General features: G+C 31.1%; 3 protein-coding genes and 1 pseudogene across 3 annotated transcripts; 2 read left to right on the forward strand and 2 right to left on the reverse strand.

Annotated features, from left to right (window-relative positions):
• Window positions 1–4,321: 4,321 nt before the first annotated feature.
• On the forward strand, window positions 4,322–8,213 carry LOC114727566 (probable fatty acyl-CoA reductase 5). Its single transcript, XM_028914264.1, has 4 exons — window positions 4,322–4,419; window positions 6,642–6,745; window positions 6,848–7,050; window positions 8,105–8,213. The coding sequence occupies exons 1-4, from the start codon at window positions 4,341–4,343 to the stop codon at window positions 8,211–8,213; spliced, it is 495 nt and encodes a 164-aa protein (XP_028770097.1). The 5' UTR covers window positions 4,322–4,340.
• A 24,522-nt stretch (window positions 8,214–32,735) lies between these two features.
• On the reverse strand, window positions 32,736–33,765 carry LOC114727567 (uncharacterized). Its single transcript, XM_028914265.1, has 4 exons — window positions 33,592–33,765; window positions 33,262–33,513; window positions 32,915–33,084; window positions 32,736–32,838 (listed from the first exon to the last, which is right to left on the reverse strand). The coding sequence occupies exons 1-4, from the start codon at window positions 33,763–33,765 to the stop codon at window positions 32,736–32,738; spliced, it is 699 nt and encodes a 232-aa protein (XP_028770098.1).
• A 4,808-nt stretch (window positions 33,766–38,573) lies between these two features.
• Window positions 38,574–40,953, forward strand: LOC114727569 (probable pectinesterase/pectinesterase inhibitor 33; annotated as a pseudogene).
• Window positions 40,954–49,484: 8,531 nt separating this feature from the next.
• Window positions 49,485–52,298, reverse strand: LOC114727574 (14 kDa proline-rich protein DC2.15-like). The gene is made up of 2 exons (XM_028914268.1): window positions 52,285–52,298; window positions 49,485–50,157 (listed from the first exon to the last, which is right to left on the reverse strand). The coding sequence occupies exon 2, from the start codon at window positions 50,116–50,118 to the stop codon at window positions 49,777–49,779; it is 342 nt and encodes a 113-aa protein (XP_028770101.1). The 5' UTR covers window positions 50,119–50,157; window positions 52,285–52,298; the 3' UTR covers window positions 49,485–49,776.
• Between the last annotated feature and the right edge of the window lie 19,791 nt (window positions 52,299–72,089).

A 72,089-nucleotide genomic window follows, 5' to 3' on the forward strand; every position in this document is an offset into this window, starting at 1 on the left:
AATGGAGACAAAGTGGATTGAGTTCTTATACATATACAGGTACGTTTACTTTTTTGAAGTATCAGTACTTTAGAATATGAATATGGTGTAAAGTTGCAAATTAAATAAGTGTACATATGAAACCAAATTCACCAATAGAGTCAGTTAGTTCATTTTGCAAGGACACTCAATATTGGAAGATTTAATCTCATATATACATTAACATATATTCTGGTATATAATCTAATTACAGAACTTAGGCATTAATACAAATTGTGTGATTAGATTCAATTAAATGAGTTGTTGGTGAGTCCAATTAATAGAATTGATTAAGTGAAGACAAACTCAACAACTCAATACCAACAAGCTCAACCATGAAAGATCACATCAACATTAATTTCAAAGCAAGTCTGAAAATAGAATCATCACACAACAGTAAGATAACTCAACAGTCAAAGACTTAAACTAAAATTAATATTAATCAAATCAAAATACTCAATACATCAACCGATCCAACTATACAATAATATAATCACACTTACATAATCCAAAATTCAACCATACATGTGAAGTGGACATCTAAACACTAGGTTACAGTTAAAAATCGTTTAAGCATAGGTTAGAAGTTCAAATGATGCTTGAGAACATTCAAGGATCGTTAACTGTATAATAGTTAAGGACAAAATGATTATCAAGTATGCCCTTTTTCTATAGTATGGTACTTAGAACTAAATTAACACATTTTCTTTGATATTAACAGAAATAATTATATTTGTCCCATATAAGAAAGTAAGGGGAGAGTATATATAATTTGAACCGACTGATAATGAATTAAGGAGGCATGGGACATATAAAAATAACGAGTCCTATAGTTCAACCAATTAATTTCTCATTAACAAATTAATTAGTTCAATTTAAAATAGGTCGCTGTCCAACTTTTCTCTGGCTAAGCCAGAAAGTCGTACAGTCATTTAATCTACAACTGCTCAGGTGTAGATTAAACTATCCCGTCTAAACACATGGCAAGGGAGAGTAAAAAATAGGGAAAATCACTAACAGGTCCCACAGAAGGCAATTTATTACTCTGAAGTCCCACGAAATGTCAAAATCACTGACAGGTCCCAAGGGACCTCAGAGTAATATTTTCGTTTTGTAAAATGACATTACTGCCCATCATATTCCAGATTCACATTTGCTCTGTCATTACGATTTACAACCTCAGCAGCGACTATTAACAACCTAATGAGAGGGCGTTAACAACCCTAGCAGTATCCGTTAACAACTTACTTTATAGAATTATATAACCTCTACATAAGAGTAAATTATAACCAAATAATATAATACAACAACTTTAACACTAAAATGGGAAGCTTTTTGATATCATTAAGAATTTTAACTAGATCCAATAGGATTATAGTAATATTTTAATGCGAATATCCATTTACAATCTCAACAGCGATTATTAACAACCGAATGAGAGGGCATTAACAACCTAAGCAGTAGCCGTTAATAACTTACTTTATAGAATTATATAACCTCGCATAAGAGTAAATTATAACCAAATAGTATAATACAACAACTTTAATACTAAAATGGGAAGTTTTTTGATATCATTAAGAATTTTAACTAAACCCAATAGGATTATAGCAACATTTTAATGCGAAGATCCATTTACAACCTCAATGGTGGGTATTAATAACCCAAAGAGAGCTGTTGACAATCTAGGCAGTATCTATTAATAATTAACTTTATAGGATAATATAACCTCTAACAACTATATAAGATTAACTTTAAGACTATTTAGTTATAGTTTAGTTAGTTATAGTTAGAAGTTATATTATCCGATAAAGTTAGTTGTTAACACACACTGCTAAGGTTGTTAACAATTCTCCTTAGGTTATTAATACTTACTGTTGAGGTTGTAAATGGATGTTCGCATTAAAATGTTGCTATAATCCTATTGGGTTTGGTTAAAATTCTTAATGATATCAAAAAGCTTCCCATTTTAACGTTAAAGTTGTTGTATTATACTATTTGGTTATAATTTACTCTTACGCGGAGGTTATATAATTCTATAAAGTAAGTTGTTAACGGATACTGCTTAGGTTGTTAATGCCTTCTCATTCGGTTGTTAATAGTCGCTATTGAGGTTGTAAATGGATATTCGTATTAAAATATTACTATAATCCTATTGGATTTAGTTAAAATTCTTAATGATATCAAAAAGCTTCCCATTTTAGTGTTAAAGTTGTTGTATTATACTATTTGGTTATAATTTACTCTTATGCAGAGGTTATATAATTCTATAAAGTAAGTTGTTAACGGCTACTGCTTAGGTTGTTAATGCCCTCTCATTCGGTTGTTAATAATCGCTGTTGAGATTGTAAATGGATATTCACATTAAAATATTACTATAATCCTATTGGATCTAGTTAAAATTCTTAATGATATCAAAAAGCTTCCCATTTTAGTGTTGAAGTTGTTGTATTATATTATTTGGTTATAATTTACTTTATGTAGAGGTTATATAATTCTATAAAGTAAGTTGTTAACGGATACTGCTAGGGTTGTTAACGCCCTCTCATTAGGTTGTTAATAGTCGCTGCTGAGGTTGTAAATCGTAATGACAGAGCAAATGTGAATCTGAAATATGAGGGGCAGTAATGTCATTTTACAAAACGAAAATATTACTCTGAGGTCCCTTGGGACCTGTCAGTGATTTTGACATTTCGTGGGACCTCAGAGTAATAAATTGCCTTCTGTGGGACCTGTTAGTGATTTTCCCTAAAAAATACTCCCTCCAATTCTTATTATAAGTTTCAAATAACTAATTTATAGATAACAAATTATTAATTAAAATTAGTTAAAAGTAATAAGTAGGTTAGAAATATACTCCCTTTGTCCCTTATTATAAAATTCACTTAACTATGTTATGTTATTTAAAAAAATTGTTAAAATTAGTTAAAAATAATAAGTATGTTGAAAATGTACTTTTTTTAAAAAAAAAAACCCTTATTTATAAGTGGGTAGGTCTAAGTAAGAAAAAAATTGGAGAGAATGTATGAAAAAAAATAATGAGAGAGAGTATGTTAATTAAGGATAAAGTAAGTAAAAATATATTTATTGTTTAGATAAACTCAAAAAAGATTTTATAAATAGGGACAAACCAATTTAAAAAAGTAGATCTTATAATAAGGGATGGAGGAGTATTTTTATTTTCAAATATGCCCTTGTAATAAATGAGAAAAAAGATTAAAAAAAAGAATGTGTTGGAAAAAAGAAAATAAATAATTAAGGGAAAATGGAAAAAATGTATTAAATGCTAAGACAAAGTCAAGTTGAAACTTATAAAATAGATAACTCTGCTTTCTAAATTTGAAACTTATAAATAGAATTAAAGGCAATATTTTGGACTCTTCTCTAATTTTCTCAAGGAAGGTTTTGTTCCACTAGGTTTAATTTCTTGGTAAGCTTTTTAAGGAAAGGCAACGTTAATGTGTCTTGCATATTTTTTTTATTAGATTTTTGTCTCATTAAAATTTTCCTAATGTGATTTTAATAAGGCACAATATTTATCTATAGACATTAACTAAAAATTGTTATGAATATTATAATTTTGCATGGATGTGTATGACATCTAAGAAAAGAAATTTTTCACATTTTATTTCATATTGAATGACATTGTGCCCCATAACTCCCAAATTAAAAAGCTTCTAGTATTTATTTAATATAAACCAAAAATTTCAAATAAATATACTTTATATTTAGGATGGAGGGAATAGATAAGATTCCTTTAATATAAAGCAGTACTATTCCTAGTTGATACAATAATAACCCTTTTAGTTATTTGCAATCAATATGCTAAAAACTTACCCTCCCATTAATTCTATTTAGTATTTTATTTCAAAAAAATTTTGTGTAATAAATAAGAGTAGTTTGGGAAAAATAAATTAATGAGGCAAACAAAAGAAACTGATGTCTTGCAAATAGAGGAAGTATACCAATGTAATGCCTTTCATTGAATATTGGTAATTTTGGGGGAAAATTGACATTTAAGACATACAAGGTAGTCATTTAATTAAGATAGTTTTGGAATGTGTTGATAATAACTTTTAAGAAAAAATTATATCCATTGGCTAATTTTAACCGATTTTTTTCAAAATGATTATATGATTCATTCAATGGAAACATCATCATATTAAATACAATCGAACCACCTGTCACGCCAGCGAGTCCAGTGGTGAGGGTAGATACACCAGCTATAAATAGTCCGCAGCTTCTTCCATCTCTAGAATTAGGTATCATACTTAATTTCTTAGCTTCTCCCAATATAGTAAGAAATAGAACTTTCTAGCTTTAAAATGGAGCTGGAAAGTGCACAACAGTTCCTCAAGGGAAAGACAACTTCAGTGACGGGTGCTACGGGCTTCTTAGCAAAAGTTACATCATCTTTATTCCATCCCTAACAAAAGAACAAGAATGTTGTTAAGGAAATTTTTCACAAATTAATCAATCTCTTCAATAGAGTTGTTTGTTATATGCATATACATATACACACACACTCAGATATGTACGTACGTACGTATGTATATTCATTACCCATGATGTTTTTGCTACCTACTGTTTTTTTCTCGTCTATAATATATCAATGACCCACCTCTTCTTTTCCAACCTGCGTGGCATAATAATAAATTGGGAGAATGACTAAAAAATTCTGGTTGAATTTAAAAAAGACAAATAGATAATATTGACTACTCTTGTGATAGTTTTAACTGCTCTTATAATGATTTTGACAAGTCAAAATCTGTCAAAATCACCTATTTATTATTTTAGAATTTAATAAGGACTCGTTTAGATCTTTGTTTGGATCTCAAAAAGTGCATAGGAATCTGTGAAATGTCAATTTGGGGTTTGTGTGGTTTTTTTCTGTGTTTGGGTGGGGCTAAAAGCCCAACGAACTTTTAACTAAAATGATGATGCATTTCAACACTGAGGAGAGTTGCTTCTAGGGCGTTTAGTAAGGCAATTTACCATTAGGCTTGCATTAATGCTCGTTCAAAGCATACCTACCCAGATCTGCCCTTCACTTTTTCCCTCACTCTTCTCCCTTCACCTATTACAATTAATTATGTGATTTCATTTACTTTAATTAGAGACCAAATAAATTTTGATCTCTATTCATGTTTGTCCATTATATATATTTACTTATCTACAATGTGTTTTCAAATTTTCTCAGTAACAAATATTTTTATTTTATAATTTCACAAAAAAACTATGTTATTTTATTATAATAACTTTAGATATTTTTTTTAACTATTATCATATTAAAAACATATAATATCAAATACTATTATTTAATAAAGTTCATATCCGTTTCAGTTATTTTGCAACTAAACTCACTTTTCTATTTATCATCCAAACAAGATTTATCTTTTTTAACTGACTTTTTATAAGCACCAATCCAAACATAAATCACATTATACTAACTGATTTTTATTTTAACTTTAGTTTACAAAAGTCAATTAGAGTAAAAGTCAGTTTTGATACTGTCAATTCAAACACACCCTAAGTATTTTTCTGTCATTCTCCCTGATAAATTCATATCAATCTATTCAGAAATTTTGCTGTTGACACAGTACGATAGTGTCATGGATCCATATAACCACTCCCACGTTGTGGGATAAGGCAGCTTGTTGTTTTTGTAATTGGAGGTGGACACGTTCTTTTAATTTGAGCAACAGATTAATTCAGTTTGGGGATTGTGGCTTCTTCTCTCTACAAAGTTGTCTCTTTTGGGACTCAAACTTAAGATCCAAAGGGATATAGTGGGGTCTTATACAGTTAGACCAACTCTTTGTTCAGATCTTTCTAGCCCTTCATGCAATGTATAACAATAATAGACCAAGAATAAAATAAGGACTTGTGTGATTTCTTGAGAACGGTTTTTCATTTTGAAAAAAAAAAATTAAAGTTATTATTAAAAAAAACAGAGCATCTTTTTCATATTTTGTAACATTTTCTTCTACAAAATTAGAGAATACGCAGAGAAACATTATGCTTTTATCAAGGGAAATTAATTAAATATAGAAAATAATTCTTTCATCCTTCTTCATTTCACTGGTTTGTGTATGGTTTCCAAACTAATGATTCATTTGTCCAAAAAAAAAAAATGATTCAAACATATTTGTTGTTATTTTATTTTCAAAATTTGATCTTAAAAGTTTACTCCACAGAATTGTTTTAAGAACATGAAAACAGAAAATAATGTTAAAAAATTCCTACAATTTTTTATTCACTAATATTTCAAAAGGTTTTTCTTTGTTTTCGAATAAAACTAAAGTGGGTTATGGGTACGCAGGAAGGCCGAAATAAATTGCAATATTAGTGGTTGTAAAAAGTGCGGCTTAATTTCTACTCTACTCAATTATGTTGTATATTAATGGAAATTACACACATACCAAATGGTTTTGAAAAAATAAAACTAATATTATCCAGTTGTACCTTGTCATCAAGCACTTACTATGTGTACACGCAGGAATTCCGAAATGAATTAGCAAACTTTGTGAGGCGTTTGTAACAATGTCAGAATTGAACAGCAAAATGAATTATTCACTAACAATATCTTTCTTTTGTTGATTAAAACGCCTAATTTCCTTTTGCAGTTTTTATGGAAAAGTTATTAAGGACTCAGCCTGGTTTGAAGAAATTGTATCTTCTTCTAAGAGCTTCTGACTCTGATGCAGCTACCCAGCGTTTGCACCATGACGTACATAAATAAATTCCTTAACTCTTAACATTTTATAAATTACACACATATCTAATTAATTACATGCTTTGCTTTTTTCCGTCTTTGTATATATATGGCTAGATTACGGGAAAGGACTTGTTCACGGTTCTTCGAGATAGGATGGGTGCAGATTTTGATTCTTTCATGTCAGAGAAGGTGGAAGCCATTGTTGGTGATGTCTCACTTGTGAACTTGGGACTTAATGATGGAAATATTGGAAGGAAAATTAAGGAAGAAATAGATTTCATAGTGAGTTCAGCTGCGACTACTAGGTTTGATGAAAGGTAAGCAACGAAAGATAATAATTGTGAAAGATCACCAAATTGACACTTCCTCCAGTCCTTAATATAAAGTTAGTTTGAATTTAGGTTTGTGGGTTTGGTGAGAACACAATCACTTGAAGCAATGCAGGATTTATAGGTATGATTTCTAATTTGTATCTTCTAAGTTATCATTAAGCAATCACCATTCCCATCCCTATTATAAGTCACTTATAGCAAAAAAGTTTAATTCCAAATATAAATTATTTGTAAGGTTATTAATGATATTTTTTTTTAATTTTATCCCGATTCAATTTTCACTGGAAAATGAAAAAGAGGCGAGACAGGTGAGAATGATGATTTGTAAGTGCAGAAAGAGAAAATCTAATAGGCTCAAATTTGAAAAATTGCATTAATTTAATACAATTATTAGTATGTGAAAATGAGTTAAGTAACTCATAATAAGGATCAGAGTGGTACAGTAACAACTCTTTCTAGTGGGTATTCTAATAATTTCGTTTTTTTAATTACTTGTCTACCCAAATAACTAATTAAATAATGATACAAGCTTTTACAGGTTTCAACTATCTTGGATAATATATTCTCCGATCCTAAATAAAAGACCCATTTTGTAGTGCAAATTGTACTATAATTTTGTATTACGAAATGGGTTTTATATTTAGGACCGGAAGAATATGAGTACTTAATAGTGATTCGACGCCTCGTTTAATTGGACCATTTATAATTAATATTCTTTATCTTTCACAAGGTCGCGCGTTCTTCTATTGCTTTTTTAATTAATTATTTTTCCGAAATATTTTTTCCTTTCCTTTCTTCTATTATTTTTCTACAAAATAAAAAGCACACACATAACTTTTTTAGAAAAATTCCCTTTACCGTATAATTGTGTGTAGAGGGAAATTATATAATAACAATTAATTAAATAGATCTAAAATATTAATTAATGCAATCAAATATAATCTAAAATCTCTACCTATATAACTATAAGATATGGACTTTATCAGTTTGCTTAGAATGATTTGCCAAATATTTAAAATGTCTAATTAATATAATACAGATTTCATGTTGCAATGAAAATCAACACAATGGGTGCTTTACATGTTTTAAACTTTGCACAGGGCTGTCCTAATTTACAAGCTCTTCTCCATGTGTCCACAGGTATGTAGACTCTCTTAGCCTCCTCTCCCTCTGATCCAATTGGAAGGAAATATTTCAAATTTTAAATGTTAACAAAACATTCTTAAATGCTTATATATTAAGCTTAATTTTCAAAAGTATTAATGATTGACATAATATATAATAATTTGAGACTAACACCGTTAAGATTCAAAGATTGAAAAAAGAAATAAATAAAAGGGTAAAAATGCATTCAAATGCACCTAACACTTTAATCCTTTTAATGGTGCAATTTCACCTATTTTCATAGTTTTTAGATGTGATATAATTTGGTTACTTTGTATAAAAGTTGTTAATAATTTGATGAAAGGGACTAAAATTGTTAATTTCAACTGTTAAGATGAATAAAAGAAAATTGATAATTTTAAATAAAGAAAGAAAGGGTGAGATTGCACCAAATCTAGATGATGATGGTGAAATTGCTTCACTAAAAAGATTGGGATTAAGGTGCAAATTTATCTTAAAAGTTTTCACTTAGAAATTCTAGGCACCAAAAAATTTATTTGGGTTCAATATTACCCTAGAAATTCAAAATTATAATAGTTTGAGCCCCTAAAATTAAAAAAGTAACATTGGTCATTAACCATTTTTAACCGTAGGGGGCAAAATTGTTATGATTTTAAACTTTCAGAAAAACATTGAACTAAAAAATATTATAGTGCCCAGCACTCTAAATAAAAACTTTCAGAGCAAATTTAGACCTTAACCCAAAAGATTAAGGAGCTGGGTCCACACGAGAAATAATAAGTTCGGGATACTTAGAGCTATTTTACCCCTTATAAAATTAAGTGACAAAACTGAAACTTTGCATCAAGTTAGAGAACTAAATATATAATTTTGCCTATTTTTTGTTATCTTTAATCTTTTCATATATATATATATATATATAACCAACTTATGTAATATAAATCTTTCAGCATGTGTGCGGCGAAGCTTATAATGAGAAAGTGATTAAAGAAGAACCATTAAAGATGGGTCAGACAATAAAAGGGAACTCAAAATTAGATATTGAATCAGAAAATAAATGATGGAGAAAAGAATGAATGAGCTTGAAGTAGATAATGGTGGTGGAAAGGCCTTGACTTCTGCAATGAGAGATTATGGAATTGAGAGGTTTCATTCTGCTCCTAATTGATTATGATGTGTTATTAATTATGTCTAATAAAAATAAATATTCATGATGATGATAATCATTCATATTTGATAAATACGTAACAGAGCAAACTTGTATGGATGGCCAAACACTTACGTATTCACAAAGGCAACGGGAGAGATGATTCTATCAACTTATAAAGACAGTGTGCCCTTAATCATCATCCGTCCTTCCATAATAACAACTACCATCAAAGAACCCTTTCCCGGATGGATTGAAGGTTTCAGGTATACTATTACTATTACTATTACTATTACTATTACTATTATTATTATTATTATTATGGTTTTGCTATTATAGCAGTGGTTGAATTGGGATATATAATGTCGATCGTCTTCTTCCAAGTCTCTTGTATTCTTATCAATGGCTTCTTCTCCCCCCCCCCTCTCTGGGTTGCAGGGCAGTTGACACTCTGATTGGTGGCTATGGTAAAGGAACAATATCAAACTTTCCAAGCGATCCTAAGACAATATTGGGTGTGGTAAGTTAGGCTAACATTGCCGTTATCAGATGTTATTTTTCTTATTTTAAATTTAAATACTATTCTAAAGTTCATAAAAAAAAAATCTAAACTAGTAAAATAGATTTATAACTTTAATGGGGATTATATACTGTTTGTAGATACCGGTGGGCATGGTGACAAATGTTATGGTGGCAGCAATGGTGACCCATTCCTTTAATAAAGATTATTCAGAGAATTTCATCTACCATGTTTGTTCTTCATCCAGAAATCCTCTCAGAATCTCAAATATTTGTGAATTCTCGAATTTTTTCCCCTCAAAACACCCACTGACCAACAAAAATGGAGAGCCAATCGTGACCTCCAAATTTAGAATATTTATAACATATGTGGAATTTTTGGATCCGCGTGATGATCCAATACGTGTTACCCCTAAAGGTATGCTATATATATATATATATATGCCCACACGATGATCCAATGTGACTAATTTTGGAAACTTATGTTACGTTGCTCCATAATTTTTTTAGGGTGCTTGAAGTTCCTTTGAGAATGTTTTCAGGATAAAAATGTACCCTAATACTTATATCAATTATTTACTATTTTTTTTCCTTTTGCACTTGGGGTATTCTTCAAGGTGTTAAATATAGTGAACAAGTTGTTTTCCATATCTTCGATGACTGGTACAGTGTCAGTTTAAAAAAAAAAAAAAGTCCAATTGGCGATAAGAATGGCTGAACTTTACAAACCCCTATGTGTTCTTCAAAGCCGTGTATGTTCCTTAACTATTCTTCATTCGCTTAAAGAATGGAAACTTTGTATACATAACCCATGTTTTAATTTAAACACCTGATTAACCATGAATTAAATTGTGCACATAACAGGTTTGATGTCACAAACCCCGAAAACTTGTATATGACAACGAAGACAGAGAATGTTGAATTCGACCCCAAGAGCATTGACTGGGCAGACTATATGATGAATGTTCACATTCCTGGCCTCATCAAGTTCATAATTAAATTATCTCCCAAGTTAAAGAAATCTAATTGATCTATAAGAACATTATATGTACTGAATCAAAGTTTAATTTACTATTGAGTGTTGTGCGGTAAGCGTGGAATATAATAAAGGTGGAATTTCAATCTAGTCCCGAAAAAGGGATTTAATCACTCTAAAGTCCGTTGGCAACTGAGGAGTATGTAATAAAAAGTTCCAAGATAGAAAATAACAACTGGTTTATACTATCTAGTGTTCATTGAGACTTCTTGATAATTAAATTTTTTTTTCCGGGACCTCATGGTACTTCTCCCCATGTGAATAAATGAATGACGACAGACTAACTTGCAAAGATATGAATTCTTCCATCTCGATAGTTATTAGCTTCATCTTCCTCCTCCTCCACCAATCGCGTCCTCTCGTCCCCATTGGAGCATCTTCATCATCTCACTTTGCTGTTCCCTGATCCATCTCTCCTACCTCCACCATCATCTTCATCATCTCACTTTGCAGTTGCCCTGATCCATCTCACCTACCTCCACCATCATTGTCGGCGACCTTCACTCTGCCTCACCCACTTCTCAAGTCATGATCTTAAATATTTTTTTTTTTGGTGGCATCCATCGTTCTTCCATCCTCGCATCACTGAACCATCACCTTCTTTGTTCCTTCAACTTCCCTTGCGTTTATTGCTATGTCTTTGATTGTTGAAGCATACGATGGAGCTTCATTGATGCAGAGGTGTGGCTAAACTTTCAATCCCTTTGTGTAGTGATGATAGCTGGAGCTTGGAGCTTCATAAGGGACTTTCAGTTCTTCCAATTTTGTTTCCATTCATTATTTAGTGATTCCTGGGTCTTTGGTTAAGGTTTGTAATGGTGGGATTTACTGTTTTGATTCTATGTATTTATATGTTGAAGATTGGTTGTAACTTTTAAACCTTTGGATTGCATTTTGACATTGGCCTGTAATTAGCTTCTTTTATGTTTTATTGGGTCAATGATATATTGAGATTTTTGTGAATATTTAGTGATAATTCAAGGTGACTTGTTTACTGGATCATGAGTTTGAATGCATATCTTTGTTTCTATTTTTGCTACTTGTACTAAAACAATTTAATTGTAAGTAATTAATATGTAAGAGGGTTTGGTGCTACTTACTCTAATTGAACCAAGTCCAAGGGGTGGCTCTTATAATCTCTTGAAACTAGCTAAGTCCCAAATTAGTTGAAGTGATGATAGCTTGATTCATGATTTTCTTTCCATTGTTATCTCTTTGTTCACATCATCATTTCATTATACATATCCATTGATACCATTTTATAAATCAAGGATACCATAAAGAAGTGACTTAGGACCTTTTCCAATCTTTCTTGTTACTCCTCCATTCCTTAATGTAAGATATAATTAACTAATTTGAGTAGATTAAAAATGTTAGTTAAATTAGTTAATATGAATTTTTTTAATACACCCTAAGCATATTCATTAATTTCCTCCTTCCCTCTCCTATTGATTATTGTTAAGAGAATATCAATAGGATTAATTTGAAAAAAATTTGATAAACATATGAAATAAGTCTTATATATAGAACTAACATCAACTTTCTAATTAGATTCTATATTAAGGACCAGAGGAGTATTTTTCTTTGCAAAAGTAGTTTCTAGATAAAAACCCTAAACCAATTTTTCATTTCTTTGTTAATTTTGACATCTAGTTTACTCAGGAATCATTTTCATTTTCGGCTTCATAAAAATAAACATGACCCAGATCATGCTGTTATATTGCAATATTATTTGGTTATTTGAACCCCAGCGTACGCCTGTAAATCACTAGTTTCGTCGCATACGGTTGCCTCGCATCGGGGTGCCTTTTACCATTGGTGTTTAATTTAATGTTTGTGCTTGATAACGGGCAATTATGTGTGATTTATTTTTCTTAATCATTTTTCTTGGGGATTAATTTAATGTATTGTAATTTTTTGTACTGGTATAGAATATTCTTTGATAGAATGATATACGTAACACCTGGATTTTTGCAGCCAGATGCTTTGTGATTTTACACACACGCACGCACGCTCTCAGGATCGTCCTGCGCCCCACAAAGACATTGAGGACGAATTGAAAAGAATACAAGTACTTAAGGAAATAATTTTTGGAAATCAACATCAAAACAGTAGGGACTAAATTGTAAACAAAACTATAGAAATTAATTTGCAATTTCTAAAGAGACTAATTTTAATTTACATTTTTCCTTACTAGTAAATTTTATCTATAAAATGGAAAGATGTGAAAATAGTACAAAATTCCGTGAATAGATCCACACGAACACTATTGGGATATAGTTTTAACTCTTAGATTCTTAGTAAGAAAAGTAGATAAAAATTTAGAAAGAATTTAGATGCTTGCTCGTATTAAAATTTACGAGGTGCTTTATGCATGAAAACCCTCGGCGTCAGTATAGGTGTCAGTTGTAAACAATGTCACAAGCCTAAAAGCAATGTAACCATTAAGAGATTAGTTTCTCACACTGTAATAAATCAAGGCTCAAATCCCTATTGAGGCTTGAGAGAAGTACTCACACTTAATGCCAATAATTTCTCAAATAGAATTGTTTTTAGTGAGAAGATACATGTGGATAAACCAAAAAAAAAAAAAGATGGCAATGGGCCTACATCAGTGGGCTTGGTTGGTCTCGGGCTGAACATGGATTAAAAGCCTAGAAGCAAGGTTGTAAACTTAAAATTATACCCCAAAAAAAAAAAAAGGCTTCAATGAATATTTAATATAATGTGTACAAAACTGTCTCTCATCATTATTTATTCAACTGCCATCCATTTCATTCAACTTCCTAATTACTTCCGCCATATCCTTTTATATAAGGTGTTTTAGACATTTTTCGCGTGGCTTATTGAGAAAAATTGTTAGACTGTTTTATTTGTTTAAAATCATCCCAATATTTCAGTTATACTTATTAATTCCAGGGACACGTTGATTTATAATGCCTTCTCAAGTTACAAGAGAGCTATTAAAATTATAGGAATGAAAATGAAACATCATTTGATATTTTGACTAGGAATCTTATTATTTGAAACGGCTTTTATTTTTTAAAGGCACTTTGCATAAGGGACCGGATGAAGTACTTCAAATATTTACTAGGGGCTGAATAAGAAAAACAAAATATTGCTTTTTGTTTCTTAATATATATCCATGCATATGGGGAGTATTTGATAACTCGCTGGCGGGGAAGAAAAAAAGACAACACAGGGAATATTGTTATTACTACTATTATCACTCTTAAGGTTGTTAATGTAGAATCTAATAGTAGAGTTGGTTTTGATCCTAACCGTAAGACATATTTTTTATATTTATCAATTTTTTTTAAATTATCCCTATTGATATTCCTTCAATCATAATTAAGTAGGAGAGGGAGGGACGGTATCAATGAAGATTATTAAGACATTTTAGAAAAAAATATGTCATAATTATTATAATTAGCTAACTTCTTTAATTTAATCAAATTAGTTAAATACATCTTACATTAAGGATCTGAAAAGTATTTTTTGGGTATAACTCTAAGTATTCTTAAGTTACTTTAGGCTTGAGACTAATCTATATCAAGTTAGGAACTTTAAGGTTAAAACACTTACAATAAGTACACTTCTCAAGTTTTGAACATATGTTCTTCTCCTTATAAGGATGAGGTCACTTACCATCTTAACTAATAACTTGTTGGTGATACAACTATTATTACATCATGTTAGCAATATCAGGCACTAATTATAGATCACTGAACAGTTCTTAAGCCATAAAAATAACTAACAACATGAAATGACAATACGATGGAGACTGCATCTATTCTCCTCACACAACCTTATGAGTTTCCAGCTGCAAACGAAGCTGATTGAATAAATAAAAAGTTAAATAAGTACTAAGCACTAGCAGGCAATTTTTTTAACAAAGAATTGGAATTTCTTTTAATAAATAACTGTCAACTAACTTAAGTATCTTTTTGAAATTCTTTTTATACAAAAACAGTTAAACAAGCACTACTTAACGCTTATTTATAAACAACCATTAAGTAATCCAATTTAAAATCTCTATCAGACCTCATTTTCATTTCAATGTTGCTTCTATTCCCTGCTCCTTTCATCTCCGATCACTTCGTTCCGGCACAGCGTCTCCACCATTATTTCTTGCTCTCTCATTACAGGGTTTGTGGTTCTCATTGCTGTGAGGTTCGTGGTTCTCATTGCTGTGAGTTCATGGTTCTCCTTCATAGCGCGAGTTTGTTTTCACCATTTCCCCACCTTTAATTCATCGATCGATTGCTTTGTGATTGTAGCTGCAAGGTTAACAAGTTCGAAGTCGATTCTTGGACACTTTAATTCTTGTTCTCCCCATTTCATGTCTTCTAATCTTCTCCTCATGGTGAGTTCATATTTTGCCTCCATTCCCCCTATCTTTGACTATTGAATTAGCAAAAGATGTGCATTACCTGATTACAACATAAGTATATATGAGGTTGATTATCTGAAAGAGATGGTCATTGCGATTGACGAGAAATTTGATAAATGTCTAGAAAATTTTGAAAGGTTGAAAAATAATGTAAAGAAACTCATGTATTAAAAACAAAAAATCATCCGCCTATTTGTATTATAATCTTGTGTTATTGTGTTAGATTTGAATACTGCTAACCCCACTTAAGGATAAATTTTCTTTGTTTGACAATCATACTCAAACAAATTAGTTTTCAAATCTACTCCTTTCCATCAAAAAATTTTAGAAAAATGACAAAAAAAGAAGCTGAAAATTACTAAATACCAAATAAGAAATGTCAACAAAAACTTGTTATCATTTGCAAATTTATTATTGTCATTACCAGATAAAATGTTGTTATCAAACCTGATTTGAGATTTAGTAATTTTCAGCTTTTTTTTTTTCATTTTTCCAAAATTTTATAACAAATACAAACAACTAGCCCTCTTTCAAAATCTCAACTTGCCAATTTGGGCTTTTCAGAGTCTCTCTTCTTGCATCTTCCGCCTCTGCATTTCATTAATGGTGGGCCTCTGATGAGAAATCAAAGCTCTACACCCCATTAGCCATTCCTATACATCAATATATTTTGTATATCTCTCTCACTTAGTACCCACACATTTTTGTTGACGCGTTTAAATTAAAAAATAAATTGCCTAGTAGTCCTTATATAAATAAAAATCAACATTGACTTCTCAAGACAATAAAACATGATATTTATAACTATATTTGTCAATATTTTATTTATTGAATTATTCCCAAATAAATTATTGTAAAAGGATAGCATTTTCATGAACTTCTTTTTTTAAATTTTTATTTAATTTTAATTAGGAGTAATTTAAGTATGTGAAGGACATAAATGTTCAATAAGTATCATATTGTTTTGTTCATATTTTTTTAAATATTTTTTAAGGAACATAATAACTTAAATAATATATTTTTATTTTTGTATATTTTTTGCATTTAAACATTACATGTATAATAAACATAATACATAATTCAATAATTTTTAAAAATTATTGATTTATTTCTATAAAATGATGATAAATATTGACAAACTATATTTAAAAAACTTGGCCCCCAGGAGCAATGAGGCTGGTGGGTCTAACCATGTCAACAACTGAGCTGACATAAAATTAATTTTCAAATTTAGGAGAACCCAGCACATACTCATGTTGATTGAACCTTCAACCAAACCGTACCCTACTCACCCCACGCAAATTACTGCTTCTAGTCCAAATTATAGTGTACAAGAGGGAGGATGTTACGGCATCAAGTGCGCCCAAGCCTCAGCCTCAATATTCTTACGGATGCCAAATATAATATCGCATATTTATCGCGTTTTAGTTTATTTCCATATGAATATAGGATTTCTCTAATGGCCAAAGCTCTATTGCCTGTTCCCAATGAAGGAGTTGTTACCACTCTTATCACTTTTTCAAAAATATTTGTTCTTTTCGTTTCTAAATACAAGAGTTAATTAAGGTATTTGTTTGACTTTTGATAAGTAGGACTTCAATTTACTTGTTTTTTCACAAATTTATAATTTTTCCTAACAATCCTATTGATCATATTAAAGAGGATTTTTCGTCAATGGCGGTAGTTTCCAATAATACAACTAAATAAAAAAATGAATTTTAGTTAAATGAATAAATATTTATTATAAATAACTAACTTAATCAGTTCTCAGTTCTCACCCTTGCTCCGTCTCTAGTGATGGAGGGTGTTGGATTTGGCTTAGAATTGATACAAAGAATCACTATAAAAAATTCCTCTTAGTAACGAAAAAAATTTCATCACTAACTGAATTTCGTCATTAGTTTTGATTAGCGATGAAAATTTTGTTACTAAATTGCCTAGCTAATTTGCTGTTTGTTTTTGTAGTGAATATTGTTTTTGAAGTATAATCATACATTATCTCCCAAACAATGCTATATGACATGAATGTCAAGCTTTCAAAAGAGAACAAGAACATGAGGTGGAGGTAGCTGAGGTGAGGATATTGATAAGAAATGATAAAATTAGTAATGAACATACACAAGAAAGAGTTGGAGTGGCATTTATTGAAGAGAAATTAGTGAAAATTGTTTGAGGTAGTTCAAACACATACAAATGTAATTGGATATACTGGTGAGAAGAGTAGATCAAGCAGTATCAATAGTCCTAGTAAAAAAAGTAGAGAAAGGCTGAAGATCAAGAGTAAAACTCAATGAAGCTATTGAGCAAAACTTTTTTATTAACAACTTATTCAAGAATTTAATTATTGATAGATCGCATTGACACCTTACAATCTATATAGGAATAAAGCTTTTTGTTGTTGTATAAATTCTCCGCCTAGCAATCTTGTGAGGGGGGAGGTAATGAAAACTCTCTTATGTACTCACGTCATACATAAGATGATTTTAGGCTTGTGTAAAGAATGAGAAATAAGATAAGGCAGCAAGAGTCAATCACGATGGAAAGCATGCAAAAGTTTTACTTACGTGCTTAATTTGGCTCATTTACTATTATGGTCCTTTAAAATTAACTATGAATTGAAATATGACCAGATCCTCCAGAATTTTTTTCCTTTTGATGAAAATATCTTTTAATATTTCAGGTTGTATTGATAGATGTGATTGAAAGATATATCTAATATGGTGTATGCTAAAATTAGGAAATTTGATACTTCCTCTATTCCTAATAAAGCTTTAAATTTAGAAAGGAGTGTGGCTCATTTCATAAGTTTTAATTTGGATTCGTTTTAACATTTAATGTATTTTTGCCAATATTGTCCTTAATTATTTCTCTCTTATCACATTTTTTCACACATTATCTTTTATCCTTTTTATCATTTATTATAAGGATATATTTGAAAACAAAAATATATTTCTAACATATTTATTGTTTTAAGCTAATTTTAACTCATTATTTCGTTATCTGTGAGTTAATTATTTAAAACTTATAATTAAGATCAGAGGGACTAACATTTTGATCTAATAGTCAATTCATTTATTTTATTTCTTTCTTTTTTTGCATATCATCAACTCATCCCATTATTATCTCTTTCATCCTTTGATGACTCATTGATCAGACATAATTGTTAAGAAACTAAACGAGTGAAAATTAGGGAAAATCTCGATTAAATTTACATGAAATGTCGAAATTCAATTTTTTTTTTTGCCTTGAAATTCAAATTCAAACATACTCTTAACAAATAATCTGACCAAAAGGCTACATTAGAAATTTTTAAATATTGTTAAGAGACCATAATGCCCCTCTCAATTGAAAAGAAAAACTGAAGATAGGAGTAGAATGATTATTTTAAATGAATTTAATTGAGATTTAATGGCCAATGTCCTTAGTCACAAAATAAAAAAATAAAAAATAAACATGGTTAAAAAAAAAAGCCATGAAAACCTGGCATCATTAATTAGACGCTACAAAGTTACGAGCCATTTCGCACAATAGTACCTCTTTGCAGTGAAAAAGTGGGGTTCCCAGTGATTTTAATGATCAACAGGTTCTAAAGAAACATTATCTACTGAAAATAATATATACAATTATGCAATTTCCTAAATAAGTAAGTAGTTCATGGGTTAAGGTTTCATTCATTCCAATTGTTTCTACAATGAATCAAAAGACTAGTATTGGTATCTTCCTCGTGGTATTTCCAAATTTTTGAGTTAATTTTTTACGAATAAATATTATATGACGTCAGCTTTTCATGGTTCATTTTTTTTTATTTTCAAACAATATTTATTTTATTATTATTTTGTTTTGTGACTAAGTATATTAGGGACTGTGGGAATTTATAACTAAATCCCAATTAAATCCAGTTGAAATAATCAAGACCAAAATCAAGTCTACATCTGACTTCAATACAGAATGACATTCTAATGTTTTAACAACATTTAGAAACTCATCATTAGGCTTCATTGATTATAAATTAGTTAGAAGTGTATAAGTTTAAATTTGAATTTTTGTATTTCAGCTGCATTTAACTAGAATTTTTCGAAAAAATTAGTAAATTCAGAGTAAAACATATTTATTTTCTTATAGTTTTGCCGAAATTATAGATACCTCTCGCATATTTTTAAGAACTACATTTTAGTTTAATTTATAATATTATTAAGAATGTTTGGTTAAAAATCATCTAAAATATTTTTTTATTATAATTTATGTTAAAAACATAAAATGATTTGAATGCTCTTGCAATCTGATTGTCTCTTCCCCTTTTGCTTCCTGCTTTAAATAGTATTAAATATTTAATTGCAGTAATATTTAAATAATTTTTTGAAACATAAAAAATAAAAGAAAAATATTAAGTAAAAAGTAACATATTATACTAGCCAATTTATCCCTCATCAAATTATTTTCCTAGTTCACTAACTTTGGTTTTATATATTTGTTTGAAATATTTTTTTATTTTTTAATAATAATTGTTCTAAAGAATGTTATCTTAGTTCAAAATATGTTATTTAGTCAACTAAAGTTAGATAGATGTAAATGAAATATGAAAAAAAAAAGGGTATATGTTAGATAACTGTTAGAGTGAAAAGGTAGAGAGAAGCTAAAAATAATACTTAATTAAGTCATTAATTGAGATATTTTAATTAACAATATATCTAAAAATTTGGTTTTGGATAGAGCTCAATGACATCGTGTGATCTATATAACTAATCCTACCCAGTGGGATAAGGTTTTATTATTGTTGTTAGATAAGTGTTAATTTTAAGAGAGGTTTTTGTTGGTTTTAAAAGTAGAAGAGAAGGTTGTGTAATTAAATTAGAATAGAGACAAGATTAATGTAGTTTAATCTTAAACAAATAATCAAAGTGATTAAAATAAAATTTAAAAATTCAAAGAAGTTTTACTCATAAACTAAATTATTATTTAACTTTACTCATAAACTAATAGCTCCTTCAAAACAAGTTACCCTGCAAACATAAATAAACCAAATCCAACACCGAATTGACCATAGAACTGATATTACACGGAGAAGTGTTGATGAAAACTAAAAGAAGATAAAACTGTTGTTGTCTGTTTTTTGTGAATTAGCTCACAATATGAACTAATGATGACAAGAACGAAACACAATGAAAAATACAACTTGATGATATAGAGCCATGAATCTTCGAAGCATCGTATAACATATATGGTACACTGTGATACGATGAATACGACAATTTTTAAAATTTTTAGAATATTACATATATATATATCATATATTTCAAAATTTTATTATACAAGTACAAATGTCTTCATTTTTAAACAAATATTCGTAAAGTACTATGAAGATATTTATCATAATCAACCAAAATATTAATATAGAAATATTTTGTTAAAAAAATCATAATGCAAATGCTAGAATATATATGCTATATGTATCATTCAAACATGCATTTTATCGGATGTGTATCATATACATGTGGGTTTACTCTTTTGAAGTACCAGTACTTTAGAATATGAATCCAGTATAAAGCTGCAAATTAAATACTCTTTTCGATTTTTAATGTAAGATTTAATGAACTAATTTAAATATATTAAGAATGTTAGTTAAATTAATTAATATAAAATATATTTTTTTTAAAACACCCTAAGTATCTTTCTTAATTCACTCCCTTTCTCTTCTACTTCATTATTGTTAAACAAATATTAATAAGAGTAATTTAAAAAAAATTAATAAATATATAAAATAGTACTTACATGTATGACTAATATCAACTCTCATATGTTCAGGTTACATGTATGACTAATATCAACTCTCATATGTTCAGGTTACATGTATGACCAATATCAACTCTCATATATTCAGGACCGGAGAGAGAAGTAATAGAGAGTTACAGTATTTTGGTAAAGATCAGATCGGTAAAGAGCTTGAATGCTTGATGATAGGTTGGAAGATGCTTTAGAAGCTTGTTTGTTTGATGTGAGATAGTGATAAATAGGTGATAGATGATAGATGATGTGGATCTGATAAATGAAAATGCTGGAAGTTTAAAATGGATATAGAGGATTAGAGAGAATACTGACTATTAAATCAAAATATTCCTTTCTTTTAAAATTAAAAGCCAGTTTAGTTTAATACAATTTTCAAATTTTTTTTCGTTTTCTGAGAAGTAGTTAATGATTTTTCTTAAATATCATTGCAAAGTATTATAAATTAGAAAAAAATGGAAGTAAAATATAGCTAAATGACTAATCAATAGAGCTGAATTTCAAAATACCAAATCAAATTCTTTGTTCTAATTTGGTATTTTGAATTGCCATCTAAGCACCCTTGGTTGGAAGATGGCTGTCAAAAATTCAGTTACTGCTGTTATTTAGTTATTAACTATTTTTGTTTTTTAAAGTCCCGATAACTACTTTTATTTAATTATTAACTATTTTAGTTTTACTATTAATTATTTTTTTCTAAAGATACGGTGATTCTTCTAATTTAGCTATTGGTTACTTTTATTTCAAATATTCAAAAAATGTTAGCAGTTACTGAAGATCAAGTGACTAACCCTACTTAGCTATTTATTACTCTAGTTTCATTATTTACTACTTTTTATTTCAAAAATTTGACAGATGTAGGGGGAGCTCCAATTACTATTACCTTTTTTGCCCCCTAACTATTAGATTGATACATTTCAACACTTTAGATTTTAATTTTTTATAAATTATTTAGAAAATATTTTAAAAAATATTTAGTATATTTATAAACCATTGAAATTAATTTTTAGTTGTTTGTATTTTATCATTTATTTGTTTTTATAATTTAGTATTTTAATAATGACTTTAAAAAGATTTAAATCTTAACTACTGAAATATTAATGTAAGAATTAGGAAAAGGAGGGAAGAGGAGATGTTATGAGCCGGACTTTATGTTATGAGCCGGACTTTAACTACAATATCTAGGGCCTGTTTGGATAACATATAAAACCATAGTTTTGGAACCCAAACAATGGTTTGGATCCCAGACCTGTCAAACACCCAGAAAAAAAATAGAAACCATGGTTTTGGATCAAAACTATGGTTTGGAGCTCAAAATCATGATTTCAGAAGAAGTGAATCCATTCTACTTCTGGTTCAAATGGGAGAGTATGATTGTGCCTGTAGAGTAGATCTTAACGATAATATGATTTTAACATTCCTCAATTATTTTTTTATAAACATATTTAATCTTATATTTTATAAATATATATACATATTAATTATATTATTTTATATATTATTAATTTTGTTGGTAAAAAAATATATTATTAACAATTTTATTTTTTCAAATTAAAATATATTATAAAATCTATCTTTTATGTAATTATCATATTAACTTATGCTTTTTTTTAATAAAATTTGTACATATAAAAAGGTCTTCTGATAATAACTATCCAAACACTCTCATTTATCAGAATCACTTTTTCACAAAATTTATTCTTCATAAAATCTATTTTTTTCATAATTTATTCTCTAGAAGCTATTCTCTAAACCATTGTTTGGTTTCATCCAAACAGCCCCTAATGTCACTACTACCTGACATGTTGCGTCAGGACACTCTTCGTGTTACTCACCACACGTCATGTCACTAACACATTACTTGCCATGTCACGTGCCATTATTTTCACCACATGTCATGTCACTACCATATGACCTTGCATGTCATCGCGATTATTTTCTTCTCACAAAGTGCCTCTCCCCAAGTTCAAACCTTGAACCTCCTTCTTGTGATGAGAAACTCACCATGTGGGTTGAAATGAAGTTACATGCTTTATGCCAGGAATTATAAATATGTAGTGTTACACAAATATTTCTAATTCTAATATGTAAATCTTTATTAGTATATGTAATATAAAAAATATAATAATCATACACAAGTATTTAGATTAACATGCCTCCACATACATATTTATATTACTTTATATATTAAAATAATCAAATATTAATTAAAATATTTTTTGATTTGATTAAGGATTTTTCTTTTCAAGATTTAGAGCATAAAGTGTTTTCATTTCTCCCAAAAAATGATATTAATTTATATATTAATATAACATTTGTGATGTTATTTTTGAAAAATCAAAATATGGATATAATCAATACAATATTATTAATTAATTTTTTTATGTTGTATTTGTGATATTCATATAATATCATATAAGTGTATTTAAATACATTATTTAGACAAAAATTGTGGTTATATCTAATATAATTCATTTATAGGATTATCTTAATCAAGGTTTGAGAGGACATAAAAATCCTACATGATTTAATATATCAGGCGAGTCACGTTATCCGTTAATTAACATTTGGTAAATTGTGTTTTTATTAGAGTGACTTAGAAAGTCTTTTTGCCAAGTTAGAACAATACATTAGAGAGAACATCTCTGTGGTAGCCTATTGTCACGGACTAGCCTCTCGGCTACCATGTGCCTTGGTCACTACCCGCTCTGTCATACCATTTATTTATGGTTGGCAGTTTGGAGAACATGACCAGGTCGTTCTGTCTCTTTCCGAGATTATACCCTCTTCGGTGAATAATCACTTGAGATGCAGCAATCAAACTCAATAACTAAGGCGCAAAGAGCGGATGTGCAGCAAGAAAATGGATACGCGGAGCTAATCGAAAGGTAATCTCTTACTGGATCCAGCTGAAATTTTTTGTGAAGTTCCAAATATACTAACCTTCAATTTGAACGGTCTGATCAACCATTGGAGTTCTCAATCTTGTCTAAAAATATTTTAAATAGCATTTCATGTTTTCTCAATCCAATCTGAGTGATCTTGATCAAGTAGATCATCATATGATTATTTGTGCTTTCATCAAGTTGAAATTTTTTTGTGGTGAATCAAAACATACAAACTTTAAATATGAACGATTGAATTGTTATTAATGAAAGAAACCGTCAAGTCGTCAAGTAATTCTATCAGTAGTACTCACATGGCCATTTTAGAAACCTCAATATTTGATGACTGTGATGTAAAAATCGTCACCAATATCTAATGGTTAAGAAATGTCAAATATTTTCTCAAGGAATAATATATGCATTATTATTTGACAATTACTAAACATCATAGACAAAAATAATCATAAAATATTTATATTTTTACAGTAGTGTTTGTTTGTGAACATAAAAACATGTTATCAAGGAATATTATAATTTTGTGTGGATGCGTCTGACATCCAAGAATGAAACTTTTGACATTCCATTTCATATTGATTGGAATTATACCTCATCTTAACACTTAATTAAAGGACTTTTAGGATTTTTTCTCTATATATAAATAAAACATCCAATTGTACAATAATACGTTCCTTAGTTCTCTCTCTGTTTTTTTTTTCAATGTACTTGTAATTCTTGGTATAATGTAATAGAGCTGATGATGTCCACATATGTAAGAAAATGAGGTGAATAAGAACCTTTTCCTTATCCTTTCTTCCAAATTTCTCTCTTATATTCTCCATTGTCTCTGTCATCTCAAGCTTTTAATTTTTTTTTAATTTTCATAATAAAAGAAAATAGATTCAGTAGAGTTATTCAAGATGCCAAAAAAAGACCAACAACAAATAATAATGTAGTAATAATTATCCAGCACCATGCCCTATTAAGCGGGAGTGTGTGGGAACCACTTGGTGATTAGTAAGTCGGCATTCAGGCACACTTCATTAATTTATCCAACTGTTATCTTCCCACGGTCATTTCCTACGTCTAGTCCAACGGGATCTTTGACCTAGCATCTTCATTTTTGTGTTTCTATTTTTTAATATAAAAATTAGATAACTAATTTATAACTATTAAAAAATTAGTCAAATTAGTTATTTGTAATAAATATATGTTATCTTTTTAAAAATATTTCTATTAATTATGTACATTAAAACTGTCTCTTTATGAAAATTTCTTAACATGTGTAATTACTATAGAAATTACTTAGAGAAAAAATCGATAAATGTTGGATATAAAGTGAATTGAAGTTTTATATTTAGGACGAAATTGAATCTCCAAATAGGTAACTTAATTAATTTGCTCTGTAGAATTTGAACAAAAAGAAGAAGCTGGTTTTGTTATTTATAATTAATACATATAAAGAACTCATAACATTTTGTTTTAAAAACTGCCCCTACTATTTAATAATCAAAATTTGATGTGCAGAGATGAAAATATCTCAATAAATAGGACTACATATTATCGAAAAAAATATGAGCGACTAGAGATAGTGAGACCTTAAGATCAAACCAAAATTTTCAAATAAATCTTATATTTAACGCAATGTGAATAAATAAGATTATTTTAAAATTAAAGAAAACTTATATTAATTTGCTTATATGTTTTAGGCAAAATTTATAGGGGAATTTACAATGTCTTACGAGGCTAACTACTTTTGGATGACCGACAGTGAAACAGTATCGCGAGAGAAGGGTGCAAAGAATCCTCATCAAAAAAATAAAATAGAGCATAAAACGGTAAATTTACATATCTTAACAATTAATAATGATAGCATAATAAGTATCCATATTTCATAGATAAATTTATAAAGGTACATACATGTATTATTAATTAATATAACAAAAACAAGTATTCATATGAAAATTTACAAATCTTAACTTATATTATAAAAATTGATACAAAAAATTTCAATTGTTCATAAGAAAATTTATAAATGCACATATGTATTTTAACAACTAATAATAGCAAAACGATAAGTATGATTAGGAAATTTAACCTAATGAATATAAACAATTTGAGCTAAGTTTTATCCTTAATTAAATTACTATACCATCTCTTATTCTCAATGCAATAATAACCCTTCTAAATTTTTTGATGATACATAATAATAGTTTTCTCATAAAATTTAGTGAAGTATCTGTGGTGTATTTCTAGAAATTCCTCTCATGCAATTAACCCTCAATCTATTAAAAAGCACGCCGTTATCCTTTCTGTAAGGGTTCTTTTGTTTAGTCGTTAATATTTTCTGTTTCAAAGAAATTGTCCTCCGAATCATCAATACCTAACAAAAATATCCTTTACCTTGAGTGATTAAAACTAATAATTAATTGACACGAACAATGAGTAAATTATTCTCTCTAATTCTATAGGTAAGACTGAGTTGACTAGTTCGCCAATTCAATTTAGTATTTTCTTTCAAAAATTGTGTAATAAATAAATGTAGCTTGGGAGAAATCAATTATGTGAGGCAAACAATAGAAATTAATATTCCTCATTTGTGGGTTCAGTGGACAAAGAAGTTGGATATGCTTATTAAGGGAGCAGTTTTGATCTTAGAGCACATTGTAGTTTTAGAGGAGGCATCTTCAAAGTCAAGGCCTTAACTCGTAACATGTGGTAATTCCTTAAGTGGAGCTCTTCCCATCCTAATAAATCTATAGCCCTGGGTAAAGTTGGGTTCAAAAGTTAGTTACCCTATCCTTAAATCATGGGTGGGCCCAACCCTATTTCTAAAAATTTGTTCACCAAAAAGAGAAAAGGAGCCCAAAAAAAAAAAGAACTTTCTGCTAGCTTTTATATTTTAGACCAAAAGAAGCATGCCAATATAGAGTATTGCCTTTCATTGAATGTCTAACCTTGGGAAGGAATTAAAATTTAAGACATCTTTAATAAATACAGAAAAAACTAAACATTAGGTCCTTTTAATTTTAATTTAGTTGTAACTCGATTCAGTTGTTCAATTTTTAATCCTCTTAAAACTCAACATTCAAATGGGAAAAAAGTAGGGTGAGAGTTTTAAAAGGGTTTAAAGTTGATGGGTTGATTTATACCGAGTTATAGTTAAGAGATTAGTAAATCATAATTGAGTTAAAACTTAAAAGAATAAATGATTAATTTTTCCATAAATATAGCTGATTTTAACTAAATTCTTTAATATGTTGAGGAATTCACCAATCATTATAAAAAGAATTTAAGATACAAGCGAGTGATTTAATTAAGAATAGTTTTGAAATGTTTTAATAATTTTGTTAGAGGAAAAATTATGGTCATAAGCTAATTTTTACCTTTTTTTTTTGAAAAATTATATGATTCAATGAAAATATCATATGCTATGAACTGAAGGTAGTAATACAATCCAACAGCCTATCACACCAGCTAGTCCAATCATAAGGTTAGACACCAACTATATAAACAATAATACATTGCTTCTTCTTCCAATGCTAGAATTCTAGATATCATTCTCTTCTTCCGAATATATAGCTAGAACTTGAACTTTGCAGCTTTGAAATAATGGAGTTGGAAAGTGCACAACAATTTTTCAGGGGAAAAACCATTTTGGTAACTGGTGCTACAGGCTTCTTAGCAAAAGGTACCTCGTGTTTATTTTCATCACTGATACAAGAAAACTAGAATTTCACAAAGAAAATTCATCAAATCAATCTTTTCGATTAATGGATTTGTGCTCTAGGCTTCTACTTCATGTTTATTTCCGTCATCAATATGAGAAAACTAGAATTTCGCAAAGAAAATTCTTCTTGGTTGTGACACAAACACTAGTGCAACAAGCCTCTTAACAAAAAGTACATTATGTTTATTTCCGTTACTAATACAAGAAAGCTAAAATTTCACAAAGGAAATTCCTCAAATTAATCAATCCTTTCAATGGATTTGCTTGTGACCCACACACATCATCAACGATGTATTGGCTACATAATGTTTTTTCTTGTCTTTAATCAGTGACAAACCACCTCTTCTCTAATCTATGACATCATAAAAAATTCACGTCAATCTATTTAAAAATTTAGTTGTTGGCAATAAAGTACAATCTGACATTAGTATCATGGTAAATATATAATCAATCCCATATAGCAGGATAAGACTATTTGTTGTTATTGTAATTTGAGATGAACATGTTCTTTTTATTACTCCTCCGGGTTAATTTGAGAAAAAAATTGATAAACATGTTAAATAGATCTTATATATAGGACTAACATCAACTTTTAAATTAGGTCATATATTAAGAACCGGAGGAGTATAAAAGATCTATAACACTCACATTAGTTACGTAATTTTTCTTTTTGGCTCGCCAAGTCAATTGCTGATCAATCAGTGACGGATTTATATGTAATTCTAAATGATCAATTGTTATCCCGTAGACTGCTATTTTGTTGTAGTAAGTTTTAAATTTCTGATTCTTCTTTGTGTAAAAACCGTTAACATGGAATACCTCCCTCATTATCTCTCAGCCAATATTATCATGACTTTCCTTCTTAAATTTACAAATTGAGTCTAAATTTACATATAAATGTTTTGAAAGTTACCCTTCACAATAATGTCATCCATTTTTCTACTGAAACATGAAAGCTTATTATACATCTTTCAACCTTTCATGCAATATATAACAACAATAGAACGGGGAAAAAAAAAGGATCAGGGCATGTTTGATTTCTTGTTTTCAAAATAATGTTTATTCTGAAAAAATAGAAAAACTTGTTTCAAAATGTGTTTTTGTTTGGTATTCTGAAAAATAAAATATCAGAATATCTTTTTGATATTTTATTACCTTTTGTTCTATAAATTAGAGAATAAGCGGAGAAACATCATGCTTTTATTAAACTCCAGCATGGTCCTTTGCAAACAAAACGCCATGATATAACTGTATTGCTCCAGTAGCTTTATGTTTCTTTTTTTCTCTACCACAAAATCGCGTATTCTTCTATTGCTCTTTTGATTAACTATTTTTCCTCCAGATTTTCTTCTTTCCTTTCTTTTATTTAATTTCTACAAAATGGAATATATATATATATATATATTAAATTTTGTAGCAAAGTGCCCCTTATCATATAACTGTATGTGCAGAGGGAAAAATATATAACTATTAATTAATCAAATGTAATCCACAACTAGGAACCAGTTTCAGTGATCATGACAGTGATGAGCACTATGATTTTCCTTAGATTAACTATTGCTCTTTTGATTAACTATTTTGCCTCCAGATTTTCTTCTTTCCTTTCTTTTATTTATTCTCTACAAAATGAAAAGGATATATATATATAAATTAAATTTTGTAGCAACATGCCCCTCATCATATAACTGTATGTGCAGGGGGAAAAATATATAACTATTAATTAATCAAATGTAATCCACAACTAGGAACCAGTTTTAGTGATCATCACAGTGATGAGCACCATGATACTCATCGAATCTCAACCATTCAAATTTAATATGAATGACTAAAATTTAATATTTGATATTTTTGTATTTATAAAAATGTTTTCTTTTAATAGGCACATAATTCAAATTAAACGTAATATCTTAACTGTAAGTTTTTTAAAAAAATAAATTTTTATTTAAAAATTACTAGTTAAAAATTTTAAATTTAGACCATAAAAACTATATCTCAATGATTTAGATTTCACTTCAGTGATGTGTGCCATGGTGCTCATCACCGAACCTAGTTCCCTATAAAAGATGCACTCGTCATGTAAAATGATTTGGAAAACATTTGAAATTTCTAATCAATGCAGATTTGATGTTGCAACGAAAATCAACACAATGGGCGCTTCACATGTTTTAAACTTCGCAAAGTGTTGTCCTCATTTACTAGCTCTTCTCCACGTGTCAACAGTACGTTTTAATTAGTCCTTTAACTTTATACAATGTTTCATTATAGTTCTTTAACTTTAAAAGTGTTTTTCCGGTCTTATAAGACCACTAACAGAAGATGCTGGTATTGAAATTTTAAATATTAGTATGTTAAGTTTAATTTTTATAAATAAACATAAAAAGTTATCATTTGATACTAATGGTATTAGGATTGAAAGATTGGAAAGATATTTTATTATATTAGAGATCAAACTAAAACTTAGCATAAAGTTAGATATGTACTTTTGTCTTTAATATCATTATCTTTTGCAGACATGCAACCAACTTATTCTGTAATATAATTCTTTCAGCATTTGTGTGCGGCGAAGCTTATAATGAGAAAGTGATTAAAGAAGAACCATTTAAGATGGGTCAGACATTAAAAGGGAATTCAAAATTAGATATTAAATCCGAAAAAGAATTGATGGAGAAAAGAATGACGGAGCTTGAAGCAAAGAATGTTGATGCAGAGGCCTTGACTTCGGCAATGAGAGATTATGGAATTGAGAGGCTCTTTGTGGTCCTAATTTATTATATTGTGAGCTAGTAAGTTTTTCTAATATGAGTAAATACATTTATGATGATGATAATCATTCAAATTTTATAAAAAAGTGACAGAGCAAACTTGTATGGATGGCCAAAAACTTACGTATTCACAAAGGCAATGGGAGAGATGATTCTGTCAACTTATAAATGCAGTGTGCCCTTAATCATCATACGTCCTTCCATAATAACAAGTACAATCAAAGAACCCTTTCCTGGATGGATTGAAGGTTTCAGGTATGCAATTATTATTGTCACCATTAGAAAAAATTAATTGGCCAGTTCTTATAGTTTTACCCGAATTTTAATAACGTTCTTGTTGTTTATTTTATTGTGTCATTATAATTTATTCAATAATAAGCATTAGCTTACAGGCTTATAACCTGTTAATTAGTTTCTAATAGGATAAAGTTTGTTTTTGTTGTATAGCTGATATAAATGTTGATTAAGCAATAAATATAAGTTGCCATACAATACAAAATTTTTAAAAAATAGATATAACAGATGTGAAAAAAAATTAAAAGAAATAATGAGAATTATAAAAATTATTGCTTAGAAATACTACTGAGTAATATAACATTTTTCTAGTGTCACTACTACAGAATGAGAAATACTTAACGGTTATTTTGGGTCATATTTGACAATTAAAAATTGTCAAGTATATTTGCGTCATATATTTCGACAACTGATATTTGACGATTAATAACCATCAAATATTTGATAATATTTGATGGTGTTAAATGAATAACCGTCAAGTATTACTTGAAGAAAAACCGTTAAGTATTGTTCCTCAATACTTGACAGTTACCATTAAAACCATCAAGTATTGTTTCACAATACTTGACGGTTTTTCTTAGAAACCATCAAGTATTCATGAACAATATTTGACGGTTCTTAAAATTGTCAAGTATTGTGCAATAATTGCAAAGAATACTTGACGATTATTTTAAAACTGTCAAGTATTAGTATAATACTTGACGGTCCTACTATAACCATCAAATATAATTATAATACTTGATGGTTTTACGTAATAATTGTCAAGTATTATGAATTTTTTTTTTTTGTAATACAGGTTCTGCTTTGCCAGCAGCCTCCTTGTAATTATGAAACCTCATACAAAGCAGCATTATTCAACAGAACCAGGCCAACACTCAAACCAATAATTCAGCCATATGAATGTAACCACACGTATGAGGCAGAAATTTACATCATATACATCTTAATTAATAGGAAACCAACTGTCATATTAAAAGAAATTGTGTTTAAGGTAAGTAAAAATTCTAGACAAGTACAAAAGGCAAAAGCAAAAGGTGAAGCAAAACCAAAATTGGCCAATTGCCAAAGTTGTTTAATGCCAAAAACCAACAGCAAAAAATGAACCAAAACCAAAATTGAAACCAAAGCTATACATGTCTTCTACTTCCCTATCTATTTTGTGCCCATTGACGGTATAAGGCCATTGCCAACTCTTTAATGATTTCTTCTATCTGAGCAGATGAACACACTATGCAATATGTGTTAGCAAAGTACAATATGCAAACACAAATTATATTAAAGTTAGATATGAATGTAAAGCTATAGTAAGTACAATTCTTAAATATATAAATTGAACTTTAATACATGCATATTGCCTGCGTAGGGATTGTGTCAGCATTGTGCATAATTATCTCCTTCATGAATTTTATCAACCAATACCCACAATCAGAGCCCTTTTGGGCTGACGTGGGCACTATAAAGAATGGAAAAAGAAATAATATTAGTCAATCATATAAATAAACTATATTTAGTAGAATAGTAAATAATGGTAATGAATACCTTTACTTTCTTCCACGGGAAGGTATCGTTAAATTGGCAGTTTTTTATCAGGGGCAGGGTAAGGCTTGATTTGTGAGGTATAGCCACAAAGCCCTGAGAAGACAATAAAATTGAATATTAATGATTGTCAAAAATTATATTGAAGCAAGAAATTAAATTAAATTTAAATAATAGATATAAATGTTACTTATTGAATAATGAAACCATAAATGGTCGATTGGTTATATCCCCATGAAGAGAATCGAGATACCAAATCCTTGGCTTTGTGGGATTGACCACAATCAGCATCCAGTGTCCCTTAAGTGTAAGAAAGACAATTAGAACAATTACAAAAATATTTAAAAATAAAAGAATTTAAGGAAGTTCAGTATACTATCCTTGATAGTAAGGTGCTAAAAACAAAGTCTCCCTAGTCTTCGCTACCCTAGAAATGAAGATATCCACTAACTCTCTGGATAAGTCTTACTTCTTCATATCAGGTCCATGGGTAGCAAATGTGTGGGGGCTGATAATCTTGAACTTGTCATCAAGGCCACTAGGGAGTATAAAATTCTTGAAGAGATACCTAAATCAACAAACAAAGATATCAATAGAGTAATTGCTCAAGTACTTAAGTATTTAGTTAAGGTTTTAACAAATACCTGACGTAAAAGTTATAGGTATTTGTGCTAACCATTCCACGTGTCAGAATTTCTTTCAATACATCATTTGTGACGTACTCGGATGAGGGTTGATCATAGACCTCTGGCTTAAACTCTAAGGGAATCATAAAATCCTTGCCATGTTCTAATATGGCCTCAACTGCATATTCCTTAAGACATATTTGGATTATACCACTTGAACGAGCTTAGAGGGCTGCTTCTGTGGTGATGATAATGAGTGATCGCCTAATAGGCTCTTCTTCCCCTTAGACTGACAAACAGACTATTAGTAATTAAAACATAGTTTATTTTAAATCAACTGAAGGTTTCAACCTATAGATATATACCTTTGAAGGATGTCCTAACATAAGAAGACGGCCAAGCCAAGCAACAAAGCTACCCACTGCTTGAGCCACTGTCTGTGTATCTGCAGGGTGGGCATAATTAGGATCAATAGCAGTGTTCAACTGCACCTTCACAGGATCAGCGGGGAGAGGCACATTATGAATCATGCTCTCCCCCAGTAAATTGAACATGCGACTCGTTGCAACACTATGATGTTTAGGGCTATCCGCCATACACTGAATGTCTACTTCACCCTGACTTAATATAGGAGACAAATTAGTGTAATATGCAAATAATTAAATGTAATTGTATGAACACAATAAGTATTATACCTCAAGTAGCAAGAGGAATGTGTAGCTGTCTTTGGCACTTGGGCTGAGATTCGAAGCCGGCTGTGGTGCTTGTCCCTTGATCAACTGCTCGATTAGGAGTGCTTGTGCTTTAACTTGCTTCTTTAACCAGCGTGTTTCTTCTTTTAGCTCTATAAACTCAGCAGAGGAAGGCATGCATGATGAAGAGGGCTTTTGTCAGTACTCGAAATAATCCCTCTAGGTGACTCCATAACTGATGCCTCTAAGAAGACCAGGATGATTAGGAGTCCCCAATACCTTCCTCAATATATCCTTGTCATCTACAAAATATGCCCCCTGTGAAACTTCCTGGGACAAACTCTCCTATACAACAAAAATTGTTAGTATTCATACTTTAAGATATTGACAAGAATGTGAGGATTATTTAATTTAAAATAATACTCACCATCCTGTCTATGACCTCATTGACACTAGAATTATCAATTTGGCCATCTTTATTTTGCCTGGCCAATACCCACAGCATCTGACAAGATACAGTGACATCTGATCCCTCCTTTTGAGTCACCTCTTCCTCAAGGCCCGCATAACCTAAGCGCCCCTTTCGGTAGGGATATTCATTTTTCTTTACCCTTTCCTTATTTTGGGCGCTTAATTCCCACAAAAACAAAGTAGATTCACAATTAAACAGTATATATATTAAACAGAATGGACTATTTAATTTAGAATTATGTGAGGATTATTACTTGAAATTGACTATCATGACGTGACGTCGTAAAAGCAGCCCAATCCTCTAGTTTGACCAAGTCTTGTATCAAGCTAGGCACCTCGAACTTGTTGGTTCTGGACGGATCCTTCAAGTACTTTTGTGTCACAAAAGATCAAAAAAAGCGTAGTGCCCTCCTAGCCTTTCTCTCCACAAACTTCTTCCTACTCTCATCTATATCAAATCCATACTGCAAAACACATAAAACAACACATTAGTGTGAGGCAGCTTGTAAGAAAATGAAATTTGAGTTGTTATAATATATTACCGATACATCTGTCCAAATAGCGTTAAGTGATTCTAAGGATTCCTAAACACCACCTAAGGTAGTTTTTATCAAATCATGTTTCTAATCAATTACTAGACAAGCACTTAATTCATTTTCAAATTATAAAATTTCAGGCATAGATGGCGCTTTCTTCATTGCACAAGACATCACTTTTAGAAACACGGCCGGTTGTGAGAAAGGTCAAGCGGTGGCACTCCGATCAGCCTCCGACCTCTTTGTCTTCTACCGGTGCTCCATCGAAGGCTACCAAGACACTCTAATGGCTCATGCACAACGTCAATTCTAAAGAGACTGCAGAATTTTTGGTACAGTGCATTTCATCTGGAGCAATGCAGCAATTGTTCTACAAAACTGCAGGATTCTTGTGAGAAGGCCACTTGAAGGGCAAGCAAACATGATCACAGCTCAAGGACGAGGAGACCCATTTCAAAACACCGGAATATCAATAATGAATTCTCAAATTCGAGCCGCACCGGATTTCAAGTTGGTTTTACGCTCATTTGAAACCTATTTGGGTCGGCCATGGCAGCAATATTCTTGAGTAGTTGTCATGAACACGTACATTGAAAGCTTGGTGAATCTAAAGGGCTGGTCTCCGTGGGGTGATGGTAATTTTGCTCAAGATACGTGTTATTTTGGGGAATTTAAGAACTTTGGGGCCGGTTCATCGACCAAACATAGGGTGCAATGGCCTGGGTTTCATGTCATAACCGGTTCAAATGAGACAAACCGGTTCACTGTTGCTGGACTCCTTCATGGTCACAAATGGTTGCCTCGCACTGGGGTACCTTATAGTATGGGTGTTTAATAATTATATTTAACCTTTGGGCTTCCTACAGGGAAATTATACGTATTTGTCATTATATATTCTTTTATCAGTTTGTTTTGGGAATTCATTTAATTTATTACATTGTAATGTACGTGAAGATGTATGCATGCAATGTTCTATGATGGAATATTGGTGCTTAATAAATATAATACTAGATTAATTTTTCATGTTGTCGTCTTGTACATTTGTTCTTTTATTTGAGATCATATATATGGGAGATTCTTTGTAAAATTAAACTAGTGAGTCGGATATCAGTTTCAGATTATTTCAGAAACCAGTTTCAAAAACTTAGTTTATTTTGATCATTACATTTATTTCTTTGTCAATCTTTCGTCGTTGGCTAACTTCGTTTTACAAAATAAAATGATGTGATTTTGATTCAAATAATAGACAGACGTGCTAGGAATATTTTATGCACATAATGTAAATTATATCGACATATGTTAGCTTTTATAATAAGTCATCTTGGAAAATTTTAAATTTAAAGGACTTGGTTGTACGTGAGCTGATTCCAGTTATATATCTCTGTCGATATTTATGAGCAATTTATTTTATTTAGCCGACAGATATCCTTCTTCACACTACTCCTCCATATTCAATAAAACAAAGGGTGTGGACGAGAACAATAGCAAAATAAAATATATTTTTGTTAGGTACAATTATCCTTCTATTACAAACAATATGTTTGAAACACTATTGGGTACTAAAATAAATTGCTATTGTTTGCATTGAGAGGGTTGACATCATAGAGAGAGCTATAACTATAAGAAGTTTTGGCTAGCAGGAGGTTAAGTGAAGTGTCATAAAATGGAGCCACTACATCAGTGTCACAGGAGAAGTGGAGTTTATGAGTTTAAAAACCTCAACTTTTATGTCATTTTAAAAGTGCAAAATTTACTACCAAAGATCATAAAAATAAGTTACTATATATTTACTTTCTATAAACTATTCATGCCCTTAAAAGTTACATCCTGATTTGTCTCATTATTATAGAGATGTAGAGCATTTGCTATGTTATCCGTAGATGAATAATCCATTATTATAAGAATATTGAAATCAAGTCATGTAAATTTGGGTTGCAAGGCAAAGTTGTAGCTCAAGAAAACATTTACAAAAAATTCTCCATTCATTGTTTCAATAGATTTTTTGAAAAAAAAATTACAAAGGGGCAAATCTAACAGCTAGCAGAAACCAAGTGTGATTGAACATTCCATGGTTTGTCATTAGTGGTGGCAACTTGGTACCGCTAAGCTACAATGCTAATAGCTTCAAGAGGATATTTTGATTATTAATTTGCTTCAATCTTACAAATTATAACTCTTTAATGTTACTTCCTATTCACTTTTTCAATTGTCCATTTTTTACTCTTGTTTGGATAGAAACCAAACCATGGTTTCAGAAGTGCTTTTAAGGATTACGAAGTAAATATGTGGAGGAGATTACCTCGTTTTGCGGAAAAGTGCTTCTGAAACCACGGTTTTGGAGCACCCAAACAGGCCCTCATTGACACATAACTTGCAAACTTTACTGTTGGTCAAAATTATTGATTAATTAATCCACCAATAGTACATAGTTGGATTCATAAGTTAAAATTTTACGAACGAAAATATCCATAGTGAGATAGTTACCAGATTAGGATACAAAGTGAGTTTGAAGTAGTTGAATAAATACGCAACCTTTTTGACGCATAATTGGATTGTTACGTTTGATCTCATGTCAATAGAGGCCATCAAATAGATGCTGAAACTATCATTATGCAATACTGAGTCACTCTCTTCAAAATTTTCAATCTTAGGCTTTTAATAGCCAACTAGATAGTTCATACACGTTTTACATGGACTTATATTAAAAAAAAAAAGAAAAGAAATTGATAGTACCAAATAATTTACCCGAAAAAATATTGATTATTCAAAATCTTCTATTAATTATTAATTCTATTTCCGTTCCTTACTCTATAAACTACATGCACATGGGGATGGCCTTGATTTTCCAGTGTACGTGTGCTTCAAGAAAACGCATCCAATGTACGAGTCAAGTGCGATTCAATTACTCGTCACCCAACTAGAAATTGTTTCTTCATTATAAATAAGTAATGTATTGAACAAGTATACAACTATTATTTCTTAGAAACTATCAAGGTTTCTTAATCATTGTGAAATAGTTGTAGACTCCGCCAAATATTCGTACTCTTCTAACGTTAAAGAAACACTTTAGATAGACTAATTCTTCCCCTTTAGTCGAGCCGCCAAGCGTAGATTCAATTAATATATACTGATTTATTGGTTTAATTAATTTCTTAATCACTCCCTTAATTCCTAACTCAATCTTGAGACCACTAGTTGTGTGCTTACTTAATTAGCCTTTATCCAAGAAGTTGGGAATTTTTTGGGTCTGAAGAATTCCTTAACATTCGCTCTGTTTTTGTCATAAATTGATATTTGCTCTAAATATTAACTTGAAGCACATGCCGAAAGAAAGAGTTTTTTTTTATAATTTATAAATTATGGTGAGTTTAGTTGGCTTTTAGAACAAGTAACAACTTAACATTACCTTAACAGAGATTAGTCTTAAGTTCAGAGCAACTTGAGGATACTCTAAGTTATACCAAAACATAACAACGTTATAACTAATAAGCATATATACATATTAGAAGAGAATTAGTTAAAAATTTATATTCATAAATAATATTGGACTTAATAGTGATTAATTCATATGACATGTAAAATCAAATGTCTAGATCTTGACACCAATAGTTGAAGACTGTTTCTCATTAAATACAAATGTATTTCAGAATATATCTAAATTTGGCATCAAGCATATAAAAACATTTATTTAATTTTAACTGCGAAACATTTTCAGCTAATTTTATTTTCAAAATCTCCATTGGGAACTAGCATTCCTATTATATGTATCTCTGTCGTCATTGTTGACTTGATTAATTAATTAATTAATTCAGCCGACACATATCCTTCATCACACTCTTCAACCAAACTCCCTCCATATCAAGCCTTTGAATCTAATGTAAAGCACTATATGTATGTGTGTGTGTGTGTGTGTGTGTGTGTATTCCTAATTTAAAACACAAAGTCTCATACAAAAGAACCACATCGATCAAAACACATATGGCATCGAACATCATTGTTAAGCTGTTCTTCTCCCTCGCCTTATTTTCTTCACTTTTCTCCATATCCTCTTCATCAACAACATCATCTTCCTCCATAGATTGGTGGTGCAACCAAACTCCTCACCCTGAGCCATGCAAATACCACATGAACCACCATCACAACCGATTCAAACCGAACCACCAGTCCGAGATCAGAAAAAATTCTGGTTCAGTTAGCCGTGGAACAAGCTCAAGCTATGCATAAGGAAGCACAAGAGTATGGCCCAAAAATTGTGAGCCAAACGCAGAAATACGTGTTCAGTGATTGTTTAAAGCTCTATGATAACACCGTCTTTCATCTAAACCAAACTCTTCAAGCCTTACATTCTTATGCTTGTTCGTTATTAGATGACAAACATGGCTTAGTACTGCCCTCACAAACATCGAAACCTGCTATAGCAGCGCGGTGCAGCTCGGAGTCAGAGCGTTCTCGCTTCAAAATAATGTGAGCAGCCACAATGTTAGGAAGATGATAAGCAATGTGTTGGCTGTAAATGGTGAGATTCTGAAGCAAGAGAATAACAACACAAAGAGAAAAGCTCTTGAGTTTATTCCAAGCTGGTTTTCTAGGCACGAAAGGAGGCTTTTGAGCTTGAGTTCATCTTCTTTGAAGGCTAATCTTGTGGTGGCTCAAGATGGTACTGGCCATTTTAAGACGGTGCAAGCCGCCATTGATGCAGCATCAAAGAGAACAGTGAAGGCGAGGTTTGTGATACGTGTGAAGAAAGGGGTTTATGAAGAGAATATTCAAGTTGACAAGAATAATGAAAATCTCATGATTGTTGGAGATGGAATGAAACTCACCATTGTAACTGGTAGTAAAAGTGTCCAAGATGGAATTACCCCCTCTGTGTCTGCAACAGCAGGTTAGTTATTTAACCGATTTTAGATTTTTCCCTGAAATTGAAATTCAACTCTTTTGTTGAGTATTTATTTGACATGGGTCTTAACTAAGATGATTAAATATGACTTTTTAAAAAGTCACCTTAAGGAATAAGTCACACTATTTATTATGCGTTATGGGTAAATAATGCCACATGTTGTATATTTTAAGAAAAATTAATATGCTAACCTCGGATGCTATCACCTTATTTTTAACTAAATTCTTGTTGGCTTTTTATTGGGTCCTTATAGTTTTCTCAATTATAAGTATCCTAGACTCATAATTTGTTAATTTATAAGAGAAATGATATTAATAATTGACTATGTGACTCTCAGCACTCAAGATACATATGGATAATTTTGGCATGTGTATAAAATAAAAATCAACAAGATTATAGATTATATAGATGCAAGGAAAAGATTATAATTATAATACATTTTTTTCATTTTTCAGGTTGATAATAAATAGATTTTATTCCATCATTTTGTTTTATATTTTGTGGCAACTTACATGTCGCTTAGTTAGCATCGATGTTATTCTTAATTAATATATTACAAGCACATGGGCTAATGCCCATAACTAAGAAAACTGCAAGGACCCAACAAAAGGAAACAAAATGTAGAGACTAGACTAAAAATTAGGTTAAATGACTTTAAGTACTAACAAATCAATTTCTCTTTGATTTAATATTATGCACTGATTCATTGATTTCTTGGTAATATATATAATGACTAACTAGATTTTAAATTATAAATTTTTAGGTATAGATGGTGCCCACTTCCCTGCACGAGACATCACTTTTAGAAACGAAGCCGGTCCTGAGAAAGGTCAAGTGGTGGCACTCCAATCAGCCTCCGACCTCTCCGTCTTCCACCGGTGTTCTATCGAAGGCTATCAAGACACTCTTATGGCTCATGCTCAACGTCAATTCTATAGAGATCACAGAATTTTTGGCACAGTTGATTTCATTTGGGGCAATGCTGCAATTGTTCTGCAAAATTGCACCATTCTTGTGAGAAAGCCCTTACAAGGACAAGGAAACATGATCACGGCTCAAGGGCGAGGTGACCCGTTTCAGAACACCGGAATATCAATAATCAATTCTCGAATTCGAGCCGCGCCGGATCTCAGACCGGTTGTAAAATCATATGAAACCTATTTGGGTCGGCCATGGCAGCAATATGCACGAGTTGCTGTAATGAAAACCTACATTGAAGGATTGGTGAATCCATTGGGTTGGTCTCAATGGGGTGATAGTGATTTTGCTTAGAATACGTGTTATTTTGGGGAATATATGAACTATGGGACTGGTTCGTCAACAAGAGATAGGGTTCAATAGCCTGGCTTCCATGTCTTGACGAGCGAGAATGATACCCAACAGTTTTCTGTTGCTAGACTTCTTGCTGGTAACACTTGGTTGCCTCAAACCGGTGTGCCTCTTGATATTGACATTTAAACTTTGTTTTTATAATTGTTATTTATAGGATAATAATGTTACATCCGATGTAAATGATTTATTCTTTGGTTCTTTGCTAGATAATAAACTTATGTCTACGGTGTGCATATTAGCTTAAATAATGTCCTTGATAGAAACTGCGTAAGATATTTTTAAATATGAGGTTGTGAATTTGAATCCTTTGTATGTGAGTTATGACAATGAAAATATAGACAATATGTCCAAATTATTCAATCCTCTTACGAACTTTTTTCAAAATACATCAATGAATAAAATGGACAATCATACATTTTTGTTATTGACATCAAATTTGTTTATTAAAAAGTAAATATTTTTTTGCTGACAATTTTATGCTTCCTAATTGAGACATACCAATCTAGTCTTGTTTATAAGTCATAGCGAGTAGATTTTTTTACATATATTTATAAGTTATATCATTAAAATTTTTACATGAATGTATAAATTTGCCTTTCATTTATTATTATGTAGAGATTGTTATTTTCTTGAAAAATGTATATATTAAATATAGGACTGAAGTTAGCAAGTTATTAAAATTTAAGATAAAATTAATTAGGTTTAAAATATTTTTTAACTGTGATAAATATATTAAAAATAACTGATAAATAAAGCTATACATGTTATCTTGCACTTGTGAAATGTGAGGCCCATGTGGTGGTGCTACCGGTTAAACTTTCGATGGACCATGAATAGAACTTAAGAAGTTCTTTTTACCGTTACAAGTTATCGCTCGGATTTTATTTCCAGGTACTTTCAATGACTTCACTAACCCTAAAACTAATGAGAGGTGGTGTAGTTATTTAATTTGTTGTAAAATTAAAAAAAATCAATTTTACCCATATTTAGATTATGAATTACACATTAAGAAGCAAAAATGGAAAAATGCATTGAATTTTAAATGGGGATAATTTTTTTTAAAAAACATAATTAATATCTCACTTTTTGGCTTATTAAAAACAGTTTCACAAATATCTTTTTCAACCTTCCCAAGATGTAAAAAACTATGAAACCAATAGCATTTGGAGATATCACAAAAAACCATATTAAAAACAATGGATATAGATGCACATGAAGGATGAATTTGATTTCTCATTCTCGCTTCAAGAAAACGCGAAATCCCCCTTTACTTCTTTCATTATGCTAATGGATTACACGCCCATGTATCTTGTAACATATTTTCACTAATAATTGTATGGTCAAACTATATTGAATTTTAGTATTTTATTTGATACTTTTTAATTTTAATATGTGTAGGATGTAAAATAAACATACTTTTCTAGGTTCCACTTTTTTAAAAATGAGTTTATCACATAAAATTCAAGAATTAAAAACTTGGAAGTTATACCATTCAAATGAGAATCGATGCTTTAGATTTCCTCTCATGGATGATGGATGAGAACGGATCTCAAATACGGGCACTTGGATCCTATCCTTGAGATAAACAGTTTCTAGATCCCCATATTGTACAACAATAGTATCATGAGAATATTTTTTATCTTTTTCCTCCCATCTTTGATTGAACATATTATTTTTGAGACTTCCTTAAGTTTTTTTTTGTGAAAAATTTTGTGAGCCATATTTAGTACTTATATTTTTTCCTTGGGACCTTATCATAATTTCCCCAATGCATGTCCGGACAAGGTCCAAGCAAGCTCGAAGTCTTAGCATGATTTCGTGAAGCTCGGGTAAGTCCTAACAAGGTCTCCCAAGTCCACTCTAATTTTCAAAACATAATTTTTTTTTTAAATAATACTTCATGATGTTTTCCCAGATTTTCTTAGGCTTTAAATAATGTTAATAATTTTTTTTCTTGAAATTCTTACTGAAATTAAACTTTTTGGCCAATAATTCATTTTTGAGGCACTTAAATTTTAAATAACATTCTTAAGCCTCAAATATGCCCTAGAAATCTCTTTTATATTTTTTGTGATTTTTCTCTAATTTTTGGTCATTTTTGTATAATTATACTTTTGCCTGATGTTTACTCTTATTTATATTTTTTGACCATAAATTCTTCATACTTTCAACTTTTGGGCCAACTTAGCTTATTTAACCAGTATTTTAAATTTGGGATGTTACAATTCTCCCATGTAAAACAAATTTTATCCTCAAAATTTAAAATTCAACCATGAGGCACAAACTCTAGATACTACTTTCATATGTCTTCCTCTACCTCCCACGTAGCTCCTTTGGGAGATAATACTTTTCATACTACCTTTATGAATGGAGTGCTTTTGTTTCCCAACTTCTTTTCTTGCTTATCGATGATCCATTCTGTTTGAACTTCATATGTTAGATCATCTTGCAAGCTGACATCTTTATGTTTGATGACATGCTACGGGTCTAGCTGATTTTTCTTTAACCGAAATACATCAAGGATATTGTGGTTTGCTCAAACTCAGCAGTAGGATTATATGATATGCCATTAGCGCAATTTTAGTAAGAATGTCAAACCAAAATTCAAAACCCATGGGTTGCCATTAAGGGTAAAAAAGTTTGGTTTTCACAATGCCGACTTCTATTATGGAATCCTCATGAGAAGTTTAGTGGAATTGGCAGTTTTCACTTAATTCAAAGATGATGAAAATCTCCATTCAATTGACCATGAACTGGCTCAAAACCCATGGGTAGTAGTTAAGGACCAAAATGGCTAAATTTCACAATGCCAACTTCTATTCTAGAATCCTAATGAAAGGTTAAGTGGAATTAGGAATTTTTACTCAATTCACGATGTGAACCGAAAACCCATAAATCACCAATTGAGCAATGAACAACAAAAACAATTAATAAGAAATAAAAATGAAGATAATGAGAAAGAAAGAAGTGATCTAAATATTAGGAACACGGGTTCCAAAAAAACATTGAGTATATAAAACTCATCACTCAAAGAAAGTGATGGCTCAAAATCTGAGTGTAATGACACGAGTTTATCAGCTTCTCTTGTCACGTAGTATCATCACAAGAATATATACTATTGTGTTCCTATTCATAAGTCATTTATAGGAAAAAATTTGTTCCTAAATATAAGTCAGTGTAAGGTAATTAATGAGTTCTTTTCAATTTTACCCCTCTTGACTTAAATAGGTGAGAGAGAATGTAAACATTTTTTTTACTACTCTTTAACAAGGGTAAAAGGTGGAAAAATTTATTAATTTAATACATCTATTGATTTGTAGGCTTAGGGTACAAGTAACTTATAAATAGGAATAGAATAGTGCAAGGAAGCAAGTGTGCTGAATAATGCTTTTTTGAACTCTAACATGAATAATAAATGTACAATACTTGACTTTAAATAGAATATATGACTCAACACAAAAAGGAGTGACGAGATACCACATTAATGATCTTGTGTGATTATGGACATCATTTGATGGTTAAATGGAAATATATCGGATTTTAGTGAGATAATGGCTGAATCATTGAAAGTCAGATTTTTAAGATAAATGGATATTGTGAATATTTTTTAAATAATTCAAAGGATGTGGTAATAGGATAGATAATTAAAGAATTTGGTTATTAGAAACCATCTATATTAGATTTGGTGAGATTTAAATGAATTTAATAGACATTGTAGGATAATTAAGCTTTTTAAGCTAATTCCAAAAACCAAACTAATAATATCTTAATTTTTCTTGTTTAATCAATTAATGACACTTAAGACTCTAAAAGTACTTAATAAATTCATTTTGGGCTTGATTTAATCACGTTTGGCCCATTACAACTTAATTAATCAAAACAACAAACAAATTAACAAACAACCCCTCGTCCTTGGGTTCAGTTGGCGAAGGGGTCAAATTCTCTCACCAGAGGCAAAGGATTTGATCCTGGGGAGTGCCACTTTGTTGTGGCTCCGGTCACAGTGCTAGGGGAGGCATCACCACAACGTAGTGAAGTTGGGAGATTCCTATCTATTGGGCTAGGGAAAAAAAGGCTTGCTCGTCATGCTCCCGTGCCCGTAGGGATCGGACATGCCTCAGTGGATTAAGCGTTAGGTTCCCTGTTCTTGGATCGTGGGTGAGCCCAACTCTTTTCCTAAAATTTTTGTAACCAAAAAAAAAAAACAAACAAATTAACATGAAAAGGACCTAAGGACACCACTTTCAACTTGGGCTCACTTTAACTGATTCAAGCCCATCTCTTAAAGGTCTTACTCTTACACACCTCTTTGTGTTCCTTGGCCCATTTGGAAGCCTTTTCACCTACATCTTCAATTTGGATTCCATTTGTTGCTGCAAGCCTAAGTTTTATACTTCCTCCGATCCCATGCCTATTCGAACTCGTGACATTATAAACAAGAGCATAGCACTCTTGCCAACAAGCCACAGTTCGCAAGGCTGCTGCAAGCCTAAGTTTTGCAATGCATAGATAAGGGATAGCTCTTAGTTGTATGTTTTGGGCCACATATAGCTTCTTATTGGTTTGAAGATCTAAAATAAGTAAATATAGCCTTGTAAAGCCTCCTTCATGGCACGTTTTCTTACTTTTGTTATTGAGCCTCCAATTCTTTTTAATGGAATATGCAATGTGAGTTTTGATTTGAACTCCTATGAGAGGTTCTGTAATCTCCATGAACTCGAGACTGATTTTTTTTTTTTTTGACCATGAACTGGCTCAACCTTGGCGCTGCCATTTAGGGTCAAAATTATTGAACTTTGTAACGCTAACTTCCATTCTAAAATCCTCATCAAAAGTTGAGTGTAAGCGTGAGTTTAAACTTAATACCGATACTGTGAGAAATTTTCATTCTTTTGACCAAACTGGCTCAAAACTCATGGGTTGTCATTACAAGGGTCAAAATGATTTTCGAAATTTTGACTCTCATTCTGAAATCCTCATGAAAAGTTTAGTGAAATTGTGAGTTTCCACTCAATTGCAAGATAGTAAAACTTTTGTTCTTATGGTCATGAACTAGCTCATAACCCAGGGGATTCGGTCAAGCCTCAAAACGGTTGAATTCCATAACACTAACTTCTAGAATCCTCATGAAAAGTTGAGTAGAATTGAGATTTTTCACTCAATTTGAAGACAGCGAAAAAGTTTCGTTCTTTTGACAATGAACTGGCTCAAAATTTAAGGGTTGCCATTCAATGGTTAACTTCGCAAAACCAGCTTTCAGAATCCTCAAGACAATTTGAGTGGAAGTGGGAGTTTGCACTTATTTTTGAAACAGTGAAAATTTTCATTCTTTTGACTATGAACTGGCTTAAAACCCATGGGTTGCAGTTAAGAGCCAAAATAGTTGAATTTCATAACGCCAACTTCCATTTTAGAATTATCATAAAAGTTGAGGGAATTAAATTGGGAGTTTCCACTCAATTGCGAGATAGTGAAATTCTGTTGATAATAACCTATTTTTTGTTTTAGAAGTTATTTTACAATATGCGACATGGGTGCATAAGATGAATTTTATCTTGACTTATATGAAAATACGTTTTTTTAATCGATTGTGGGGTTATCTAAACTCCCCTGCATACGGGAATGAATGTCTGCCAATTCACATGCACACAATTGAGAGTTGTGAGAAACTAATTTGTCATAATTTAGACTACGACTCTGCATTATAATGCTTGATATGCTGATTAATCCAAGGTGGTGTCCTCGTAATTCTTTTAATATTTATGTCATATATATATATATATGTAGAGTTTTTTTATGGAATATGCTTGCATAGGCTTCATGAAGTCTTTATTGTTGTAAAATACTACAGGTAAAAAAAAATTATTGTAAAACTAACACTTCCCCTATATAATACTTAATATATAAGATCTTTTACTGAAATGATTATTTTTTTTATTTGCTTTGCTTTATAATATTTTCTAACTAACTAAGCAATCCTCTACTAACTTAAACAACCTCCTGTAATTAATAAATTTCATTAAGAATACTTCTGAAATTTAACGTGTTAACTATTTGACCAAATTTCTTAATTATTGATGGAAAATCATGTGTAGGTTATCAAGATAAGGACAGGAAGGATTAGCAATTGAGCAACAACACGCAAATTTTTTTAATAGTTACATATAATGATTAATTACTTTCAAACAAACATAAAGTTAAGGAGTGGTTATAAAAAAAAATAAAAATATCATGTCCAATAATTAGAAAATTGAGGCGGGGTATGACTGTACAAGGATGGAATAGATTATTTTTCTCTAAAAATTTTATTAAAAATATTAATTTTTAATCCAACAATGTTTTGTCACTGTATCGCGATTTTGCTATATATACTTATGATGACAACTATGATAAGACTAATTCCGAGTATCAAATTTAAATCATGCGTGTCCATATATAGTCATGAAAAAGGAAAAATCTCAAGGTTTGTTGTGGGGGTTCCTTTGGTTAAATAATAGCCTAAAAATTTTGATTAATGCATAATCACAATGCTGGATTGATTTTTCAAGAAATAAATACAAATTTTGAAGTGACCAAAAAATACAAATTTTGTTGTGAATATTTTCTTAAGAAAAAATGTTATTGCCAAAGGTAAACTTTAATTTACCGGTAAACTTAGGTCACTGCTCAACTAACTTCCACCTAATTAACATAATATTTTGACGACCCAAAACAGGATAGGATAGTTGATTCATCATTGGCCTGGGAATTTTAACATTAAGCTAAGTTAATAAATATTAAAATACAAAATTTGCACAATAAAAAAAGCAATGAATGTCAATGTATGACATACTAGTATTTTTAAAATACCGAACAATATATGAGGCTGGCTCACCATCTTGTCTATCAATTTTTTTTTAATTTGTGATAATTTATTGTTGACTTTGATGTGTATTATCAAGGAACAAAAATTTGGACTGGACACTAAACCGGTTAAGGTAGTAATTCAAAAGTCACTACAAAAAAATTGACTTTTGTCGCCGCTGAAAGTATAAAAGTCACCGTTGAAAAGTCGTTGCCGTAGCAGCCGTGGCTGAAAACTTTCAGGGGCGACTAAAAAAGTCGCCGCTGAAAGATACTTTCAGCGGCAACTTTTAAAAGATTCGGCGGCGACAAATGAAAACACTTTCGGCGGCGATATTTGTCGCTACTGAAAAGACTTTTCATCAGTGACAACAATGTCGCCGTTGAAAGACACTTTTGGTGGCGACATTCTTGTCGCTGCCGAAAGACTTTTCCGCGGCGACATTAGTGTTTTCCGCGGTGACTTTTTTGTTGCTGCTGAAAGTAATGCCTAAGGAGAATTGGCTTTACCAACGCCACATCATCACCGCCGGTGCCACGTCATCACTATCGGCAGCCACATCATCACCGCCGACCGCCACATCATCACTAGCCACCTCTACATCATTGCCACGTCACTCCTCCTCGCCACGTCATCGTCCAAATATTTTCACCTTAAATGTGTCTTCTTCAAGGTTCGAATTCGTGACCGCCTCCTTTTGTGTCCAATCTTCTTGCCGTTGAGCCAGATTGAATTTGTTTATTAATATTGTAAAATAAAAAATATATTATTATATTACACTTTCAGCGGTGACTTTTTTTGTCGCCGCTGAAAGTGGACTTTTAGTGGCGATAGAAAGTCTTAGTTTCAGCAGCGAACTTTCAGCGGCGACAAAAAAAGTCGCCATTGAAGGTCTACTTTCAGCGGCGACAAAAAAAGTCGCCACTGAATGTCCACTTTCAGCGGCGACACTTTTGTCGCCGCTGAAAGTCTTAGTTTCAGTAGTGAACTTTTAGCGGCGACAAAAAATGCGCCGCTAAAGGTCCACTTTCAGCGGCGACTTTTTTTGTCGTCGTCGAAAATCGTCGCCTAAAGTCTGTTTTTTTGTGGTGAGTCAATTGGTCAGATCGGGGTCTACTTGAGGTCAAATTGGTCATATTAAAATAATATAATTAAATTAAAAATAACAAAATATAACAATATTAATAATCACTAGTAACAAAATAACAATAACAAAATGCAACAACATTGAAAATTTTGATCTTTGTAATTTATCAATAAATAAAATTAATAATTATTGATGCCAAAATCATCATTAAAATTCATCTGAGATATTAGGAGTTGAATGAGAAAAAAAATAACCAATAGCAACATAATCGTTCAAACCAGCTCATCACCAATTTTTACCAGTTTTCATTAGTTCATTCCAGTTTGACCAGTTTGATACCAGTTCAATGCTCAAAACAAGCTGGATCACTAGCTAGTTTTTTAGTTAAACCAGCCAGTTCGGTCTAGGTTTTTTGTTCCTTAATATTTATGAGGATATGGTTTTTTGGTCTTGAAGGGAAAAGAAAAAAGGGAAAACGATCAAATGATTTTATGTTGCAATTTTCGTACACTTTTTTTTTTTGGTTGAGCCTGGGTATTTGTTGCTAGTATGAGTGACTAATTTCCTTGTATCGTAAACTTTTCAAAGGGGCTTTAGTATTGCTATGAAATCCGTGTAACTTTTTATATGTGCTTATACTTATAATAACCAACTAACGTCTACAACATGTGAGCTTATTTTTCCTTCCCCGATAATTTCAAAAAATATTTATAATTAGGGTAACAATTTGTCAAAAAACAATGAGACAATTCTTACACAGGAGAGCTCACACTATAAATATTACAATTTTCGCTCACCAACATCAGGTGATAGACAAATACTAAGAGGCCAAGTAGCAACTACACTTCGCAACGAGCAATTAAGAAACTTTATTGACCAATCTATTCATTTGGCAAGCACCAATGACAAACAAAATCCAAACACACAATGAACATAAATAAAAAAGAAAACCTTTGAATGAATAGACAAACAAAAAGTTAATTAAAACACTAGAAACAGATACATATTGAAGATTTGCTCAAGCACATCGAAAGTCAGAGTTGTTCCTACCACAGTTGTTGAGGATTATGCTTAAGGAGATCGGAATATTGAGGCCGGTGCCTAAGATGTTGCCTTTAAGGGCTGTGCAAAAGCAAGCAGCGACTTCTAGATCGGCCAAACCCTTAATGAGGCTACAACATGGGATTGTTGGTGGTGATCCAACCTTAACATTCACCAAATTCAACACTTTGGCACATACACCTAACTTTAGGGCATCTATGGGACATTTAACCCCATTGGATAGCACATAGGTAGAACTCACCATAGCGAAGAAAAGAAGATTGAGAAAGAGGAGAAAGGCAAGAGATTTGGGAGCCATTCTTCACAAAGATGCAAGAAGCTTTTAATTACTGGATGCCTTTTGTGAATTGGCTGTGCGTTTTGATGCGTGAATGATATTGGAGAGGAATGCGAATGCATTTATAGGTGAGGATTGTGGAATATATATATATATAGAGTTTTGAGGAAGGATAAATAAAGTAAAATATAATTAAACCAGATTTTTTTGTTATTGATTTTCTTCATACTATAGATCCTTACTCTACATATTTAAATACCGATTAGCAATTGTAGTTGGTTTCTTTCCAAAGTTATATTCAGAAAAATTAAAAAAATGTGACTTTGACTAAAAATAAAATAAGATAAGTAAAAGTTGAGAGAAACATGATCCATCATTAAAAAAAAAAACTTACGTGTGCTAACTTTCTATGATAGTAAAAATTAAAATTTAACTGATATATAACATTTTGTTGCAATAATTTAATTTGGGAAGGTAATTTATTACATTTCAATATTGTTTATTGACTACAATATAGAAGGGCTACGTCTGACTTAATTATTAGATTGGAATATTGAATAATGAGTTGTAGAGTCATGTGAACTCTCCGAACTCATAATTGAAAGCGAAACCAATAACGTTCAAGTTTAGTGGCAGAAAATGACAAAATAACGTGAAGTTTGGTTGTGAAGAATGTGATATGCAAAGTTGGATCCACAATATAATATTCAGATCCTACGAAGCAAGTTGGCTCCGACTCATTGTGGAAAATAGTGCTTACGTGTTGTGCATTTGTCGTGTGTATGTGTGTGTCAATCATTTAAAAAGCGGGCATCACGAATTCAGATAGATAAAGATTAAGGAATCTATATCTTTTTAACATGTTTTGTTAATTGATCTAACATCTTTGTCGCGTGCTTTGATGGTTAAATTCAAAGAAATATTTTTAAGGTATCGTAACTCAGGTCGTTCACTTATTTAGAAGCCTTCTATTTGAATCCTAATTAACTACATATGCTTATTTTTGGGATTTAATATTAGAATAATGGAGTGAATGGATTGATTAGACAAATACAAATTATGGTCGCTCTTGAGAATGGAAAATGCAATTTAATTAGATTAACTTAATGAAATTAATTCCTTTTACAATGGAAAATGCTTGGCCAAAATACACTCTAAAATAAGCCGCTACTGCAAAATTATTGATATATGTCGGTTATTTCTTTTCCCATATAGTTGACTATTTGAAACCATCAAATACAAACGCGTGATATATTCTTTAGGAGGATGAAGAGTGTCATTCTCGTCCAAGGTCGTCTCCTCTGTCTTTCTCTTCATTCATTCACCATTTGCCTCGGTGAAGCTTTTCTTCCTCCATTGTTCTGTCAGACAAGAGTGTGTATTCATTATTTCTTCTGCTAGTTTGTGTATGTTCCATTAATGTGCTGTGTTAGTGTGTGTTGAACATGTATTTTTCCTATCTGAGTTGGTATGCTTGCCGTGTGTGTATGTTTCAGATTTCTTGATTTGTTTCTATTGTTACGGGAGGAAGAAGATAGATTTAAATTCTAAATTCCATTGGACTTGAATTAAATTGATTATTTGTACCACAGTAAACATATATTTGTATATATTGATATTTGAAAACTGTTGGGCTAGAGATTTAAAGATGGAAATGGATAACGTTATGTGAATAGCACACAAGATATTTGTTAAAATATGTAGGAGAGGAATTTGGTTGGATTCAAGCCAAAAAAAAAAAAAACGAATTTGGTTAGATTAAGTTTGTTTAAATCCCTTTCATTGAAGCAATCTTAATATTGGATTGTTAATTTGGTTTAGGGTGGAAGGAATTATGGGCGGTTCTTAATATTTTTAGTTTTAATTAGATTGTTGTTGAGAATACTTGTTAGTTTATGGTATAAAGATTAATTAAAAGGTTTTTTTATTTATAATTTGAGGATGAAGTAAGTAGTTAGTGTTAGAATAGTTGTGCTTAAAATTGTATTGGAGTTTGTGTGTTTCTTGCCTCATTGAGAATATCGTCTACTGGTTTGATTCTTTGGATCACAGTCCAAATAGTGAGATGAAAGGCGTTTTCACCATGTAAGTAGTTTAAAGTTGAATAAATTGATTTTCACTATAAATAGTTTTAATAACTTGTGATTTTCATTTACTTATAGGGATCTAAAGACTTATATAAGTTACCAATTCAAAAAAGACTTATAGTATAAGGGGTGGGAAGTGTGAAGGCAAAATGGCCCAACGACTTGGCTACAACCTAACATAACTAGTTTGAACTCAAGTTCTTTCATTGGTAACAATCACTTCATATATGCATTTGCATTGTATCATTTACTTTTGATTTGTTGTGCCCTGACCTATATTTTCTAGTCCAGACTTATGTTTTTGTAGCTTTTAATTGTATAATTTGGGTTAAGTTAGAGGTTTTTGTGCATCAAGGGTAATAGAGTCAATTATGTGTTTTTATATGATAATTCTTGAGATTTTTATTCATTCATTGGCTCTTATGCATCATATATACTTTGGATTAGATGACTATGAGGTTAATTTGAATATTGTAGGTGATTAAAGGTTGAAGAAATCAAGGAAGGAGTGATTCTACCTCACTTCGCCACGGCACACTCTGATTTCCATTGCGGCGAACGTGCCCGATTAGAAGCACAGGTTCACTAATCTAAATGGTGTCATTTTGGCGTGCGCCATGGCGAACATGAAGGAGCGCCGCGACAAAAGGCCCGAAATCTGCATTTAAATATCAGATCACATGCCAGAACCAGATTTAGTCTTTTCTCCCATTCTCTATTCGATTTCTCCGCCCAGAGCTCTCTCACTTCGACTCTCTTCACTTCTCTATCATTCTCCATCATCAATTCATCAATTCTATACCAATTCTTCCATTTTCCACCAATTATTCTCCTCTATTCTCCCTTTCATTGCTGCCATGGCCATTGAAGTTGCTAAGCTTGGTGGAGTTGTGATTTCAGTCATGAGAGGCTAGATCTCAATTCCTTGATGTTCAATGAAGCCAATCTGAGTTCTTGAAGCTATATTGGGAGTTTCTTCTACCTTATTCTTAGTTTCACTCCCTATATTCATAGATTGTAATTTCTAAGGTTTAGATATGTGATTTGTGATTGTACAGAGGTGTAATTCGGTTGAATTACATTGAAACTGAGATTTGGATTGTATTCTGCACTTTAACTGATTGATGGGATTGGTATTTCTTTCTATTATATTGATTCTTTCATCTCAAGTATTTGAATCTCTTGATTGACTAGCTAGGGTTCTAATATTGTTAATTAAGAGAGTAGAATACCTTTTGCGAAGCATAATCCATATTAGGCATTAAGATGAGTTTGATGAGTTAGGATTCTAGCTTATTGAATTCATCGTTTGTAGAAGGTCCTCACGAACCGAGTATAATAAAGGAATTGGAACTCAATTAAAAGAGGGACTAGGATGATTGGTGGACTTGACCATCAAGGATAACTCACATTATATTCATCTTCACTCACTAAGACTAGAAATTATAAAAAGCTTAGATAATTTCCTTTTAGTCATTGATAAGTTCACTACTTGCATAATCAATTCAGATTTATTGCTTGGTTAATTTGATATATGTGCTAGATTCCTAAGACATCCATAGGTTCCTCAAGAGCTCGACATCTAGGTTAGTGCCATTAAATTGCATTTAGCTTAGTTTTATTTGATAATCAAGCGACAAGGCTCATCATGCCCTAAGCAACGATGGATAACAGAGTATAGATATTATATTATCCATTTTATGTTTGCAATTATTGAAAGGTAAGTGAAAATAATTTTAGTTTTGTCATAATAGTTGTTGCTTATTCTATTTTCTTTAAATATTTAAATTTGTTCATTTCTCAATGTGCAGATTTTTTAGAATGACTCCTCTTACACCGTTGATGATACTGATTTTATTCAAGACATTTTGGAACAACAAGTTCTTCATGAAGGATGGGCTATGGAGTGATATAGAACTTTATGTTTATAGATAATTTAATATATTTACGTTATCAATTTTAACATTTGAAATTTGTGATTTAGTTTAGTTAATGTATTGATAAAGTGATTATCTTGATATGTTGGCTGGAATATTGGCTGGTTTAGGCCTTTTACAATTTAATTGGCTAGAATAGTGGTTGTTGTCGTATATATTGAAATTGCAGGTTCGCTTCTGACAAGAACTCTATTCAATTTTTTAAAAAAGCAAAAGCCATAAAAAAAAAAGGAAATGAAAATGATTGCGTTTTTATTTTTGTTTTGAGTGAATAGAAGTAAAAATTAAAGTACCACATTTTACTATTCTTAAAGAGCAGAAGTAAGAAATCACACTAATTACTTCTATTTTGTTTAAAACACAAGGGAAAAATGATACTTGTCTCTTTCTATGAAACTGAAGTAAATAGATGAGAAAAGTAAATGGTACTTTTCTCATTTAACCTTTTACTTCTGCGAGAAAAGTGCCATTTTGTTTGGATGTTCGAAAGAGAAGTAAAAAGTGGAATACTTACAATGTCCCTTCTTTTTATGTCCTCCTGAAATAGAATTGAAAAATTCTCCAAAATAGGGATAAAAAGTCTATGCTATAGTCATGAAGGTTAAAGAGATGTATAACCATGCTTTCAGACTTCAGTATTGATGTTATTATTATAAAGAGTAACTTTCGAAACATAGTACTTGTAAATTCCAATTCACTTTGTAAATCTAAGAAGAAAAGTCACATTAGCTAAGAGATAATGAGGGAGATATTCCATGTTAATGATTTTTACATTTAGAAGAATCAGAAATTTAAAAGTTACTAGAACAAAAATCACTACTGCAAAAAACAATTTTAACAGTGGTGCAAAAGGTTTTTCATGACGGTTTTTGAGGTGCAGTGTGTAACACCTCATCTAGAAACTTGCTAGTGTTATTACTATAGTAATAAAAGAAAGCAGGTTATAAAAATTGTTCCAAAATTTTTTTACTCTTTTCTACATAACCATGATATAAAAAATAAGACAACCAGCTAGCAGTTCAATATGTCATGGTTATAAAAAAAGTTTATACTTACTCATTATGCATAATCATATTAGGAAAGGATTATACTCCTGACATGGTTATAAAAAGCCTTCCATGTACTTGATTGACACAGTTTGTACATGACAAGTAATATGACAAAACTAAATTTAACTCATTTTAAAGAATCCTCATAAATGTTCAATCATCAATCCATGGCCCTCAAGGTTCTCACGCGTGTAACACCTTACTTTATTTACCCAATTTTACATCAAGTAGAAGCATTTGGAACAATTTCTCAAGTCCTTAAATTGGAAAATTTTGAATTTTTAAATTTAATTTCTTGGGTTACTATTCATTGTAACCCTAATTCTACTAAATTTTGAAAACTCATAACTAATTCCAAAAAAATCAAAATGATATGGTTCCAAGTCCTACTTAAAGCTTGCAATGAGCTCTTTAAACATGTAGAGTATAAACTCAGCTTATGTGTGCTTAGTTTCAACGACAAGATATACTGTTCAGTTGGTAATTTTTTTCATTTTTCAGAATTTATACCCAATTTTGAAAGAGCATAACTTTTTATACAAAATTCCAAATCTTATGAAATACCACTCATTTTAAAGCTAAAAATATGAACTATTAAAATGTTAAGTTTTAGATCCAAACTCTATCATTTGCCCAAAATTTTGCATGGTCAAACCTAGGGGTGTTCACGGGACGAGACCCGGTGAACAGGGACGGGATAGGGATTTTGTCCCACGTCCTGTCCCGTCCCGCTTCCCTTTTTTTTTAAAAAAAAAAAGCTATAATTTTTATATGAATTTTTTTATGTTCTAATACTTTTGTTTTTTGGGCTTCTAAAGATAAAAAATATTATTAAAAAATATTACATAAAAAGCTCAATTATATAGCATAAAAATGTGTAAAAATAATATTGTAAAAAAAATACCATAAAAACACTATATAATGACTTTATGAATTATTTTATTAAGGAAGGAGATTTTGTTAAGATAATACTACAATTTAAGAGCTACAAATCACCATAAAAACAAGAGTTATTATTAATAAGTAAATTGAATAATCTAATAATAATTATTAATAAATAATTTTTAAAAGAAAAAAATCTCGGGACGGGACGACCCCGTCCTGCGTCCCGTCCTGTCCTAGTTACTGTACCGTCCCGTCCTGAAATTTTTTTTGTCTCGTCTCGTCCCATCCCGAACTCACCGGGACCGAGATGGGACAAATTGAACACCCCTAGTCAAACCTTACCCTTAATTAGGTCAACTTTTATCCCTTTCATGCATAACTTATCCAAATAAAACCATAACCATTCCAGTTTAAATCTGCCATATATCATAGCATAAAGTCATTTAATATAATTTATAGCCCCTTAAAATCATCTAAACACATATCCACAAATATTACAAAATTTCTACATAAAGTCTAACATAATTCCATAACATTTTTCCTTCATAGAGACACCACCTCCTTGCCCTTGGCCATACCACTTGAGGGTCCTATTGGTGTTGTTTAAACATAGAGAGGAATGAGATTTTATAAAAATATTAATAGCAAAGGAATAATAATAATAATATCAAACAAGCAAGGTATATTACACACAAGTTCATAAACATTTACTTATTTCTATGCCATCCAAGTATTATTCCAATCCATTCAAAATCAACATTTTAATGCATATTGCCAAGGCACACAATGCAACCAATCAACATGTCATCATCATCAAATAAATTCAAATATAACATGGCATATATTCAAGGAATCACATTATGTAATAGCCAAGCAAGTTAACATTAAAATTGTAAATCCCATGCTACCTCTTTCTAATTCAAAGCTTTCAGCCTCTTTGGTCCCTTTGCGTTCCTTCTTGTTCTCTTACTCAATGCCTATCAATTCATCCATAAATAGATGCTATATTATCAATAATAACACATAAAGTACCATTAGGTATATCAAGATAATTCTATAACCCTTTTTTCTTTGACTTTTTTATTTTAATTTTCCTCTCTATTTTGACAAGTCTCAAGGACCATTCTTACACAATTTTTCATGTAGAATTCAAATATCAACTTGGTTTTATCAAAATCAAACTCCTTCCTATTACATTGAGCTTGGCCGAATAGTATGTAATTTAGGATTAGAATTTTCATTTTTAATTCCAATGCTTTAAAACACTTTTTCTTGGTATATTCCCACACAAAAACACATTCTAAATTGAAATCATTAAATCAAACTGAAACAATCTCTAACTCACAGAACTAAGCTTGGCCAAATACGTTCCCAAGTTAGGGAACTTGGAGTTTCTTTCGAAAATCAATCCAAATATCAACCAAGCAAGCCAATCCAAGCTCTAAATCATAGTTTTTATCCTTCCCTAATCACTCCTTAGTATTTCAAAATTTGGACACCATGGTATCTTGGAGTTTTGTCACCACATTTCACTAGAAACAAGCTAGGAACATAGTCAAATTAAAGCTTTAAGATACCTTGATTGATCCTTGATTCTTGCTTGATAATTCTTGACAAAAATCCTACATTTTCTTGCCCCTTTAAACTTAATTTTTCTGTAGCAAAACCTCCCCTCTTTAAGTGCCAAAAAAATCAAATATGAAGGCTTGGGAGGGAGTATATATAGAGTAAAATTTCGGCCTCCCTTGCTTCCATGTGTCCCTAAAAAATATGAGGTAATAAGGTCATGTGTCCCCCTTCATAGGCTGCTAAAAATGGAGGCATGCCAAGTGTCTCTTGGTAATTATGATTAGGATAAAATCATGTGTTAATTTACACTATTTTATTCCTTAATCATGTGGGCCACTTAGGCCAAAAATTTCCTGTTTAATTTTGGCCCAAAATAATTCCTAATGGGATGGAGAAAGAACGAAGGAGTATTATCCTTTAACTCCAAACATTTTTCACCCGATTTCATCGTATCGACTAAAATTTTTATCTAATTTTTAATAATATTTTTGGACCTCTAAAAATTCATTTGTGACCATATAAAATCATATTTTAATATAGGAAGGTCCCCTGAATTTTTATATAATTTATCTCAATCTCTAACTACCTGTATTGAATTTTCTCTGAAATCAAGCTTTATCGATAAGATTTTGACAATAAATATTCTAAAATTAATTCTTTCACTTTTAGGGTATGAAAATAATTTTAAAAACTCAAATAAATCTAAAATAATTTTTTCCATATTTTTTATGAAATTATTGATGCCTCTACATATTTAAAATAATTTTTTTCGGCTAATTTTTCACTGTTTTTGGAAAAAACCTCCGTTTACAGAAAATTCGATAATAAATTATTTTCATGCTATTTCCACCTCCAAAACCTCAAGTATGCTTCCAAACCCTCTAATTTATCTTTTTACTATTTTTGAGAAATTTTCTGGAATTTTCTCTAATTTTCCCATTTTACCCTTCTTAGACCGATAATTTCAAAAATATCAATCTGGACAAGAGTAAGATCTCAACTCAAAATTTGTTCTGGTTCTAACTCTACTTTATTACTTGGCCCTTTTTTTAATTTATTATTCATACTACCAAAGTTAAAATTGGTCAGATGTGACAACAGGAAATTTATAATTAAAGATATATAAATAGTTTTAACATGGAGAATATAAAAAAATATGTATATTGATGGTGGCAAATAACTAATGACTAAACATAGCCAGAGTTTAAAGTGTGATCACCAATGAAGGTAACCTCATGCCTCAAGTTTCTTTCCTCTCTCGGGCAACTCCTCTACTGCTCTTACTTGAAAATGGTTAAGTAATGAAGTGAGATTACTGTCTTAGTAATAAAAACTGTTATCCATCTCACCTACCAGCACCCCACTAATAATTTAAATAATTATTAACATATCACTATTGTAACACCATAAATTTTTACCAAATTACCATCCAACTAGACGTAATTGGAATCACATTTGATGGCCAAAAGTTTAAAAAATGAACTTTGAAAAATTTTGCTCACAAGTTACTATTCACAGCACCCCATAATTTAGTTGAACTTTGAAAATTCATAACTAATTTTAGAAAAATTAAAATTGAGTGATTCCAAGTTCTATTAGAAGCTCTTTAGAATATCTTTTAAGAAAAAATAAACTCTGGATGAATTGTCTTAAAATTCGAACCCATATTTAATTTCAAAAAGTATTGTTCATTTGGTCATTTTTTTAGTTTTTTCAGTATTTTTGTCTAACTTTGGATAGGCATAACTTCTTGCACTATAATTACTTCATACATTGACTATCTTTTTACCCTTTCCTTGTGATGATGAAGGCCCTAAATTTTTGTCAAACATGGGGGGTAAGATTCATTGGAATCTTAGTAGCATAGCACCACATTCACAATGTCAACCAAGTAAAGCATTTTATGCTAAACGAATTTGCTAATACATACTTTCACTTAATGCACATGTCATGAAAAAGGACATAACATACTTTTTATTCATAACACTTAACATAGCATGAGCCAAGGCATTACATGCATGGAGTTATACATCACATAACATCATCATCTCATCCATATTATGGCATAGCAACATAGCATAACATGAAGCAATAAATACAATGCAAGGAAACATTAAAATGATAATTGCTAGTTACCTCTTTCAAGCTGTATCTTGTCCTTTAAGCTCTTCCTCTCTTGAGCAATTCTTCTTTCCTTTGGATGCTAGGCCTATTGATAATGCAATAGGACATCACATTCATTATTCATCCAAAACATTAATCAAATAACCTTTAAACCCCCACTTTTTTTTTATTTTAATTTTTGGGTTATTACTTACAACTTTGATTCTTTAAATCTCTTGGGCTATTTCTATATAATTTTTTATGTAGGATTCAAATATCTATTAGATTTATGAAAATACAATCCTTTCCTATTGCTTTGGCCAAATAGGGTGCTCTTGGAAATCAAAATTTCTATTTTTTTTTTAAATGCTTCCAAGCTTCCTTTCTTGGTGTTTACCTACACCATTTCATTATTTAAACACATTGGAAGCATCAAATTGAATTGAATCCAATTTTCACCCCATTTTCTCTCTTTGGTTGAATTGAATCATCAATCATAGGGGTTGGATTTTCTTTCTAAAACTCAATCAAAATCAATGAAATCCTATCCTTTTTAAGTGGTTAATCGATGTTTCAAACCCTTGATCAATTCCTTTCAAATTTTCAAAATTTTGGGCATCATTTTTTCTTAGAAAATGGCTATCCAAATAAACATAAATTGATATAAAAACAGTCCACAATAAATCACAAAAAGCTTAAGCACTTATCTTAGTGATTCCTTGATCTTAGGTGGGCTTTCTCTCTCTAGAAATAGCTTTTCTCTCTCTAAACTCAAGAGCAACATAACCTCCTCTATATTTCTCTTCTTGGCCGAACTATGAGGGGTTGGAGGGCTATTTATAAGCCAAGCTTTAATTATTTGCTATCGAAATTTATCCTAATCACCATGCTTAGGTGTCAACTTCCTATACAATCTTACATAATTTACACTTTGAAAATAAATCCAATTGAAATTAAATTTGTCAAAGTCAAAATCCTCTCCATTCTTGGCTTGACAAGTGGCACAAAATCCTCTCTATTCATAACTTGACAAGTGGCATCTTCTTAGCCAAGTAAAAATTAAGAAGGTTATTCCTTTTCTTTCTCTTTTTTTTTCTAGAAATTATTTTCTTTTCTTTTCTATTTAATTATTTTCCCCCTATTTTGGGCCAAATTAGGCATGAATTATGAGCCTAATGGGCTGGGTATTTTTTTCCAAATTTTTTACTTCCCTGGTTATCCTTAAATTACACTAAGCACTGGTATAGTGCTAGATGAATTTTTTCTGTATCCTGCCAATTTTACTACCTCAGAAAATTTGTCCCAGTGTACCATTAGCCTTCTCTTAGTGTAGGAAAGTTTCATGATTTTTCTCAGAATTTGATTCCCTCCAGAATTCTCTAAATTCTATTTTTTAAAAATCGGCTCTTTATCGATGACAATTATGCTTTAAATACTATTAAAGCTAACTTCCTCATCAAATGAAGTCTAGAATAATTTTATAAATTATTATAATCCTCCAAGGTAATTTTTCATATTTTTTCTAGAATTATTGAGGCATCTAAATATTTTTCATAATTAACTTTTGTTCACTCTTACTCGGTGTAACAAAAAATTCCTGTAAATATAGAAAATTCTATATTCATTTATTTTCCTTCCAATAATTCCTCTGGGCCTCAAATACAATTTCTTGACCCTTATTTCTGTCTTTCATGATTTTCTGAGAATTTTTGAGAATTCCTAACTTAAATTCTCAATTAAATATTTCTTTGACTGATATCTAAAATATTAGTCCAGCCTTTATCCGGATTTCCAAATTCATACTGGTGCTAGCTATAATTTCCTCTACCTTAACTGGTCCTTGATCTATTCAATTCTCTTAATCTCAGGGTTAAAATTTTCAGGATGTTACAACTATCACATAACTGGTAACAAATATCATAAATATATATAAGCTACAAAAATATTGACATATATGCATGCTTCGATCATCATTCATAATCCATTACTAATCATTTAATTCTTGCCTTATATCTTCCTTATATTTGCTAACTTGAATCCATGGGCTAAGTTCTAATTATGTGACTGCTAACTCTCACGAGCTTCCCACACATATGATGGGGATTAGCCAAAGTCAACAGAGCACACGCGAGCCATAAGTTCTTCCAGAAAAAAGGGATATTGCCCCAATAAGTTTACTGCCCAATATCCTAGCAGGGATGTTGCCCTTGGGGGATACTACTATGGGATACTCCTCGAGTGTCACAAATGAGGGGAAATTGCTCTCTCTAAGAGGCCAACCATAGTACGCTATGGAGGAAAACCACATGGTCATATATTTATACCAGTCTCCATCGCAATACCTCCCGTGAGTGTGAAATCAATTAATCATAGCTATGGTATTTCTCAAACCACATTAGGTATTGCAAGAACATGTGTTAAATGAAATTCAAAACATACCCCAACCATATCAGATAATTAATATCATACCATACAATAATATTTTTAGGTAATCAAGACAGAAATATATCATTCCGGAAACTCATGTTGACATACAAAACGTAGTCAAATAAAACAGTAATTTGAATACCTCGCCGTGACGGACTACACAGTACACCACAGTTTCATAATTTCAACCAAAAGCATTAATTAGGCTTCTATCCAATCCTAAAGTTCTAGTAATTAATCCCTTTTTCATAGACTAATCCCATTAGGCATGTTCCAAATTTCTAGAAAGTTTTATTTTTCATAATCTCAAAGCAGTTTTCCTATTTCATATTATTTAAGATCCATCCTAATAGGTTTAATTTAATTAAAAAATCTTCATAAAGGAACCAATAAGAGAAATAAGTATGAATTCACGTTACCTGGTGCCTAACAAGTGCTTACGAGTCAAAAATTAAGACCCTAAACTTGGGGTCATCAAAACAAATTTCAAATCTACAAACAAAAAATATGTGTTATTATAGTATCTTATGGGTAAGCTATATATTAAATTTCAACCCATCAATCCCTCTCTAAGGTTTTTGGATTGTTACTCAGAATTCTAGCTCATGCAATTTTTCTAAGGTTTAGAGTAAGAACAAGAATACCATAATTTAGATTCAATTTCTAAGTTTTTTTTAGCTTATATTATCTCTAAAGTAATAGATTATATCATTAGAATCATCAATTATAATTAATCTATAACCTAAGTAGAAAACCCCAATTTATAACTTATGTTCTATTTTCAAATAACTAAGAGAAATATATTTAATGAGTTAAATTATTCTTGCTATAAAAGTCTAATTATTAATCTAACCATTAAAATTAAAGTATTTGATGTCTTAAGTCTATCCTCCAAATTATGACTTGATCCAACAGTGAACAAATTTTTAAAAAAATAATTTACTGCTCCGAGATTTATATTGAAAATTTGGAAAACTGAGTTAACTGCATATATAATAACTCTTACTTTAGAGGTTGAATCGCTAATCCCACTATTGTAATTGATGAGTTAGATGTCCTAGATTGATAAACCAAATTTCAACCCAATCTAACGGTTTACGAACTCGTACATGGTATTTTACTGGGACTATTTCAGTTTTGTGTGAAAATTATTTAACTTGTTCTTAACTACCCCTACTATATATAGGTTCATAGAGCCTCATCTTCTCATCATTTAGTCAAAGTAGGACTTTTTGAATTTGTTATTTTATTCAATGATTCATATATATATTTATACATATACACATATACGTATGATCATAATTATTTTAATTACTTATATATATTTAACTTCTGTTAAATTAATGCTAATAACTATTTACTTATAAATTTACTTTAGTCTTAAGGATAAAAAAATTAGGATGTTACATAATGAATACCGTCGACGTTATAAGTAAAACATTTCATGGTGGTTTATAATCACCATGAAAAATTAACTTTCCACGGCAATTTTATACAAATAATCATGATGGAAAGTCACATTTAGTGAGGACTTCTTATGGTGGTTATAAAAATAACTGCTGTTAAACATAACTTTTCATGGTAGTTAAACGTGAAAGGTTCAATTTTTTTTTTTTTAAAAAAATTTGATTTAGTTTTCTATACAACCTCCTTATAATGCCAAACCAATTCTAGCTAGCATAATAGAAGAATAAATTTATGTCCATTTTAAGACATAAGCTTTAACCTAACACTAACATAATTAATGTTGCCAATTCTTATTCAATTAACTACACCTAAAAATCAACAATTTAACCAATCAATATTTCAACTAAACATATATAAACATAAACTAACATGTCAATGACATCCTTGGTTTTGTTTTGTGGCGGTCCACGAAGGAAATTGAACCAGTAGACATCGTTATCAAAGGAGGCAAAAACAGTTAGAGTCCAATGATAACTATAAAATACAAATCATGTTAATTATAGTTCTGTATATATAATATGTGTGTCTCTCAAATATTAATAATAAACTTACCCTTCAACGTAAGGTGCAAGATATAATTTCTTCTTCATCTGGGTCATTGTGGTCATCATGTAGATTGATCTCACTTCTGCAGTGTTTATTACTCGCTGCACCTTTTAGGATATATAAAGCCATATGTGCCCTCAGGTCCTTTATCAGTGCAGATATGGGTAAAGTGTCTGTTGTTTAAATAAGAAAAATTAGGATGTGCATAAGTATAATATAAAATAAGAAAATGATATTATAATTTACAAAATGACCAGCTACATGAAGACTACATCTAGCTCCTCAAAGTTAAGGAATTAAACAAGGTCTTTCTTGTCAATGGTGAAGTCATATGTTAAATATGAATCCACAACCCCTTGTAGCATTTTGAAAGTAAGTGGCTACTCCACTTATTGCATCATGGAATGAAGAACCGCTAAACTTTCATACATAACTTCAATGTCGGCATCAAGGGACTTGAGGATAGGAATTGGGTTCTTTGTTGTCTTCATCGCCGTTGCTTTCTTTCTCATTAGTACTGGCTTTCTAACAAGTCTTCTTGGCCAGATAATAAAATTTTCTTTAGCTTGGGCCAGTACTCAAACCTCATCAGTAGGGTTGGACAATGGTGTGCTACTTGATCATTACAAACTTTATCTACTTGCTCCTTTAGACTTTTTTACCATGGATTGTTGTGCCCGAGAATGCTCAACCATTAGTGATGTGGTGAGGTGAACCTTCAGAGCCCACGTAAAGAGCACATGACAGTCTATTGTCTTAGGTATGGTTAGGGTTAGGGTCAGGGTTATATAAACTAACATGTCAATGACATCCTTGTTTAAGGATAAAAAAATTAGGATGTTACATAATGAATACCGTCGACGTTATAAGTAAAACATTTCATGGTGGTTTATAATCACCATGAAAAATTAACTTTCCACGGCAATTTTATACAAATAATCATGATGGAAAGTCACATTTAGTGAGGACTTCTTATGGTGGTTATAAAAATAACTGCTGTTAAACATAACTTTTCATGGTAGTTAAACGTGAAAGGTTCAATTTTTTTTTTAAAAAAATTTGATTTAGTTTTCTATACAACCTCCTTATAATGCCAAACCAATTCTAGCTAGCATAATAGAAGAATAAATTTATGTCCATTTTAAGACATAAGCTTTAACCTAACACTAACATAATTAATGTTGCCAATTCTTATTCAATTAACTACACCTAAAAATCAACAATTAACCAATCAATATTTCAACTAAACATATATAAACATAAACTAACATGTCAATGACATCCTTGGTTTTGTTTTGTGGCGGTCCACGAAGGAAATTGAACCAGTAGACATCGTTATCAAAGGAGGCAAAAACAGTTAGAGTCCAATGATAACTAAAAATACAAATCATGTTAATTATAGTTCTGTATATATAATATGTGTGTCTCTCAAATATTAATAATAAACTTACCCTTCAACGTAAGGTGCAAGATATAATTTCTTCTTCATCTGGGTCATTGTGGTCATCATGTAGATTGATCTCACTTCTGCAGTGTTTATTACTCGCTGCACCTTTTAGGATATATAAAGCCATATGTGCCCTCAGGTCCTTTATCAGTGCAGATATGGGTAAAGTGTCTGTTGTTTAAATAAGAAAAATTAGGATGTGCATAAGTATAATATAAAATAAGAAAATGATATTATAATTTACAAAATGACCAGCTACATGAAGACTACATCTAGCTCCTCAAAGTTAAGGAATTAAACAAGGTCTTTCTTGTCAATGGTGAAGTCATATGTTAAATATGAATCCACAACCCCTTGTAGCATTTTGAAAGTAAGTGGCTACTCCACTTATTGCATCATGGAATGAAGAACCGCTAAACTTTCATACATAACTTCAATGTCGGCATCAAGGGACTTGAGGATAGGAATTGGGTTCTTTGTTGTTCATCGCCGTTGCTTTCTTTCTCATTAGTACTGGCTTTCTAACAGTCTTCTTGGCCAGATAATAAAATTTTCTTTAGCTTGGGCCAGTACTCAAACCTCATCAGTAGGGTTGGACAATGGTGTGCTACTTGATCATTACAAACTTTATCTACTTGCTCCTTTAGAACTTTTTTACCATGGATTGTTGTGCCCGAGAATGCTCAACCATTAGTGATGTGGTGAGGTGAACCTTCAGAGCCCACGTAAAGAGCACATGACAGTCTATTGTCTTAGGTATGGTTAGGGTTAGGGTCAGGGTTATATGATGTCAGCTGTTACATCTGATTAATACTACCCTTCCTACTCTTAATCATAGGTGAACCCTAAAATATAGAAAGAAATTACTTAAGACATATTAAATAAACTTAAATGAATTAAATGAACCTTGAGAAGATATGATTATTACTTGCCATGGTTCAGACAGTCGAGGCATCTAGAATCTCATTGTGTCCATCATCATCATAGCCTGTTGAAACTTGGCATCGAACTCCCCATGCATCTTTTACATCTTTGCCTTATGTTCTTAACTGAGTTAAGCTTGAACTTTCTCCGTTTCTTCTTGTAAATGCCAATCAAGCTCCTCTTTAGATACCATGTCAGTGGAGGATGAATTGGTGCTTTTTTTGTGAACTAGTGCTAAATTGTTTGATACCAATCCTTTTAGGGGCCTCTTTAACTCTACCGGTATAGTCAGCCTTTCCAATCGCAGTTACTAAGATATCTATCCGTCCATGAGGAGCAAATGAACCTTGGAAAACTTACTGCTCAAGTGTATCCTGTAACATAAAAGTAACAAATTTAATTTAAGATAACAAAAAAAAAACAATTAATGAAGCCTAATGTTCGATATTACTTACAATCCTCTTGCCAACAGCAGTAACATCTAGAATGATGTACTAACCTTCTTAACCCTTTCAAAGCCACTATTCTCCCATGAGACATGGTATGTGGGTACATATTTAGCTCAGATATTTGTTTATTTTTCCCACTCAGTGCTTATAATAATGAAACAAATTTAACAAAGTTAGTTAATTAAATAAAATGTAAATTCATTAATAACTAAGTTTGAAAAAAAAAATCAAACCTGAAATGCAGGGTCTTCTCACTCCTTAACAAACTTCTCTCATGCCTCATCACTAATGAAAGAGAATCGATCCTTGGGATGCTCATCCATCCCTTTTCCATAGAGGTACTCCCTTGCAAGTATGGATTTAAAATCTCTCTATTGTTTATCAGCTTGCTTTAATATACGATGTTTTATCTCCTCTGTTACGTGAATATCAAATGTGAGCTGCAATAAAATACAATAAAATTAGACATAAAACATCATTCTAAATCTTATCCTTCATATTTTTGTCTATCAGCCTCCAATTAGGATATTCAATTCTAATCTTATTGCATGCTAGACAACCCACATAACTATTTAACTAAGCCCCTTTAGGACCTATTCCTTTCAAATCATCATTAATTGTACTATTATCCTCATAGGCTGTGTGGCATCATCACGGAAAGTTAACTTCCTCACACGAGTTGGCCTTCTACCCCTTTTCATGCTGGTAGAGGAGCTGTTGTCACCAAAACCCTGTTGACTAGAACTTTGTTGACTGGATCTATTCATTTCCTATTCAAAAAATAACCAATAAATATAAGAAAAAGAAACATCAAGTAAATTTAATAAGAAACATGAAATAATGAAAAGATAATAAATAATAAATAATGGATCAAACTATTGATTTAAGCCTTACCAATGATTATCTTCCCAAATTTTCTTCATAATGATCATCCCCAATAACATAGTCGTTATTTACCAAATCTAATTCAACTATTTTAGGTTAAGTAGCTGTGAAAGGTGAGGTCAAGGTTGAACTCTGAGTCATTGTTGTCTCCACCAACCGATTGCCTTTTACCTTGGAGCACGATAAACAAATTTTTTTTGCTAGATCAATTACACAAAACACTCGTTTCGCTCAACTGGCCAAAATAAACAACTCATGTCTATATCCAACTCTCTTAAGATCAACCAAAACAAATCCAAAATTTTCATCTACTTGTACAGCATTACCCTTGATCATGTCAAGATTGAGGAAATCCAACTGCTTTTACCCGATCAAGATATGTGCTACAAAACTCAACGCCCTCCTCAGCCTTATATCTCTCAAGTACAATTAATGCCTCATGCTAATAAGGATTCTTAATGTATCCTTTTAGGATTTTAATGTATCTCTCAAACGAGTATATCCATCTTAAACATACAGGGCTATAAAAGTTTTGTCTCTCACACAATATGAGCTATCAAATACATCATAATGTCAAAAAATAATGGAGGAAAGTGTATTTCTAAGTGGGAGAGGAACACAACCATTTTAGTTCATCTAATTTAGCAAGATCAATCACCTTGCTACAAATGGCATTGAAAAACATATAAAGTTTCATAATAGTACTTCTCACATCATTTTTCATAATGCCTTGGATTGCCATTTGAAGTAATTGTTGTATCAACATGTGACAATTGTGAGACTTCATCCCCATTATCTTCAAATCTTACATTGAAACAAGCTTTCTAAAATTAGAAGAATAACCTTGTGGCCCCTTAATACTATTCAAAAAAAATCATAGAAATAGAAACTTGTTTCTCTTCATTTGACAATGTGTACACAACTGGATGCAAATACGCCCCCGTAACCTCTCTAAGTCCTATCTCACATTGATTTCATCCTTAGTCTTTCCTCTTATGTGTATAAGTGTATCAACAAGGCTCTCACATACATTTTTCTCCACATGCATGATATCTAGACTATGTTTCACTTTAAGACTCTATAAATATGAAAGATCAAAGAAAATATATCTTTTCTTCCCTATATTCCTCTCACCTGTAGTCTTCTTTTTCTTTTACCAGAAATCACATTAACTCCCTCCACTCACTAATAAACTTCTTCTTTAGTTAATAGTATTGGAGCTATTTGATACTCTTGTGAGCTGTTAAATGCCTTTTCTTTAACTTATGGTAAGGGTGGTGTTGACTAAGAAACCTTCTGTGACCAAAGTAAATTGTTTTTCTTTCACGTTTGAATTGCATGTAGTGAGTGCCTTCTTTGCATATGGGACATGCTCTATACCCCTTAACACTGTATCCTGACAGATTTTCATATGCTAAAAAGTCATTTTTCATGGTAAAGATCATCACATGTAAGTTAAAGATCTCTTGTTTATATGCATCAAACACATTAACACTTTCCTCCCATAATTTTTTCAAGTCTTCAATCAAATATGTCAAATACATATCAATATTGTTTCCAGGCTGTTTTGGTCTCGAGATTATCAAAGACAACATCATATACTTCTTTTCATACATAACTAAGGAGGCAAGTTGTAAATTACCAGGAAAACTGGCTAAACATTATATGTGCTACTAAGATTACCATATGGATTAATTATGTCCATACAAAGCCAAAGCTGAAGGTTTCTTAGCTCATTACCGAATTAAATTTTTTTTTGATCTATTGCTTTTCATTGAAGAGAATCTGTTGAGTGATAAAGTTCTTCATCACTTATTTCCTCATCAAAATGCCATCTCAAGTTCTTTACTTCTATGGCATTAACAAATAAACACTTAAACAGTGCTATTATTGGAAGATACCACAACACCTTCAAATGAGGACCTTTGGTCATTTCATCACAATCACCACCATCTTTCTTCGCTTTATATCTTGAAGTGCCATATTTGGGCACTTATTCAACCCTTATATATTCTTGAAGTGCCAGTATTTCTTAGCCATTATCTCATATTCCCATTTTCTCCCATATCCCTTATCAAACATCGAATAATTTGTTTCCTCATACATTCCTTTTGGAAGTAAATTCTCTTTAAGAAGAATATCACTCAACAAGTTAAGTAATTCTGTGAAACTATCACCGGTCTAACCATTTATTGCCTTCAAGTTCATCAATTTTAACACGGTTGTCAACCTTATGTAATCATTTTTATACCCTGGGTGCAAAGGCATCTCCACATATGGGAGAGAACTGTGGAAAAGATTCAACCCTTATATCATGAAACATATATGAAATTCCATCACTAAATTCATCATTCATAACTTTCTCCTTTCTAGACAGAATAGTCTTTCTAAGTTCACCATGCTATATCTAATTTGTATACCTCAAATTTATCCCTTCACATATAAGATGCTCTTTTATCTTAGGAATATGCTGCCGACTATTGTTCAAGTATTTGACACAAAGACAACAATACATGCTATCTCTTTTGTTAGGGGCATTTCTCTGAACAAACTCAAGAACCTTTCAACCCCAACCTCATATTCTTTACTAATTCTTCCACCTTTCATCTAACTATGATCTTTTGTTCTACAGAGTCAATGAGTATAATTGTCAAGCTCAATTCTAACTACTTAATTTGAATAAATAAAATAATCAAATGTTAATCAGTAAATTAAAATCGACTAACACTTAGTTACAAATTAAAGAGAATGCCCTTTTATTTTATAAAAATTTTGACAAAGTTTCCCTTTAAATATAAGGAATCCTAAATAATTTAAATACTAGACAAATCAACCAAGCAACTAACCAACAATGTAAGAAACAAGTACAAGACAAATTTGAACAATTATAACCAACAAAACAAAAGCAACAATCTCAAATCACTTCAATGAATAAAGATTATTAAAACTAAAACTTCTGAATCTAAAATGGAAACACAAATAATATTCTTTTGCTATGAAATTTTAAACAACACCTTATCATCAATCAAAGTTCATAATAGAAAAAAAATTAGCCAAACACTGGATAGATTATTTATTGGTAAATATCAAAGTTTATCACAAAAATTTGACAAAAATTCGAAATAAAATATCAAAAAATTATTAAAAAATTATAAACTTAAAAATTAATCAGCTTTGAAGATTTAAACATGTTACTAAAGCAGTGCATAGGAAGTAGTTACACTTTTCTAACTCCAAATGTCACAAACCGACCCTTCAAGAAATCAAGATACTTAAAATATGTCTAAAATGTAAAATCAACCAACCCATTTGATGTATAACAAATTTATATCATCAAATATCCGAAACAATAAGGAAAAAGGAAGAGAACGAATGAAGAGGAAACTCAAAGTGTGGGAGACAAGTAAAACGCGAGAAGAGGTGAGTTTGAATGGTAAAACTTGGCGGCATGGCAAAATGTAGTGAACGGATAGCAAAAATGACAGTAAACAATGAGGTTTTGCTAGGAAATGTAGTTTGGGTGGTGAGGTAGAAGAAGGGATCATGGCGCGATAGTGAAAACTCTGAAAGTAAACACGTGATGGGGTTTATTTAAACTTACAGTAACACTTTTCATTGTGGTTATATTAATAATGGTCGTGAAAAGTATTTTTGATGGTGATTATATTAATAACTGTTGTGAAAAATTTTAATGATAGTTATATTAATAACCACCGTGAAAAGTACTTTTCAAGGCAGTTATCATGAAAAACCATTAGAAATAATTTTAAAAGTAATTTTCACGATAATAACTACTGTGAAAAGTTACAAGTTAATGCACTTTAATTAACAAAATGCTACCACTTTTTTTCACAGCGTTTTTCTTTTTAACTGCCACAAAATGGTGTCGTTAAAAATATTTTTTATAGTAGTGAATAGCAATCTACGACATAAAAATTTATCATTTAGAATTACATATAAATCCATCATTGATAGACCAATAGTTGATTTGGAAGGGGGAAAAAATACATAACTAATATAAGTGTTGCAGATCTTTTGCAATAAAAAGAATACATCCATATCAAATTACAACAACAAGCAGTGGAATCAATTAGATGTATTTCTTATACGTTTGTACTTCATCAGCTATTAAATCTTTGAATAGATTGATATGAATTTTTTTTATAAAAAAATCACTAAATTGTATATGAGGACATTGGCAATGAATTTATTTTTAG

The sequence above is a fragment of the Neltuma alba genome, unplaced genomic scaffold (genome assembly GCF_004799145.2).
Source record: "Neltuma alba isolate B1F8T4 unplaced genomic scaffold, ASM479914v2 tig00012490_pilon, whole genome shotgun sequence".
NCBI classification, from domain to species: Eukaryota; Viridiplantae; Streptophyta; class Magnoliopsida; order Fabales; family Fabaceae; genus Neltuma; species Neltuma alba.

What these genes read in the sequence shown, in the direction of transcription:
- LOC114727566 (XM_028914264.1), top strand. Translation starts at nt 4,341, where the DNA reads ATGGAGCTGGAAAGTGCACAACAGTTCCTCAAGGGAAAGACAACTTCA. An exon ending in TACGGGCTTCTTAGCAAAAG is followed by an intron (nt 4,420 to 6,641) that starts TTACATCATCTT and finishes TTCCTTTTGCAG; the next exon opens with TTTTTATGGAAAAGTTATTA. An exon ending in CCCAGCGTTTGCACCATGAC is followed by an intron (nt 6,746 to 6,847) that starts GTACATAAATAA and finishes ATATATGGCTAG; the next exon opens with ATTACGGGAAAGGACTTGTT.
- LOC114727567 (XM_028914265.1), bottom strand. Translation starts at nt 33,765, where the DNA reads ATGCCTTCCTCTGCTGAGTTTATAGAGCTAAAAGAAGAAACACGCTGG. An exon ending in CATTCCTCTTGCTACTTGAG is followed by an intron (nt 33,514 to 33,591) that starts GTATAATACTTA and finishes ATATTAAGTCAG; the next exon opens with GGTGAAGTAGACATTCAGTG. An exon ending in ACCTATAACTTTTACGTCAG is followed by an intron (nt 32,839 to 32,914) that starts GTATTTGTTAAA and finishes TTGTTGATTTAG; the next exon opens with GTATCTCTTCAAGAATTTTA.
- LOC114727574 (XM_028914268.1), bottom strand. Translation starts at nt 50,118, where the DNA reads ATGGCTCCCAAATCTCTTGCCTTTCTCCTCTTTCTCAATCTTCTTTTC.